Source organism: Adiantum capillus-veneris, chromosome 1, assembly GCF_014529385.1.
Source record: "Adiantum capillus-veneris isolate H3 chromosome 1, ASM1452938v2, whole genome shotgun sequence".
In the NCBI taxonomy this organism is placed as follows: domain Eukaryota; kingdom Viridiplantae; phylum Streptophyta; class Polypodiopsida; order Polypodiales; family Pteridaceae; genus Adiantum; species Adiantum capillus-veneris.
Genome location: NC_140931.1, coordinates 122,377,137 through 122,449,225, shown reverse-complemented (window position 1 = coordinate 122,449,225; position 72,089 = coordinate 122,377,137). Strand labels below are relative to the sequence as shown.

At 40.4% G+C, this 72,089-nt stretch overlaps 1 protein-coding gene and 4 pseudogenes across 1 annotated transcript; 4 read left to right on the top strand and 1 right to left on the bottom strand.

Annotated features, from left to right (window-relative positions):
* The first annotated feature begins 16,277 nt into the window (after nt 1-16,277).
* Nucleotides 16,278-17,504, top strand: LOC147465470 (uncharacterized; annotated as a pseudogene).
* A 7,870-nt stretch (nt 17,505-25,374) lies between these two features.
* Nucleotides 25,375-25,953, top strand: LOC147465469 (uncharacterized; annotated as a pseudogene).
* Nucleotides 25,954-28,772: 2,819 nt separating this feature from the next.
* LOC147465468 (uncharacterized) lies at nt 28,773-29,351 on the top strand (annotated as a pseudogene).
* A 247-nt stretch (nt 29,352-29,598) lies between these two features.
* Nucleotides 29,599-30,170, top strand: LOC147465467 (uncharacterized; annotated as a pseudogene).
* Nucleotides 30,171-31,188: 1,018 nt separating this feature from the next.
* Nucleotides 31,189-40,113, bottom strand: LOC147465466 (alpha-dioxygenase 1-like). Its single transcript, XM_086511702.1, has 10 exons — nt 39,967-40,113; nt 37,741-38,001; nt 37,346-37,528; nt 36,756-36,889; nt 36,417-36,633; nt 35,021-35,166; nt 33,703-33,933; nt 33,355-33,557; nt 32,231-32,474; nt 31,189-31,672 (listed from the first exon to the last, which is right to left on the bottom strand). Exons 1-10 carry the CDS (start codon nt 40,078-40,080, stop codon nt 31,447-31,449), a joined length of 1,959 nt encoding a protein of 652 aa, XP_086367828.1. The 5' UTR covers nt 40,081-40,113; the 3' UTR covers nt 31,189-31,446.
* Between the last annotated feature and the right edge of the window lie 31,976 nt (nt 40,114-72,089).

The window sequence follows — 72,089 nt, the reverse complement described above, 5'->3', positions numbered from 1 at the left end:
AATAGTTTAATCATACTTAATCCAATTCTCTGGTGATTCCAATAGTGAAATCCTAATTATTCTTGATCATGTAACCGAATAATTATCTTAGAGCCGGTTCCCATAGGATTATGTGCCATCCTGAATGATTGCTTTATGGAAGAAATCTAGACACTCATATAGGAGGGATTCACTGATGTCACTAATCTACCCATTGGACTGTTATGATGCTGTGAACCTTAGTTCTTTCCCCAAGCTCATCATTTAAAGTAGTGAGAAATGGCCCCGGTTAAGAGGACGCGCTTCGGTGGTGCCCATGATCGCGAAGCAGGAACGAGCAATGTCAACGGAAAGGGGAAGGCTCCCATGGACGAGCAAATACCGGCCATCTCACGGGCCATCGATGAAGAAGTGGAAGAGGTAGATCATATTTTTATTCAAGTTGTTTAAATTAACATTGCATACGCTAGTTAGGAATGCTCATATCCCCAAACATGTTGGAGGAATCCGACGGAAACCTCGGCATTGAAATCATTATACATTAAGTTCTAAAGTAGGAAGGTAATGTCTGATGGGTATGCTGTTTGCAAGAGGAAAGAATGTTTGCTAGGGAAAATTTAGCTCGACATGTTCATTTTATTTCCAATGTTGAATTAGTCCTGACCCCCTTACTGATCACAGGGGGCAGAGTTCCTCGTTAGGACTCTTGAATCCACGACTTGCTTTCTATGCGGTGGATACCCACGACTTGCTTTCTATGCGGAGGGAACCCACGTCTTGCTTTCTATGCGGTGGGAGTATCCATGACGTGCTTTCTATGCGGTGGACATACCTACTTGTATGGGCAGCTAGGCGACAACGGGAGGAGTGAACTCTCGCTGGAGGGGGGATGTTGTACCTCCAGGACATTGGAATTTTTATGAATAAGTTTGAGTAGAATTTTTACTAGAATTATGTCTTGGTGTTGTTTGCAATACTGGTTGAAGGGCTGTTTTAACGAACCATGTGATTCGGAATTAAACAAGGAATATTTATGTTGAACAACCTTTGTGGTAGTAATTAGGTCACACGATGAAGTGTGAGTGTGGGGGTGGAAAGTGGGGGCTTGGCTCGGGTTGCCAAAGCCTACGAGATGGGTGGTCCCGATTGGTCGGGAACTCTCTGTCCCCGTTGTGCTTACTTCGATATTAGTAATACTCATTGCCCCGAGAGCGGTGAAATCTCGAGAGTACGTGCCTCTGAAACATGGGGAAAAAGGCACTCGAGGTTTCTCTCCTCTTGGAAGGTGGGTCTTAGGATCGCTAGATGGTTAAGTACGCTTCCCCTGCGAGGTGGAGCTAGATCTCGTTGCTAGTAGGCTCGAACTCGACTCACTTTGTGATGAGAGATCGCCCGCTACTTGAACCCTGAACCATTTTGTTTGCTTCCGCTATAGATCTAGTGGCCACCAGGTCTACCATCAGATCCATTGTTTGATACGATGGGGTGGGGACCTCACACCTGGTATCAGAGCCTAGGTTAGGCTGGGAAAATAAAGTCGTATTGTTTGAACATTTAAAAGGAACTGAAAGTATATAGGTAGTTGATCCGAATTCCTTGCATTGGTGTTGCAGGAAGACCCCGTGCTCGAATATCGGAAGTTCCAAGTGTTTGAGCTTATTTATGAGCAAGCTCGAAGATCCCCTGTTTACTAGTTCAGGCGAGATGTCATGGAGATACTGTTGAAGGCTTATACGCCACACTCCACTCGCATTGACAAAGGATGGGAACTTGACTGGACATTTCCAGGAGGGGTTTACTACATCAATGCTCGGAAGCTAGGATGCCTGGCTACCGACTTGAAGAAGATACGTTGGGGAGAAGAGTTGAGAGTGATAGAGATATTCTACTTGGTGCCCACACGATTGGACCAGACTGTTTCGGGCAACTCCAACCAAACCATCAACGACTGGCTCTTGGAGAAGGTCACCAATGTGATTCCAGCAAACCGAGTCAAAACCTTTGGATTACTGAAAGCGGAACTCCGGCCCGATATCTTAGTTTATTATCCCCTCAAGAATGTGTATAAGAACTATTACACGAATGAAGTAGTGCATCATGTCAATACCCTTTCCTAGGCGTATGTTATACGCAATCCATAAAGCCATGTAATAAGCGGTCATCAGTCATTCTAAACCTTGAGGGGTTTCGATTGTAATAAATTTCCCTCAATAAAGTGCTTTTTGTCTCTGAATCTCTGTCTCCTGATAAAGTAGAATCTTGACTTTTATTTAAAGTCTCGTGTCTATCTTGAAATTCAAGTAATGGTATCAAGAATTTCGTATAACCCATGTAGGTACCACCTGTTGCTCTGTACTCGGCAGCGCAAGAGAAGAAGCTCCTCCTTAAGCAAGCCCAACCTCCGATCTTTAAGGGCGAAGGGGAAAATGTGGAGAGAGATGCGGAAGTATGGATGGAAGCCATGGACGATTACTTTGAAGCTACGGGAACCCAACCCGTAAATCAGACCATGCTTGCGATGTTCCGCCTGATTGGCGATGCCAAGATATGGTGGAAGCAACATTGCAGGGACATGGATATTAAGGGATATTCCCAGTCCTGGGAAGACATCAAAGATGCAATAATGGGACATTATTTACCACCTACCTATAAGACCTTGAGAATGAATGAATTTTTTTCACTTCGGCACCTGAATTCAACGGTCGAAGAATACTATGCAAATTTTGTCACTCTTCGGAGATATGCTCCTAAGATGACCTTGGAACAACAGGTGGCAAGGTTCTGTCAAGGACTAATCGATCCCTTGAACACTCGGCTGGAGGCTCTCAGACCGTCAACACTACAGGATGCCTTGTTGAGGGCTAAACCTCTAGCTCTCGAAGTACAAAAGGCTAATCAGAATAGGAGGAATCATTGGGCAAAGAGGGCAAGGGACACTGCTTGGGACAACAGACCAGCCAACCAAACCTATAACCAGCGCCCTATTGTGGCTACCACTACAACCATGGAGTTCCCTGATGTTCGATGCTATGGCTGCGGCGAGCATGGACACTACAGGTCCAATTGCCCCAGGAACATTCATGCAACCAACGCCAATGCCATACCCTTGAATACCCGTGGGCGTGGTCAAGCTAATGGAAGAGGAGGACCCACAAGAATGAACAGAGGGCGAGGGCGTGGAGCTACCGCCAGAGTAAATGCCGCAGTAGTTCAACCAACTGTGGGTGATGAAGCAGTGGAGAGAGCAACCCTACATGTTGCAATTGACAATCCCAATGGTTGCGAGCAATACGCAGTCATTCATACGCCAGGATCTCTCAGAGGTGAACAAGTTAACTTCCTTATAGATTGTGGCAGTACTCTTTCATTTCTTTCACCTAGATGCATGAGAAAGCTTAAGCTAGATAAGTATCCGTCAAGCAAGCTAGTTGTCGAGTTAGCAAACGGTAAGGAGGTAGTATCTCAACACTCTGCAGGCAAAATTGACTTTGATTTAGGGGGACACCCAACTTCTGCCCAATTTCGAACCTTACCCTTAGGATTCTTTGACGGGATACTAGGGATGGACTAGCTAAAGCAAAATAGGGCCCACATACATTGTGCACAAGGGAATTTTTCCTTTACAGATAACTTGGGTAATGAAGCCTTAATCCAAGGGGAAAATGGGAGACCTAAGGCTACTCTAGTTAAGGCCAGCAGACTTTTGAAGGGACTAAGGAAGGGTCAGCAAATATATGCAGTTAACTCAACAAGATGGACCAATCAGATACCTCACTTCGACCAGACTGGCTGAGGGAGTATGATGACGTATTCCCCGAAGACCTTACGAATCTTCCACCACACAGAGAGGTAGATCATGAGATCGAGACTATCCCTGGGTGTGAACCTATCTCAAAAAGACCTTATAAAATGTCACTTCCGGAGGCCATCGAACTCAAAGAACAACTTAGGCAACTCATTGAGCAAGGATTCATTCGACCCAGTACTTCTCCTTGGGGTGCTCTAGTTCTTTTTCAGAAGAAGAAGGATGGGACCTTAAGGCTATGCATAGACTATCGTGGGCTGAACCAGGTAACTGTCAAGAACAAGTATCCAATTCCAAGGATCGACGAACTCTTGGACAGACTCCACGGCGCCAAAATATTTACAAAGATTGATCTAAGGTCAGGATATTACCAAATCAGGATCAAGGAATCAAATATTCCGAAGACAGCTTTCAATACTAGGTATGGGCACTACGAATTCACAGTAATGTCTTTTGGTCTAACAAATGCTCGTGCAAGCTTCAACCGACTTATGCAGGATATTTTCAGACCTTACCTGGATGATTTTGTCTTGGTTTTCTTTGATGACATTCTGATCTATTCCAAAGACGAGGCAGATCACGAAGAACATGTTCGCAAAGTACTTGATCTTCTCCGAAAACACCAACTGTACGCTAAAGAGAGCAAGTGCATTTTTTGCTCACCAAAGGTCAACTATCTTGGATTTGTCATTTCGGCTGAAGGGATTTCAGTGGACCCAGACAAAGTCAAGGACATCGTTGACTGGCCTCAACCATCCACTATCAGCGAAGTAAGGGGATTTCTTGGAATAACGGGATGGTACAGGATTTTTGTCAAGGATTATGCACGTATTGCTGCACCCTTGACGGAACTCCTGAAGAAAGGAATGAGGATCGATTGGAAGACCGAGCACGAGTCTAGTTTTGCTAAGCTAAAAAAATTCTTGGTCTCAGCTCCTATTTTAAAGCTTCCAGACTTCAATAAAGAATTTGAAGTAGCGACAGATGCTAGTAAGTTTGCTATAGGCGGAGTTCTTACTCAAGAAGGAAGACCGGTGGCATATACTTCGCGAAAGCTGAGAGATCATGAGAAGAACTATCCTACTCATGACTTGGATTTTTTAGCAGTTATTCATGCGCTGAAGTTATGGAGACATTATCTTCTTGGGCGCAAGTTTCAGCTGGTTACAGACCACAAGAGCTTAAAATGGATTTTTACTCACCTATCCTCAATATGCGACAACGGCGATGGATAGAACTATTACAGGAATATGATCTTGACATAAAGTATAGACCAGGGAAGGAAAACGCAGTTGCAGATGGTCTTAGCCGAAAATCGTTTCTCGGAGCTATCTCTATTCCAAATAACCCTATCTGGGATAGCATCAAAGAAGCATCCTTCGAAGATCCAGAGTACCAACGTATGGCTTCATTAGTCCAGCAGAATAAGATGCCTAAAGCTAAAGATTACTCTCTTATGGGAGGATGTCTTTACTACAGACATAGACTCTGTGTACCCAAAGACCCAACTTTAAAGAAGGCCATTCTATATGAAGCACACGATAGCCCTACATCCGGACACCCAGGCTATGCTAAAACTCTTCACGCCGTCAGAAGGAGTTATTTCTGGTCTGGAATGAAAGGAGACATACTTCGCTATGTGAGACAATGTCTTTCTTGTCAACGGATAAAGGCCGAAAGGATCAAATTACCAGGGCAACTTCAACCTCTTGACATACCCCAGATGAAGTGGGAATGCATCAGTATGGATTTTGTTATAGGGTTACCTTCTACAGGAGGTTATGATTCTATTTTCGTGGTTGTGGACATGCTCACAAAAGTGGCTCATCTAATACCCGTAAAGACAACCTTTACTGCTTCAGATATTAGTCGGGTATTCATCAAGGAGATTTTCAGGCTCCATGGTCTACCCAAGCGTATTGTCGGTGATAGAGATGCCAAGTTTACATCAAAATTTTGGACTTCTCTTTTCCAATCTATTGGGTCACAATTAGCTTTCAGTACAGCATACCATCCCCAAACAGATGGGCAAACTGAAAGGGTTAATCAAGTCATTGAGGACATTCTCAGAGCCTATTGTTCGCAAGAACCAAAGAAGTGGTTACAATATCTACCTTTGGTAGAATATGCTTATAACTCTTCCGAACACAGAAGCATTGGAATTTCACCTTTCAAAGCTCTTTACGGACAGGACTCTTTAGCACCACTGAACTTTTCAGATCCAACCATCAGAGTAGAAGCCTCTAGAAAGATGTTAGAAGATATGGAAGCACAGACTAGAGCCATTCGCCAAGACATTCAGGCAGCTCAAGATAGGCAGAAGTACTATGCAGATATGAACCGCACAAATAGAACTTTCAAGGAAGGAGATAAGGTTTTTCTCCGAGTCCGACCTAAGAAAAGCAATTTATCGCTAGGCAGATACAAGAAGCTAAGCCCAAGATATTGTGGACCATTTGAGATCGTTAAGGTTATAAGTGACCAGGCCTACAAACTAAGGTTACCTGCAAACTTGAGAGTTAATGATGTATTCCATGTCAGCTTACTCAAACCCTATATTCCCAACCCTGATCAATTTTTGGACTCGGATCAGATAGTCATGCCAACACAAGGAGTTCTCGAGCTCCAACCTGACTATGTACTTGAAACAAGAGAAAGGAAATTACGCAACAGAACTATCACAGAACATCTGGTAAAGTGGAAGGATTACCCTGAAGAAGATGCAACTTGGGAAGACGAGTCGACGCTCTTAAAAGATTACCCAAACTCATTCTTGAGATGAGGACATCTCAAATTTTTCACGTTGGGGAGGTTGTAAGGTCTCTGACCCAATCACAAGAGCACCCTTGTACCACGAAATGAATACAATGGAATAAGTTACTATTTTTAGCAGTTTTCCAGATTCTGTCAGTGCCATGATGTTTAGAATGTTATGAAGCTTCAAAATGTGAATTAAAATAATTTTTGTGAAAAATTTTCAAAAATAGTAAGTTTTTGGTCACCCGAACCGTCCAGTCTCGACCGTCTCGAAAATCTGCACCCGTACCCCGAATTTGAAAAAAATGCATTTTCGGATCCCGAGGGCTGCTAAATATGGCAGGCACTTGGGCCAGTACGCCTTAGTTAGAGCTTCGTATGGCAATTTACGGCATCAAAATCCGATTCGTATGACCCGTTTTAGCCTAGAACCAAATTTCCTAAAAATTGTCCGAGGAGGCACCGGGGGCCCGGGACTGTGTGGGAACAGGTCCCATGCCACTCCAGATCGACTTTAGCAGCTAGGGGGCGCCCTCTTGCTTTGTGGGAGTCTTGGGAAAGCTGCCAAGCCTGCAACTCAGTCTCAGAACCAGTTAACCAAGCCAACCTGACACTTGGTGGGCAGAGAACTGGACTTGCCATGCTTAGCTGGAGAAGCTCCCAGATGCATTTAGCAACCCAAATCGATTTTCAGCCTGTAGGAGCCTATTTAAAGACCTGCATACACACACACACACACACACTTATGATCACACACACACACCCACATACATTGGGGAGGTGCTGCCGAATCACACACCTATTGAAGAAGAAGCTAGGAGGGAGGTGCTGCCGAATTTTCATCTCAAGAGGCTCGATTAGATCAGAAAATCAAGAGGATTACCATCTATTAATCACGGTAACGACAGTTTAATTAATGCCATCTTTGAATCTTTTTCTCTACCATCTAAATCCCTTGTCTATTATGCTTATTCCTAGTCAAAAATCTTTATGACTACTCTCTAAATTCTCCTTATTCGTACTCTATTATGTAATCATCATTCCATAGCTGAATTATCAGCCATTCTTCACTCTCGATTAATGATTAGAGCATAATTATCAGAATCTTCTCTCTCTAGATAGCATAGTAATTAATCGGTAAGCTAGTATTTTTGCAGATTGAAGAGAATCACTATTGTAATTACTCATTAACATTGTAGCTTAATTGAATTCATTCTCTTATGCATTAAGACATAATTAAGGAGAAATTAATCCGTCAATAAGTCTCTAAGAATTGGTTTTTCCTCACACATATGCATAGGGTAAATCTGCATCATCTAATTGCTAGGAAATAGTTTAATCATACTTAATCCAATTCTCTGGTAATTTCAATAGTGAAATCCTAATTATTCTTGATCATGTAACCGAATAATTATCTTAGAGCCGGTTCCCATAGGATTATGTGCCATCCTGAATGATTGCTTTATGGAAGAAATCTAGACACTCATATAGGAGGGATTAATTGATGTCACTAATCTACCCATTGGACTGTTATGATGCTGTGAACCTTAGCTCTTTCCCCAAGCTAATCATTTAAAGTAGTGAGAAATGGCCCCGGTTAAGAGGACGCGCTTCGGTGGTGCCCATGATCGCGAAGCAGGAACGAGCAATGTCAACGGAAAGGGGAAGTCTCCCATGGACGAGCAAATACCGGCCATCTCACGGGCCATCGATGAAGAAGTGGAAGAGGTAGATCATATTTTTATTCAAGTTGTTTAAATTAACATTGCATACGCTAGTTAGGAATGCTCATATCCCCAAACATGTTGGAGGAATCCGACGGAAACCTCGGCATTGAAATCATTATACATTAAGTTCTAAAGTAGGAAGGTAATGTCTGATGGGTATGCTGTTTGCAAGAGGAAAGAATGTTTGCTAGGGAAAATTTAGCTCGACATGTTCATTTTATTTCCAATGTTGAATTAGTCCTGACGCCCTTACTGATCACAGGGGGCAGAGTTCCTCGTTAGGACTCTTGAATCCACGACTTGCTTTCTATGCGGTGGATACCCACGACTTGCTTTCTATGCGGAGGGAACCCACGTCTTGCTTTCTATGCGGTGGGAGTATCCATGACGTGCTTTCTATGCGGTGGACATACCTACTTGTATGGGCAGCTAGGCGACAACGGGAGGAGTGAACTCTCGCTGGAGGGGGGATGTTGTACCTCCAGGACATTGGAATTTTTATGAATAAGTTTGAGTAGAATTTTTACTAGAATTATGTCTTGGTGTTGTTTGCAATACTGGTTGAAGGGCTGTTTTAACGAACCATGTGATTCGGAATTAAACAAGGAATATTTATGTTGAACAACCTTTGTGGTAGTAATTAGGTCACACGATGAAGTGTGAGTGTGGGGGTGGAAAGTGGGGGCTTGGCTCGGGTTGCCAAAGCCTACGAGATGGGTGGTCCCGATTGGTCGGGAACTCTCTGTCCCCGTTGTGCTTACTTCGATATTAGTAATACTCATTGTCCCGAGAGCGGTGAAATCTCGAGAGTACGTGCCTCTGAAACATGGGGAAAAAGGCACTCGAGGTTTCTCTCCTCTTGGAAGGTGGGTCTTAGGATCGCTAGATAGTTAAGTACGCTTCCCCTGCGAGGTGGAGCTAGGTCTCGTTGCTAGTAGGCTCGAACTCGACTCACTTTGTGATGAGAGATCGCCCGCTACTTGACCCTGAACCATTTTGTTTTCTTCCGCTATAGATCTAGTGGCCACCAGGTTTACCATCAGATCCGTTGTTTGATACGACGGGGTGGGGACCTCACAACATTGATCATTTGAGAGCACACCAAAACAGCCTAGCTTTGGATACCATGCACTCTCAAGATCAAGTCACGCGTAGAAAATATTATCTTCCAAGTCCATCATACCCACTTGCAAAACCTAGCGACAAGTCCCCGCGAAGTAGGGCACTTGCCGAGCAGATGAAGGGGGGCTGATTTGTAGCCAAAGTAAGTGTTAGAGCCGAGTCCTCTAGATTGGACCTTAATCCCAGTGGGAAGGATTCCCAAAACCTTCGAGATGATTATATTTATGTAAGCCGGCCCTTTCATCTCCCATATGGTAGTAATCCTCTTTTGTCAGCGTTCTTCTGACCTAGTTTTTCTTCTAGATTCTGTCGAGGGGGGCAAACCGATCCACTTTGTACACCAGCACATTATAGGTACTCCGGGTCTTCGAAAGCAAGAACGCTTTGTCTTTTGGCGCATGCCAGGCTCTCCAATCTATTTTTGATTTGCAAACAAATAAAAATGAGGATGGCAGCACTTCCAAGAGTCTACTAGTTAGAATCCTTTCAAATATCCCCAATTTATGTTGCATCACCATGAGCTCCACATCCTTTTTGGAGGAATCTCTACCTTGAGTAAACATTTTACTTTGTGGGTCAACTTTTTTTCTAAAAAACGAGCATCATCATTTCTTCAATCACACTATGGCCTACATAAGGCTATTGAGAAGAATTTCATAATAATAGGCTTCTTTGTGAGAGAAAAATAAAAAGTGACGGTCATATTTTAAAGCATGTGGTATCAAAATAAAGTATTATGTTTTTCTAGAAAAGGTATGACAATGAACTATTTAAAATACAATATGTTCCAAAAACATAAAAAGTAATGATCGAAAAACATTTGGAAGCATTGTTAGAAACTCGGGAAAAAAAAGTGAAAGAGGATGAGAAAGACTGTGTTTGGTACAATACTCAAGTCCTTTACTAAGGACTACTTATGTAGTCAAAAAATCTCAAAGGTCCAAAAGAAGATTGCATATAGAATGAATTTGGAGTCAAAGATACTTAGTCAAAGAGTACAAAATATATCCATTGTTAGTCCTTTACACATGCTCCCTTGACCCTACCTCTATGGCCCCAAATGGGCGGCAACCAGCTAGGTATTTGCTCAAGTTCACATATTCTTAGGACTCTTCTAGATGTACAACTCCGTTTCAATAGTTATATTCCATTTTAGCTGGAAGATGCAATCGGATGTATGGGGAAGTGAAGTGAAAAGAGAGCATTGACTGTCACATTTTTGGAGGAAACAAAGCACAAAGTTCAACGACAATCAATGGATGGCTTCAAGATGTGGGCACAGGCTTCTCCAGTTATTCAGTCATATGGTTCTTCATTATCTGCATATGGGCTTTTCTTTTATTCTTAGGGGCTCATTTTGACCGGGCCTATAGTCTAATGTTTCTATTCAGTGGTTGTGGCTATTGATAAGAATCTATAGTTTGGGCTTATAACAAATTGAAAGTTGCTATTGTCACCAAGAGCTCTAAGTTATATACATCCTTTTGTTTTCAAAAACAAGATCGTTTGTTATACACATAGTTTCAATATTTCCACTTACGAGTGGAGATTAATACTTATCTAGCAAGATCCTATATAGCGGTCGGGGCTAGCCCAATGCCAAATGAAACATACAGGGTCTGACATTGAGACAAGTGGTTTAAAACACGAGCAGAAGTGACGGATGTAACTAGCGGCAATGCACAAGGCAAAGCATCTTTTATGCCAGACGATTCCACGTCTTTGATAGTCTCCCATACACTTTCCTTAAGTGACTCTAGGTGTTCACGAGTTTTCGGGGTCGTAAAGATAAAGTTTAGTCTTTTTTCTTTTGCTTCCTTAAAAATTGGCTTTAATCTCTCAAATGAAAACCCCCATATCTGGACTTTCAAAGCAAAAGTGGCACTTTTGTGAGATGCTGGACTTTTAGAATCCTCTTATCTTAATGTGGAAGCGGAAAAAAAAAAGGCCAAGAAGATACGACAAAGGCAGGACTCTTATCTAAACACTATTGTTATATGGGTATTTTGTCATTCACATTTCCGTTTAAAGCCAATTTTGAGAGATCCAATAAAGGTCTTAAAGTAAAGGACAAGTCTACAGTGTAATAGTAATGAGATAGATTATGTAAGGCTTTATTACGAAGCGCACTCTGCTCCTTGTGTTTGTTTAACTATGTGCAAAGTAATGAAGGTTTGTTTTTTGGTTCTTGCTCCTTGTGTTTGTTTAACTACGTGCAAAGTAATGAAGGTTTGTTTTTTGGTTCTTTTCTTTGTTCAAGGCCTTTTCTCCTCTAAGTAAAAAAAAAAGGGAATTTCTTGTTGTTCAAAGTATTTTCAGTCAATTAAGTCTATGCTTTTGTTTTCTAGAATATGTAGCAAAACAAAAGGAAAGCTTTTTTTGCCTTCCTCATAAACGAAGCTCATGTAGTGGGGTGTGTGTTAAAAAAGAAATGAACATTGATGCAGCATCGAACTGAAAATGAAGAATCAACCAGCAACTTGCAGGTAACACCAACGAGATCTTTGTTACATCGATCACTCTTTTGGGCATGAAAGCGAGATGGATAAATCTACCCCCCTTTATTCAATTAGCTTAAGTAGTAAGGGCAATTAGCTTGCTAGGTAGGGTGCCTCGTTTACACTGAGATAGTCAGCGGTTCAAGTCCCCTCCTTCCTACGAAAGGGAATGAAGTCAACCTATGGAGATCGAAGCTTCGTTTGGTGGTCGGTGGTCACTTGTTGCAGCATATGGCTCTATGGTCAATTGTTGGCAGGTTTGATGTTCGGCTCGATGGCTGGGTCTGCATGGGTGGCGCGCATGGTGTTGGTAGCATCGTCGACCCTCATATTGAAGGTGTAAGGCTCTTTTAAAAAGCCTGATTCGAAGGTGTTCTTTGTACCTTTTGCAGTTGTGGCTCCGTTCGTGTTGTTGTCTCTTGCATTGGTGATGGATCTCTCATGCTCCCTCCATATGGAGGTATGCTTTACAATCCTACTATTCTCTGTCATAATAGTTTGTTACGGGATTGTGTGGCAGGGTGGCTCCCCACTTAGCCAAAACCTCATAATTTTTCTTGTCCACTGGATTGTCCGCCTGGACTTTTGGATGCCATGGCTCGGGTGAGCATGGCTTACATTGTAATTTTTTTGGTTTTCTATACATTACTAGTAAAACGGTGCCACCTTCGGCGGCAGCATGGCCCCTCTTACCCTCAAGTCCCTTGCTCCTTGAAAATTTCATAAAGCAAATCAAGAAAAATATTCTCTCTCTCTCTCTCTCTCTCTCTCTCTCTCTCTCTCTCTCTCTCTCTCTCTCTCGCTAGGGTGAGTTGGTAGTAGGCAAGACTCTCTCTTTCTCTTTCTCTCCCCTTCTCTCTTTGGGGTGAGTTGCTATGCCCCTCCCTCCCTCGTGGCGACCAAGGGAGTGCCAAGCACAATGTCGCATCTGCTGAAAACAACCTAGAGCTCCTTGGCCATGGCCAAGCTAGGCATATCCTGCAATCAGAGCATTTCAAGAGACGACATCCTGGACAGGAAGCTCCTCAAGCACTTGTGTGCTTTATGAAGTGCACCATATTTGGCATACATGTCGACCAACGACCAAGGCAGTGCCAAGCACGACGGCTTTTTTCAACAACCACTGGCTAACACTATCATCGTGAATTCTTTTGCACATATCAACATCCTGTGTAATGCCACACGCCTTCAAGGTGCAAGTGTATATGAGTGCATTTGGAGAGATGCCCTCTTTGCACCAGCTGAAAATAGCTCTGTCGATATTAAGAACTTCAGCCATGGTGTTCCTGTGTCTCGACACTGTTGTATGCCGAAGATAAAACAGGGTGGGAACTCTTGTCCGGAGAGGTACGTCATGTGGGGACAATGTTGGTGAAATTTGAAAACGAGACTGTTGTTGACGGTTTCGAGGTGCAAGGGAAAGAGGTAGGTGTGGTCTCTCTCTCTCTCTCTCTTCTCTCTCTGTGTTTCAGGCATAAAACTGTCAGGCTGCCAGCTTCGCGTATCTCGTGCGTTCACCGCTCTCTCTCTCCCTCTATCTCTCTCTCTAACTCTGCATCTGCTGAAAACAGCCTAGAGCTTTCTGACCCTAACCCTTGCCTTCAAGATGCAAGCGTATGTGATTGCATCTAGAGAGACATCCTCGCTTCACATCCACCGAAAACAGCCCATTGCGTCTTGGCTCTGCCCAAGTTGGGCATATGACACAAATACTGCATTCCAAGAGACGACATCTCGGACATTAAGTTTCTCAAGCTCTTTTTGTGCTTAATGAAGTGCACCACATCTGGCATACATGTCCAGAAAGGCAATGCCAAGAACCACATTTTCTTTCAACAACCCCTAACTAACCATATCATTGTGATTTCTTTTGCACATATCAGCATCTTGTGTAATGCCACATGCCTTCAAGGTGCAATGATTGCATCTTCAGTGCAAACCCGCAGAAAACAACCCAAGCAAGGTGGTCATATCCTGCAATCAGTGCATTCCAAGAGACGACATACTGGATAGAAAGATCCTCAAGCACGTTTTGTGCTTTATGAAGTGCACCACATTTGGCACACATGTCGACCAAGGTAGTGCCAAGCTTATGTGATCACATCTGGAGAGACAACCTTGCTTCGCACCTGCGAAAAAATATCCTCGAGCTCCTTGGCCCTACCCAATTTGGGCATATCCCACAATCAATGCATTCAAAGAGCCAACATCTCGGACACAAAGCTCCTCGAGTACTTTTTCTCCGTTATGAAGTGCACCACATGTGGCATACATGTCGACCTAGACAGTGCCAAGCACGACGTTTTCTTTCAGCAACCACTGAATAACAATACCATTGTGAATTCTTTTGGCCATATCAGCATCTTGAGAATCACCCACAATCATTGCATTCTAAGAGATGACATCCTAGACACGATTGCAAGAATACATGATTGCATTTGGAGAGATGCCCTCACTCTCCATCTGCTGAAAACAGCCCAGAGCTTCCTCACCCAAGGTGGGCATATCCCGCAATCAGTGCATTCCAAGAGACGTCATACCGGACAGGAAGATCCTCAAGCACTTTTTGTGCTTTATGAAGTGCATCACATTTGGCATACATGTCGACCAAGGCAGTGCCAAGCTTATGCATCTGGAGAGAGAGCCTCACTTCGCACCTGCCAAAAAACAGCCTAGAGCTCCTTCGCCCTACCCAAGCTGCATTCGAAGAGCCGACATCTCGGACACAAAGCTCCTTGAGTACTTTTTCTGCTTTATGAAGTGCACCACATGTGGCATACATGTCGACCTAGACAGTGCCAAGTACGACGTTTTCTTTCAACAACCCTGAATAAAAATATCATCGTGAATTCTTTTGGCCATATCAGCATCTTGAGCACCACCCAAAATCAGTGCATTCCAAGAGATGACATCCTGGACAGGATTGCAAGCGTACGTGATAGCATTTGGAGAGATACCCTCACTCTCCATCTGTTGAAAACAGCCCAGAGCTTCCACACCATGATGCCTTCAAGATGCAAGAATATTTGATTGCATCTGGAGAGACACCCTCGCTTTGCATCCGTCAAAAACAGCCCAGAGCTTCATGGCCATGCCCAAGATGGGCATATCCCGCAATCAATGCATTCACAGAGACGACATCCCGGACAGGAAGCTCCTCAAGCACCTGAAGTGCACTACATCTTGCATACATGTCAAGCGAGGCAGAACCAAGCACAACGTTTTCTTTCAAGAACCACCTCTCTCTCTCTCTCTCTCTCTCTCTCTCTCTCTCTCTCTCTCTCTCTCTCTCTCTCTCTCACACACACACACACACACACACACACACACACACAAAGAGATGACATCTTGGACTGGAAGCTCCTCGAGTACTTTTGTGATTTATGAAGTGCACCACATCTGCCATACATGTCTAGCCAAGCACGACGTTTTCTCTCAAGAACTGCTTCTCTTTTCTTTTACCCGGTAAAAAGAGCCGAGAGCCGAGAGCTTCTTGGTCCTGCCCAAGTTGGGCATATCCCGCAATCAGTGCATTCCAAGAGACGACATCCTAGACAGGAAGCTCTTGAAGCACTTTTTGTGCTTTATGAAGTGCACAACATTGGGCATACATGTCGCTAAGGCAGTGCCAAGTTTATGTGATCGCATCTAGAGAGACATCCTCGCTTCGCACCTGCTAGAAACAACCCTGAGCTTCTTGGCCCTACCCAAGTTGGGCATATTCCGCAATCATTGCATTCAAAGAGACGACATCTTGGACAGGAAGCTCCTCGAGTACTTTTGTGATTTATGAAGTGCACGACATCTAGCATGCATGTCAACCTAGAGGATCCTCAAGCACTTTTTGTGCTTTATGAAGTGCATCACATTTGGGATACATGTCGACCAAGGCAGTGCCAAGCTTATGTGATCACATCTGGAGAGAGCGCCTCACTTTGCACCTACCAAAAACAGCCCAGAGCTCCTTGGCCCTACCCAAGTTGGGCATATCCCACAATCAATGCATTCAAAGAGCCGACATCTCGGACACAAAGCTCCTCGAGTACCTTTTGTGCTTTATGAAGTGCACCACATGTGGCATACATGTCGACCTTGACAATGCCAAGCACGACCTTTTCTTTCAACAACCACTGAATAACAATATCACCGTGAATTCTTTTGGCCATATCAGCATCTTGAGCACCACCCACAATCAGTGCATTCCAAGAGATGACATCCTCGACAGGATTGCAAGCGTACGTGATTGCATTTGGAGAGAGGCCCTCACTCTCCATCAGCTGAAAACAGCCCAGAGCTTCCTCACCATGATGCCTTCAAGATGCAAGAATATGTGATTGCATCTGGAGAGACACCCTCGCTTTGCATCCGTCGAAAACAGGCCAGAGCTTCATGGCCAGGCCCAAGATGGGCATATCCTGCAATCAATGCATTCACAGAGACAACATTCCGGACAGGAATCTCCTCAAGCACCTGAAGTGCACTACATTTGGCATACATGTCAAGCGAGGCAGAGCCAAGCACAACGTTTTCTTTCAAGAACCACCTGTATTTTCTATTCCCAGGAACGTCTCTCTCTCCCTCTCTCTCTCTCTCTCTCTCTCTCTCTCTCTCTCTCTCTCTCACACACACACACACACACACACACACACACACGTGCCCAAGATGCTGATATGGCCAAAAGAATCCACGATGGCATTGTTAGTCTGTGGTTGTTGAAAGAAATATGTCATGCTTGGCACACTCTAGGTTGACATGTATGCCAGATGTCGTGCACTTCATAAATCACAAAAGTACTCGAGGAGCTTCCTGTCCAAGATGTCGTCTCTTTGACCTACAGTCAGTTCATTCCAAGAGACGACATCCAAGACACGATTGCAAGCATACGTGATTGCATATGGAGAGTTGCCCTCACTCTCTATCTGTGCTGAAAACAGCCCACAGCTTCCTCACCCTGATGCCTTCAAGATGCAAGCATATGTAATTGCATCTGGAGAGACACCCTTGCTTTGCATCCGTCGAAAACAGCCCAGGGCTTCATGGCCATGCCCAAGATCAGCATATCTCGCAAGCAATACATTCACAGAGACGACGTCCCGATCAGGAAGCTTCTCAAGCACTTTTTGTGCTTAATGAAGTGCACCACATCTGGCATACATGTCCAGCCAAGCACGACGTTTTCTTTCAAGAACCGCTTCTCTTTTCTTTTACCCGGCAAAAAGAGCCGAGAGCCGAGAGATTCTTAGTCCTGCCCAAGTTGGGCGTATCCCGCAATCAGTGCATTCCGAGAGATGACATCCTGAACAGGAAGCTCTTGAAGCACTTTTTGTGCTTTATGAAGTGCACAACATTTGGCATATATGTCGCTAAGGCAGTGCCAAGCTTATGTGATCGCATCTGAAAAGACATCCTCGCTTCCCACCTGCTAGAAACAACCCTGAGCTTCTTGGCCCTACCCAAGTTGGGCATAATCCGCTATCATTACATTCAAAGAGACGATATCTTGGACAGGAAGCTCCTCGAGTACCTTGGTGATTTATGAAGTGCACGACATCTGGCATACATGTCAACCTAAAGGGTGCCAAGCACGACATATTTCTTTCAACAACCACTAACTAACAATGCCATCGTGAATTCTTTTGGCCATATCAGCATCTTGGGCACCACCCACAGTCAGTTCATTCCAAGAGATGACATCCCAGACACAATTGCAAGCATGAGTGAATGCATATGGAGAGATGCCCTCACTCTCTATCTGTGTTGAAAACAGCCCAGAGCTTCCTCACCCTGATGCCTTCAAGATGCAAGTTTTTGCATATGGAGAGACACCCTTGCTCTGCGTTGCATTTATACGCCTGTATAACAAAAATTATACGTATAAAACGTCAATATATGTTGTATCTCCAAATAATTACTGAATAGCCGTATAAAACATTTTTCGATCGATATATTTTTTGATCGAAAAGTATTTCAATCGAAAAATATATCGATTGAAAAAAAGTATATATATACAATCGTCGCCGTATTCAATCGAAAAGCGTTGTGGAATTTCTTGGAGTTTGGAGTGCTTGGAGCTTCTGAGAGTTTGCCAGATAGAGACAGCGTCTTCAATTTACAACGGTTTTCAGGTATATTTTTTAAATTTTCAATAAATATTAACTTTTTTTTTGTGTTGTGCCAGACTTGTGTGGTGCAGTAGTTTCGGCTCTCACCACAAAGTTGGCTTGCAGGTCGTAGGCCACTTCGTGGTGTGTAGCCATATGGCTCACTCCAGAGGTGTATAGAATATAGTTTCCTTTCCCGTGGTGTGTAGTTATATAACTCACTCCAGGGAAGGCTTAGGGTAAATTTAGATTCTCACTCGTATGGTGTAGTAGTATATCTCTCACCATAGAGATGAGTTAGGATTAGAGGTCGACTCGTGGAGTGTAATAGGCATGATGCTACACCTCTCACTTCAGAGTGGCCTATAAAATTTACAATCTTAAAGTAGATCATTATTGATTATTCTACATAGAAGCACAAAAATTAACGTTCGTCATTTTAAGAGTGTAGAGATGCATCCTTTATGCCCTCTTCATCTTAATAGGACTTTCGTTATTTTTGTGCTTCTATTTCTGTAGTAACATCATTGTTCATCAGCAGATGACTTGGTGTTACTTTGAACGTAGATATATACAACAATTGATTTACATTTGAGATTGTTGAGCTGTTTGCTAATGGTTGTGTTGTGAGTGCCACACACTCCATTAGAAATAGCTTATAAAATTTACAATTTTAGATTAAGTTTTTCTGTCATATGTGTTACATAGAAACACAAGCATTACCACTCGTTATATTAAGAATGAAGAGATGCATATTTTCATGCCCTCTTCATCATAATGTGACATACTGGTTACTCGTGTGTTTCATATTCCAAAAGAACATCATTTTTCATCATTAAATGACTTGGTGTTGTTTTGGACGTAAACACATACGATAGGTAACTTACATCTGCAATTGTTAATTTATCCGCTGATAGTTGTGTTGTGAGTTCCACACACTTTATCAGGGATTAGATTGATAAAAACTATCAATCTATTTTACAACAGCATCCAGGACTTGTGCTGAGAATATCTCACACTAGTTGAGCTGTTCACATATACGATTTTCCAACCCTTTAGATGTAATTCCTTTCATCATCTCACACTTCTGCACATAGCAGGGTGCAGTTCTTGTACTGAGAGCATCTCACACTCCTGGCATGTTTCTCTCTCTCTCTCTCTCTCTCTCTCTCTCTCTCTCTCTCTCTCTCTCTCTCTCTCTCTCTCTCTCTCTCTCTCTCTAAATTAATTTCCATGGTCGATTCGCACAATGTGGTTTGTAATCATAAGATTTTCTCTTTAATTTGCAATAATTTAGTATTGTTTAATAAATTTGAATCATCATTTAATATATATATATATAGGGTTAACACTCATTATATAATAACTATGTTACTATGGTGTACAATCATTTCGTAAGATTCTTAATTTATAATTTTGTCATACAGATATGGCAGACACGAAGCTAGCGAAACATCAACGAAATTTCGTCTCCGAAGTGATTGTGAAACACTTCCATTACTCGTCAGAGGCAAAGATTAGGCGTTGTTTAAACCCTGTCGCTCCGGAGCATTTTTATCAGCTTACAGAGACTCTAACCAAGTCTGTGTTTGAGCAGCTCCAGGCAGAGTTTGCACCTGCTATTTTTGACATAGCCCTCCTGACATCAGGTGCTTTAGTAAACATGGTCAAACAAACCATTGGACAGATCATGAAAACCTTTCAAGAACTGAAAAATCCTGCAATTACTTCCTTGCCAAACATAGCTGAGCGCATACATCTTGTGCAACAGCTTTACATGGAGTTCAAGAGCAAGGAAAAGTTAGAAAGAGCAACAAAGCGTGCAAGAGTGGTAGCCAGCTCTTCTGAAGCTGCTGTTGAACCAGAAATCATTCTTAGAACAGAGCCTGCAACATCATCCATTGCTACATTAGACCTCTCTCAACTACCACCTATTTTACACCTTTTACCCGACACAGCCGTCTTCAATATCCAAGCTCCATAGCTAGGAGAGGGAAGATGGGCACATGTGAAGCGTGTGGGTGTCACACATCCCGCTTTCAAAGATCAAGTGTATGCTGCAAAAGTGTTCAAAGTACACTTACATGGGCCCACCATGGAGCAACAGGTCAAAGACGAAGCAACAATTTTGGATATTTCACATCGAGGTATTATCTACCCTCTTGCCATGGTGCGCCACGTGGAGTGACCAATGCTCATTTCAGGATGTTGGAATGGCAGCCATGTGGAGCAATGGATCAAAGAATGCACTGCAGATGGCAGCCAACCTGTCATCCGCGATTATGTACTCACTGCAGGAACACTAGAGCTATTCCAGGAGAATATTTTTCAGATCATCAATGCTCTCCTCCAAACTCTAAAGTATATACATTCGCATAACGACCTCCACAATGATCTACACTCTCGGAATATGATGCTGCATTTTGGCAAAAAAGGTGTTTATGCCGGCATTGTGGATTGGGGTTCATGCACCAAAACAAATACCACAGCCGGTTTTCCTCCTCTACGTGATATGCAGATAGAAACTAGAAAACAATATGAGCGAGATTATCCATGGGCAGCCCCCGAATGTATATCTAGTAATCCTCCCTCTTAGACCAAAGCTATGGATATTTATTCCATGTGTCATACATGTAAACACATTTTGAAGTGCTTACCAGAGCCCCAAGAACAAAGCAAGAGACATTTTTTGAGTAATGTACTTGCTCATCTTGAAACCGGCAAGCACCTAAACCCCAAAACCTGGCCTAATGCTTTTGACCTCTCCTTATGTTTAAATGGTGCCCATAGAGTGGGTTACAACATTGAAATGACATCTGGCTTACGACCAGCTGATGATTAATGAAAACACAAGTCTCATGATTTCATCATTGTTTTACTTTTGGTGTCAGATTTAATTGTATGTTTAATTGAACAAAATATCTATGTTTGTCATTTGATATACTGTCCAATGTCAAATTAATTGAATGGGTATTTAAAAGTAATTACATGTTCACCTAATATGCAGATATGGAAGAAGAACTCAACCACACTGAAGCTCAGGCAATTTTTAAAGAAGAACAAGTTAGATGTGGACAAGCAGATCTTTCTACTATTGCGAACATTGAAGAAGATGAATCTGAGCTGCAGGGTGAACCACTAACCCTTAAAGAGTGAAAAAAGCTTTGCCCTAATCACTTTGTACGCCATCAACTATTTCAAATAAGTGGCAATGCAAAAGATACAGCTCCATTAAAGCTCTCTGATTTGCAACATAAAGGATTGACACGTTTATTGCTGCAAAGGTTTATACGACAAGAGAGATGACTACCAAACAACAACCAAGTAGCAATTTACTTTATCCAACAATGCTATGTTCGATATGTTTTGCTAAAGAGAGTGGATTGGTCATATCGTCCAGGCACCGCTGGCGTTGGACGTGGACGCATTGTAGAAAAGGTGGCAGCACGCAATGCAAATAATCCAATGCCTCCTCGCAAGCGTCCTATTGTTTTACTTCCTCAAGAGTCAGAAACACTGACTGAATTAGCCAGCCAAGGACAAGACCTTGCCAGCCAAGGAGAAACACCGACATGCTTCGTGGCCGTATTCTTGAGCTTGAAATAGAGTTAAGTGATGCACAAGAAAAGCTTCAACGATATGAATCATTGTATGGACCTTTGCCAGATGATACTACCACTTCACATAAAGATGGTGCTCAACCATCCCCTGAGCTAGGAATTACAGATTTTACCATAGACCAGCTTATAGCAAATCTATCAAACTGATAAGTCACTCACAAGCTTTTTGTAATCTCAAAATTATATCAAACTCTTTTCGATTGAGTAATTTCCCAAAACCTTGTTGTAATTTCAAGCCTACATCGACTTTATGTAATTGTTATTCGGCAAGATATTATCGGCAATTTATATTTGTGTGTGAGTAAATATGTGCGTATGAGAGAGAGAAAGAGAGGTTTTGATGTGAACGACAACGAGATACCACTTTCTTTCATCATATGCAAAAACTTGTTAAGTATTACAATGGTAATCTTACAAATCATCTCCATCTTCAAAAACTGCAACCATATCATCTACTTCGTCCATATCTGAGCATTCTAAAACTATCTCCCATTCCATATCATCTTCATCATCAACTTCTACAGAAATAGCTTCATGCGTTTGGAAGACTCCATATTGCTTTTGAGCGGCTCTAGTTGCAATGTTTTGAGGCTTATAAATAAGTCTCATATTGAAAAAAACATACACCAAATTAGCAGCCCGTTTAGTAGGAATTCTGTTTCGCTTTTTAGTGTGCACAAAGTCGAATGCTGACCAGTTTCGCTCACAACTTCCACTTGATGCAGCTACTGATAAAACTCTAACTGCAATGTGTTGCAACTCCACTTTCTCTCCACCATACTCCTTCCACCATAAAGGTGCACTTGTTTTGCCAATGGCATCTATATGCCACGGGTCCTGAAACATACCAGTTCTGTTGGCATAATCTACTCGCTGATGAAAAGTTGTTTTTCCATCTTCGTGCCCTAAGAGTTGGGAGCACACTGTTTTGAAGTCGGACATAACTTCTTTGTTGGCAGATTGCTGATGCATTTGAAACTTAGGATCCAATACAAAAGCCACACCATGCAATGGCGTATGCAACTGCACCCAACACTTGTTAACAATTGTAATCATGGTAGCTTTATCCTTTGCACCAAAACTGACATTTTCTCTTAGCTTGCGTATAGCCTCTGACATATACCAGTAGACCCGACCAAAAACAAAATAATCTGTGTCAACTGCTCTCAAAAGATATACAAATGGCTTTGACACAGTTACTATTCTTTCTACATTACGCCAAAAGACTGGCAAGTTTACTATTTGCGCACATCGACCAGCTGCTTCCTGATAACTTGGATACTTGCTGAGCCATCCATCCCATCTTCTGTCTGCTAAGGTTTCCATCAATGCAGGCTTCAACTCTTGAAAAGCAGCAAGAACATAGTATGCCATAGCAAACTTTGTTGCGCAAAATATTTGCAGATCTTTATTTGGTGACTTGGTTCGAAAAAGAGCATATGAAAATTGATGCTCTCTAATGAATTTCACCACATGATTTGCATCCAATAAAGTTTGCTTCACACATTCCATTTTACCAATATCTTTTAAAAGCAAATTTAAAGTGTGAGTTGCACATGGTACTCAGGAAATCTCCGGATACTTGACTTGAATAGCTCTTCCTACTCTTTTGTAGTTGGCTGCATTATCTGTGACAATAGCAGTCACATTCTTTGGTCCACCTGCCTTTGCAATTGCACGCTCATACACCCTTGCTAGGTAGGTGATAGTCTTCTCTTTCAATGAGCCCCTCTAGGGTTAATAAGCATTACATTGATTAAAGGTTTTTTTTGACAGTTAGTCCATCCATCCAATGCTATGGTGCATCCATATGCTGGAACAAACTCTAGGACTGTGCGTTTGAGAATGGCTTCAGTACTGTCTTTGACTTTATCAAGATATTCAGTTTGCATCTTGTTATAGTGAGGAAGCACAAATCCTTTTTTGGCTGTACTCATCAAAGCATCTTGAAATATTGGATTGCGCATAACATTGAACGATATGCCACACACAACAAATGCTTGTGTCCATTTTAAATGAAACTCAAGCAACCATTGTTTACCTAATGCTTCAGGCATTGTCTGTCCATTGGATGACGCTCTGCCGGATTTGCTTGTAAAAGGAACTCCTCCTGATGTAGAAGCATGTCCATGAAGAGGGTTCAATTGAGAACTTTGATCATCTACTTGAGTGGTACACACCTCTTCTGTTGCCTCATTTCATACAGATGGTTCAATATTCGTATGAATATTTTTAGAAACATCACCTTTATGTTTAGCTGCAAGAATCAACTTTACTTTGCGAGAATACATGGCAAATTTTTCATGAATATCTTTTGGTGGTGCCCCGCACTTTTCAACATTGCCAGGGACTTTAAACAAATGCTCTTTAATTCTGGTTGCATTACCACTGAACTCGTGGCCACAAGATTTACATTTAAGTCGAGATGTATTTCTCCCAGCTTTCAACTCATGCACATAACTCCACTCTTGTCCTTTCACCATGATGCACAAAAATAGTTTGCTAGTAAAAACAAAGTCAATGATCATTTTCATAATCAAAATCAATTAAAATATTAAATTAATTTAACTAACAATGATTGAACGAAATTAAAATAATTAAAAACAATGATTGAACAAAAATACAATAATAAAAAACAATACCATTGGATTACATATAAATTGCATCGATTTATCTAAAGTGCAAGCTTGTATCTTTAACACATTATGATAATCAATAATTACAATTAAATCAAGTATTAAAATGATTATCATTATAAATTACTATACATACAAGAGCTATAAGTGACATTTTTAAATGTCAAAACGATAATCACTTACAATACTTGATAATTATAGTATCTATGTAAAGTGCGAACAAAAAGTTCTTACACTTTACCATAGATTTTTAAGCGATTATCTATCTACAATGCGAGCATATGTATGCTCTCACACAGTACGTTAGATTTTGTAGTCCAAATAAAGATAAGAGAATATCAATATTTTTGGACATGTTTTTTTTTACTCTAGTGAGAGCATAGCAGTGTGAATAGCTCTACACAAAACGTAAAAATATAATTTTGTTTCATTATATTCATTTTGAAGTGAGAGAAAATCTCTACACATCAGAATCGAACTTTAAATTACATAAAATTAATTTTTATGTAATTATATTTTTAAACTAATTATCTCATGTGAGAGTACACTCTACACACAACGATAATATCTTACTTTTTTTTATTAGTCACTTTCAAGTGTCAATTAATTGAACACATTGACAAGTGATTCTTATAATTACAGTTTGTATCAGGTGAGAGATTAAACTCTTCACAAAATACAAACTTTCAACTATTTACTAAGTTTTTCAAAACAAATTCATATATTTGAATCACAAAACTTAAAATTCTATTGAATTTTAAATTTTATTGCATTCAAATTGTTTTATTTTTTTACAAATTACATTTTTTGATCGTTTGGTGAGAGTACTCACATGGAAAACACTGACTTTGAAAGCTAGTATGAGGCCTTTCGCGTGTTGCTATATATACTAACATATTCAATCGTTATAATTTTTGATCGAAAATACTTTCGTTCGAAAATAATTTCGATCGAAAAATCAAGAAGTTATACGATTGGCCATTTATGCTGATGTGGAACCGTATAATACGGCCGTATAATTTAGAAAAATGAATAATACGCCCATTATTCGCGTATTATACGTCTCCCGAATAACGAATAATGCAACTTAGCCCTTGCTTTGCATCCGTCGAAAACAGCCCAGAGCTTCATGGCCATGCCCAAGATGGGCATATCTCGCAAGCAATACATTCACAGAGACGACATCCCGGTCAAGAAGCTCCTGAAGCACTTTTTATGCTTGATGAAGTGCACCACATCTGGCATACATGTCCAACCAAGCACGATGTTTTCTTTCAAGAACCACTTCTCTTTTCTTTTACCCGGCAAAAAGAGCCGAGAGCCGACAGCTTCTTGGTCCTGCCCAAGTTGGGCATATCCTGCAATCAGTGCATTCCAAGAGACGACATCCTGGACAGGAAGCTCTTGAAGCACTTTTTGTGCTTTATGAAGTGCGCAACATTTGGCATACATGTCGCTAAGGCAGTGCCAAGCTTATGTGATTGCATCTAGAGAGACATCCTCGCTTCGCCCTGCTAGAAACAACCCTGAGCTTCTTGGCCCTACCCAAGTTGGGCATATTAAGAAATCATTGCATTCAAAGAGACGACATCTTGGACAGGAAGCTCCTCGAGTACTTTTATGATTTATGAAGTGCACGACATCTGGCATACATGTCAACCTAGAGGGTGCCAAACATGACATATTTCTTTCAACAACCACTAACTAACAATGACATCGTGAATTCTCTTGGCCATATCAGCATCTTGAGCGCCACCCACAGTCAGTTCACTCCAAGAGACGACATCCCAGACACGATTGCAAGCATACATGATTGCATATGGAGAAATGCCCTCACTCTCTATTTGTGCTGAAAACAGCCCAGAGCTTCCTCACCCTGATGCCTTTAAGATGCAAGCATATGTAATTGGATCTGGAGAGACACCCTTGCTTTGCATCCGTTGAAAACATCCCAGAGCTTCATGGCCATACCCAAGATGGGCATATCTCGCAAGCAATACATTCACAGAGACGACATCCCGGTCAGGAAGCTCCTCAAGCACTTTTTGTGCTTAATGAATTGCACCACATCTGCAGGCATACATGTCCAGCCAAGCACGACGTTTTCTTCAGCCAATATCGATATTGAGTCTCGACACTGTTGTGTGCCGAGGATAAAACAGGCACAAAACACTTCCAAGCTGCCAGCTTCGCATATCTCTTGTGCTTGCTGCTCTCTCTCTCTCTCTCTCTCTCTCTCTCTCTCTCTCTCTCTCTCTCTCTCTCTCTCTCTCTCTTAGAATCTCTCTCTCCCCCTCGATATCTCAGTTTTTTTTTGCGCAGGGAACACCTTGCTAAAGCTTGCTGGAGAAAGGAACTGCCCTGACCTTTCTCTCTCTTCGCGTGTCTTTTCCTTCTCTCGCTGAGCACAGGCCGCGTGCTGCCTCTCTTTCTCTCTTTTCGCGTAGGCTTCCGCCGTTTCTTTCTCTCGTTGAGCGCCGGGTTTGCAGGCCCCACTTGCGTGAGCAAGAAAATTGCTCCATGTGGCAGGGGGGAGCCGGAATTCCCTCCCCAAGTGCACTTCATCTGGCATACATGTCAAGCGAGGCAGAGCCAAGCACAACGTTTTCTTTCAAGAACCATCTCTCTTTCCTATTCCCCGGAACGTCTCTCTCTCTCTCTCTCTCTCTCTCTCTCTCTCTCTCTCTCTCTCTCTCTCTCACACACACACACACACACACACAAAGAGACGACATCTTCGACAGGAAGCTCCTCCAGTACTTTTGTGATTTATGAAGAGCACAACATCTGACATACATGTCAACCTAGAGGGTGCCAAGCACGACATATTTCTTTCAACAACCACTAACTAACAATGCCATCGTGGATTCTTTTGGCCATATCAGCATCTTGGGCACCACCCATAGTCAGTTCATTCCAAGAGACGACATCCTAGACACGATTGCAAGCATACGTGATTGCATATGGAGAGATGCCCTCACTCTCTATCTGTGCTGAAAACAGCCCAGAGCTTGCTCACCCTGATGCCTTCAAGATGCAAGCATATGTAATTGCATCTGGAGAGACACCCTTTTTTTTCCGAGAAAAAGATCCTTCTATTAGTTAATGAAAACTATCGATAGGGCTACATCCACCTCTGCAAGAGAGGGCTACAACAAGCATGATGGGGAGACTCTGCCAATGAAAAAGCAGCATATATACAATGAGGCTAAATCAAGAGATGGGAGGAGGGAAGAGCCCCACAGGTGGACAGTAGTGCCATCTGAGCACCCCTTGGACTATGGTGTAGAAAGGCCCAGGGCGCCAGAGTCGAAGGAAAGCCTCGCGGCGCTCCCGCATGCGGTCGGAGCTGCCGTGTAGTCCCTCAAGCTGTCCTTTGAGAGTATGGATCAGCTCTAGCCAAAAGTCACGAACAGTCTCTGTTGGTGGCACAGGGCGAGCCTCCAAGATGCGGAAACAGTGGGCCCGCCAGATGAACCAGAGAGCTAGGCCACTGATGAGCTCCCAACACTCCTCTCTCTCACTGCACCACTCCTGTGGAGTAAGCTCTGTAGCAGGCTGGAGTGTAGGTTGCCCCCCCTGCATCACTATCATCCTGCTGGTGGAAGATAGCTCAAACTGAAGTGCCGGGCCCGTGAGGGTGGACCAAGCCGCTGCCCCCAAGTGTACTGTCGAGCCGTGGAGAGGGCAGGCATCAGCCGAAGAACTCATAGCCACACCTGCTGGGCTGAGGGACAGTCCCAAAGACAGTGACGCTGACTCTCCACCAACTGGTCACAGGCTGCACATGCGGCCGAGAGACCACTATGCACAAGCCAGCTCCCTACTGCTGTGGCTCTGTGTGCAACCAGCCAGAACAAAGTGACGTGCCTCGGCTGTCTGGAGTCGCACACCCTCTGCCAAAAGGCTACCAATAATTTGACTGTGAGGCCCTCCTCCTGCCAATGACGTGCTACAGCAGGGCGGGCCTCTCTTTGTGCTACAAGTATATGACATCCAAGCCGAACAGTGTACTGAAAGAAGGGGACTCCTGGGCGGTCTGCAGAAGAGAAGGGGTCCCTCCATAGCCACTCACTAGGATCCCACTGTACTCATGCTAGTGGACAACACTCCCAAGCCCATAGCCTGTAGTGTCCAGTCTCAAGAGCTGCTGGGTCAGGGTCTATGACGCAAGTCCTCCCACAGATGCCCACAACTCGGATCCTCTGGAAATAGCACTCTGCTACCTGCAGGGCCTCTACTGCAACTCGCTGTAATCGTCCCCCACCTTGAAGCTCGAAGAATAGGGCTGAACAGTCTCTGAGGAGGCCCTAACTGAAATGAGAACCTCCATTCGTGTGAAGACTCCCATCCACCGGGGTGCTACTGGCTCGAGAGGCGTGAGCCACTCAGCTGGAACTGACTCTGAGATGGCCTGACACATGCTCTTCACCCCTCGATTGCCCTGTAGCTGGACACCTTGCACCTCCTCTCACAAACTGGAGAGACACCCTTGCTTTGCATCCGTCCAAAACAGCCCAGGGCTTCATGGCCATGCCCAAGATGGGCATATCTTGCAGCAATACATTCACAGAGACGACATCCCGATCAGGAAGCTCCTCAAGCACTTTTTGTGCTTAATGAAGTGCACCACATCTGGCATACATGTCCAGCCAAGCACGACGTTTTCTTTCAAGAACCGCTTCTCTTTTCTTTTACCCGGCAAAAAGAGCCGAGAGCCGAGAGCTTCTTGGTCCTGCCCAAGTTGGGCATATCCCGCAATCAGTGCATTCCGAGAGATGACATCCTGAACAGGAAGCTCTTGAAGCACTTTTTGTCCTTTATGAAGTGCACAACATTTGGCATACATGTCGCTAAGGTAGTGCCAAGCTTATGTGATCGCATCTAGAAAGACATCCTCACTTCGCACCTGCTAGAAACAACCCTAAGCTTCTTGGCCCTACCCAAGTTGGGCATATTCCGCAATCATTACATTCAAAGAGACGATATCTTGGACAGGAAGCTCCTCGAGTACTTTTGTGATTTATGAAGTGCACGACATCTAGCATACATGTCAACCTAAAGGGTGCCAAGCACGACATATTTCTTTCAACAACCACTAACTAACAATGCCATCGTGAATTCTTTTGGCCATATCAGCATCTTGGGCACCACCCACAGTCAGTTCATTCCAAGAGACGACATCCCAGACACGATTGCAAGCATGAGTGGTTGCATATGGAGAGATGCCCTCACTCTCTATTTGTGCTGAAAACAGCCCAGAGCTTCCTCACCCTGATGCCTTCAAGATGCAAGTTTTTGCATATGGAGAGACACCCTTGCTTTACATCCATCGAAAACAGCCCAAAGCTTCATGGCCATGCCCAAGATGGGCATATCTCGCAAGGAATACATTCACAGAGACGACATCCCGGTCAAGAAGCTCCTCAAGCACTTTTTGTGCTTGATGAAGTGCACCACATCTGGCATACATGTCCAGCCAAGCACGATGTTTTCTTTCAAGAACCGCTTCTCTTTTCTTTTACCCGGCAAAAAGAGTCGAGAGCTTCTTGGTCCTGCCCAAGTTGGGCATATCCTGCAATCAGTGCATTCCAAGAGACGACATCCTAGACAGGAAGCTCTTGAAGCACTTTTTGTGCTTTATGAAGTGCGCAACATTTGGCATACATGTCGCTAAGGCAGTGCCAAGCTTATGTGATTGCATCTAGAGAGACATCCTCGCTTCACCCTGCTAGAAACAACCCTGAGCTTCTTGGCCCTACCCAAGTTGGGCATATTAAGAAATCATTGCATTCAAAGAGACGACATCTTGGACAGGAAGCTCCTCGAGTACTTTTGTGATTTATGAAGTGCACGACATCTGGCATACATGTCAACCTAGAGGGTGCCAAACATGACATATTTCTTTCAACAACCACTAACTAACAATGACATCGTGAATTCTCTTGGCCATATCAGCATCTTGAGCGCCACCCACAGTCAGTTCATTCCAAGAGACGACATCCCAGACACGATTGCAAGCATACATGATTGCATATGGAGAAATGCCCTCACTCTCTATTTGTGCTGAAAACAGCCCAGAGCTTCCTCACCCTGATGCCTTTAAGATGCAAGCATATGTAATTGGATCTGGAGAGACACCCTTGCTTTGCATCCGTTGAAAACATCCCAGAGCTTCATGGCCATACCCAAGATGGGCATATCTCGCAAGCAATACATTCACAGAGACGACATCTCGGTCAGGAAGCTCCTCAAGCACTTTTTGTGCTTAATAAAGTGCACCACATCTGGCATACATGTCCAGCCAAGCACGACGTTTTCTTCAGCCAATATCGATATTGAGTCTCGACACTGTTGTATGCCGAAGATAAAACAGGCACAAAACACTTCCAAGCTGCCAGCTTCGCATATCTCTTGCGCTTGCTGCTCTCTCTCTCTCTCTCTCTCTCTCTCTCTCTCTCTCTCTCTCTCTCTCTCTCTCTCTCTCTCTCTCTCAGAGTCTCTCTCCCCCCCTCGATATCTGTCTGTTTTTGCGTAGGGAACACCTTGCTAAAGCTTGCCGGAGAAAGGAACTGCCCCGACCTTTCTCTCTCTTTGCATGTCTTTTCCTTCTCTCGCTGAGCACAGGGCGCGTGCTGCCTCTCTTTCTCTCTTTTTGCGTAGGCTGCCGCTGTTTCTTTCTCTCGCTGAGCGCCGGGTTTGCAGGCCCCACTTGCCTGAGCAAGCAAATTGCGCCATGTGGCAGGGGGGAGCTGAAATTCCCTCCCCCATTATTGTAGTATAGATTCACTCACAGTATGTGAGTCTTGCCAAAAAAAAAAATAAAAAAATACCAATCTTGTCATCAACAATGACATGACAGTTGCCATCACAATATGCCACATCCGAATTAATGTTAGAAAGATTTACCAATGAACCTTCATAGTCTCCATTGTTTCAAACAGATCGTAACATCCTTTAGCCCAAAACATCAAACAAAGTGACTTGCTTACAAAATGATACTAGACCTCAAACAAAGTAACTTGCTTACAAAATGATACTAGACCTGTCAAGTCATTCTTTATTGACACGCTAGGAAATATGAAGTAGATATAATATATTTATAGATTCTAGAAATGATAGAGGGATATCCAAATGGCTTGTCATACTGATGGTAATTATAGATTGGAAAACGCCTTAAGAAGGAAAGATCATGTTGCTTTTATGGGATACGGAACAATATTGGTATAAGGTTTTTACCAGGTGCATCTGCACTCCAAACAGAGAATGCACTTATGTCTGGATTAATCCATCGATCAATGGTGTGCTTATAGTGACGAGCAAGCACATCCTTTAAGCTCTCAGTGTTGTTCACCCAATCTAGGCCTTCCTTTGTGTACACCTCATCGTTGAACTCCGATGTGAAAAAACGATCTGCTTCTAATCTCCTAAAGAGTTATCATCACAAAAAATTCTTCAGGAAAAGTACAATAAGTTCTTCTTCCACTGAGACTTGTGTTGTCTGTACCTTCAAAGCACAAACATGCTTATGAATGTAACATGCATACATACATGTGTGTGTGTGTGTGTGTGTGTGTGTGTACCAAGCATGCTTATATATAAATATGTTTATGTATGTATAGGTATAACACACACACACACAAGCATGCATATATATATATATATATATATATATATATATATATATATGTTTATGTATGTATAGGTATAACACACACACACACACACACACACACAAGCATGCATATATATAACACATATATAATTATGTTTATGTATGTATAGGTATAACACATACACAGAAACACATAGTCCTTGCGGGGGGACACCCTAGCATATATAAGACTTTATAGTTAGTGTCTCGTTGAAAAGGAAACATTATTAGCTTTCTTTTTTAAAAATTTAAAGCAAGAATATTAACGATCTTCACAAGTGATTTATCTTATACAAATTATTCTTCAAAATCTACGAGACATAGTTTTTACCTTGATGCCATGAGCAAAAATATATGGAAGGCAGTCTCACTAATTGCATAGCCCTTTATTTTTTTCTCCGCCATAAGTCCCACAAGAAGGTCCATTAGTTCAACATTGTTTCCATAAACCTCATGGAGTGTGGCAATTGTATCCTCATCATCTGTAAGATCCTTCCAGCTTTTTATCGGCACCATGAGAAGCTTGCGTCTGAACTCATTGTACCGAGGAACATGTCGCTCTCTATCACGATAGACTGCATGTAAAAGTTGATGATTAAATTCTAAACAAAAATCCATTGTTTTCTTCCTTTCTAATAACCACCATGAAGCAAGTTTTTGACTTGATTTCACCATCTTACAGAGAAATCAATAAGTGAAAAATGTTCTCAAATAACAAAAGATCTGTTATAATGAAATTGAAACAAAAGCTATGTCTATGGAGGCCTATGCAATGACTAAAATAAATAAATCAAATTATGCCAATGCTATTTAGAAACTTAAATATGTGTTGGGTACAAGCACATAGACTGCTTGCTTCTTAAAGCATCTTCGTGTATCACGAACTAGGCACAAATTACAAAAGTGCACATCACTATAAAACATTCTAGTGTTGCACAAATCTCTCTCTCTCTCTCTCTCTCTCTCTCTCCCCCCATGAGAGAGAGAGAGGAGGAGAAAATCAAGGCAGCCAGTGTGAAAAATCAAAGCAACCCGTTGAAGGGAGAGAGAGACGAGGAGAAAATCCCCTTGAAAAATTTAAGAAAATACAATTAAATTGCAAAAAAAACGGTTATTTTAAAAAAAATTCTCTTTGAATCTGCCTGAAGAGAATTTTGTATGTTTGCAAAATTAATTTTCTCTCTCTCTCTCTCTCTCTCTCTCTCTCTCTCTCACCCAAAAAACAAAGACACACACACACACACACACACACACACACACACACACACACGTGCATTCATGACCTAGAAGCGGAACTATGCATTAGTATTTGAGCATGCATGAAGTTTTGCATTTTGGGTTTGTTGTGAGTGAATTTTAGAAATAAAAACTTAATTTATGGTTTTATGCTTTCGGCAGACTACACTACATTAAATTTGCATCACTTTTATTGTATATGGATTTCATACTACTCACTTTCCAATGATGGCAGGTCCACAAGGTTCTCTCTATCTTTTGTATCAACATCTTGGGGTATCAACTCTCTCATCCAGGTAGGATAATTCCAAAGTGTAAGAGCTCCAGAAGATTGATGTCCCATGGAGACAAGCAACGTATCAAATCCCACTTCTTCCAAAAGTTTCTCACCGTCAACGTGTATAAGGTTAGCAATTGGAATCCTGCATGCATAAGTTTGGAACTTCTATATAGTCCTCTTATACCATGTGGTTTATTATGTACATGATAAATTTTTAAAATTTCATTGATTATTGTATCTCCTTATTAAATGTAACTTGTGTGGTCTTTAAGGAAAGAATCTCATACTCGCTTTCAATTTCAGGAACTTTGGTTGCTTTGCTTGTTGTATCGTTGATGTTCCTCAAAGTAATAGAGTCAGGCAAAAGAGAATGCATGCGATAGACACCAACAAAGTCTTCTGTAAGAGAATAGGGTACTCCATGGTTGTCAGGTTTTCGCATGCCGATATATCCACTAAGCAATTGTGAGCCTGTATGACCAAAAGCATCTTTGAACTTCTTTCCAAGAAGTCCATACCTAGAAAATGGATGTTTATTAATCAGTATTCTATATCAATCTTACAGACATGTACATTTAAATGAGCGCCAAATAATACAATTCACTCTAATTTATATACACAATGCTCACAATACGACAACTTTATGTCTTGTTAACGATATATGCAAATGTCTAGACTCATTACAATGATCTATGATACTATATTTCAAAGTCTTTTTTATGCATGATTTATGAAAAGCTTGTAATTTAAAATGATATTTTGAGTTCCACTCCAGCAAAAAATTGTTTCCATGATGAGTCAAACGTCTTTTATTGGAATTCCATTTCTTAAGGTTTTCCATGCCGAGGCTCAGTGTGCCAAGTTTTTGGTTGCTCTAAGCTAAACAAGACCAGGTATAGGCCTTGATGGTGGGGAACATGATTGGAAAGTGAGGCTCTCCTCTCAAGGGGGGCAGTGGAAAATGGATATGGAATCGAATTGACAAAAAATCAAGAGTGTCCTCATCTCCCTTGCTTATTGAAAGGAGATTATCCTTGAAGAATACTGAACATAAGGTTCTTAAACATTTAATTCCTATTTTGGATTGCGAGTTCGGAAAACATCTTATTGGGATTGAACTTTTTTGTAGCATTGGTAAAAATTATGAAATACAAAAGCAATTTACTTTCTCAACTAAAGAAAAATGATGTGTGTGCGCGCGCGCACACGAGCATGAGAGAGAGAGAGAGAGAGAGAGAGAGAGAGAGAGAGAGAGAGAGAGAGAGTTTTGATATTGTAGAAGATGGAGGAAGAGAGGCTACTTATAAGAGGACTTCATAGAGACATTAAAGAGATTTTACAATAAAAGATGGAGGAAGAGAGGTGAATAGAAACATGGGAAAGATGTAATAACCCATCAGAGACCTCTTTTCAAAGCATAGGATGCCCTTCCCTTTCTTTCATCTCTATATATATAATACATTTAAACCTTTGTATATGTGTGCATATATGCGTTCATATGTGTGTGTGTGTGTGTCTATTTGTTTATTCTTTTCTTTCATTCTTTCTTTATATGTTCATATATATATATAGAGAGAGAGGGAGAGTTTTTATCAAAGGACTTACCAATTTGCTCGCAATCCTACATAAAGAGTGTCCATCTTTAGTAGCTCAATAGTCCAATCGATTGTATGGACTTTTGCTATCACAGCTGCTACCACTAAACGAGCATATCGATATAGTTGCTCATCAGAGTAATGCGGATGCCTTGACTGAAATGTTATCACACATAAGTAAAATTTCCACGAGACCTCTATATATTAATTTAGTTCTCTGAAGTAATGCTGTCATTATGTTAAGGGCATAATTTCTTTTTATGAAATCACTATAGTTTGAGCCTAATTAACTATTACACCAACATACCTTATATTGCTCCTTTTACTAACATATATGCATCACAGTCCTAAAATAGGACATGCATTCTTTTGATATATTTTTTCGAGCCTATTTAACTATTTCACAACATACCCCATATTCTTCTGTTTACCAACATATATGGATCCCAACCCTAAAATAAGGCATGCATTCTTTTAATATGTTTTTTGAAGGTCCTCATTAGTTTCCTTACTTAAGATGTCATTCAGTTAAAGTTACTAGCTAGAGATATTGATCCATAGAGATGCATGCAATGCAGTTCAGCAAGGGAGAACCTCCCCCACCTTTTCAAGGACTACTCGGGGATCTATGGCTTAGCAGGAAAGGTATGCAAGTGGGTACAAAAGACATGGAAGATTGGGCTCTACAAGAACGAGTACCTCTTCTTGGGTGGGAAGGTGATCATGAGCCAACCACTTTCAAATCAGCACACAAATTCTCAAGTATTGTTACTAAAAACACATATGAAAGACTAGGAACAATCAACTATTCAAGAGCATCATTCAGACAGCCAAGTTCATAGAGATCATCAAGAAAGCAAGGAAGTGATTATTTCCATTGGAAAACGGAGGAACTCTGAAGAGTGAAATAAGGTTATGACTGCATCAATATCGAAAGTGTATCGGTAAGTGTCTTATCTTTAGCCAGCCTAGTGTTCTACCTATGTCGTGGGGTAGCACCCCTATTAGTTGATGTATTGATGGTTGTTGGAAGATGTTACGGCTTGACACTAGTAATTGTAAGTTGTTGGGTTCTTAATATAATCCATTCATGATTGTGAGTTTTGAAAAAAAAATCATTCAGTTATTTATTGTGGTGATTTGAGAAACGATAATTCCTAACAATGCTCTTCAGTATGTCATGACATTATCTCCTTGTCTGTACCTCAAACTATTCATGGAAATTATTGGCATCAGCTAAAAGCAAAATTCTCTCTTGCAGTTTTGGATGACACTAAAGACTCAATGATGAATATGTCAATGAGAGGAAATAGAAAATTTTTATATTCTTATTCTTTTTCTATACATTGAGAGATATTATAAGAGAGAGAATTATTTAGAAGACTTCTAGAAGTTACAGCACATACCTTGATCTTATCACAAATAGCATTGTGCTCTTTGATAAACAATATTTGTAACAGGGAGACACCAACCCAACTATTACGAATGTCACCAGCGATGGGTAATCCATCTTCAAGGCTAATCTCCAATAGTCCATTATCTCCTAATTTCAATTTTCCATCTTTGAAAGTACGAACCTTCGCCAATGTTTTGGAATTGTTTCCATAAATGACACTTCCATCCCTATATGCCATTGAGAAATCAGAAAGATAACGATGTCATGTCCCACATGTATTTGAAGATCACAAAATTTGATTCAAGTGAAAAAAGCACAACGTACTTCGTCAATAAAAAAGAAATCTTACCACCAAGGAGTTCTTATATTTTTGTGTCCAATTTGTACCTCATAGTTATCGACAGAGTATTGTTTAGTAGGATGAAACTTGTAAGATTTCAATGGGCATTCGGAACTTACAGAAGAGGGAGCCACTAATTCAACCTATTTAAAATTAAAGAAGAATTAGTTAGCCAGCTATAAATGCATATATTGATCATAATGATAACTAAATTGAAGATATATAAGTAGTAAGAAGACTATCATGTAAACATATAGATTTTTAGAAACATAAGGTACTTCAAACAATGTACTCCCCTTCTTATAATCATCAAAATTGAGCAATATCTACTTCACATAGAAAAAGAGATGCAAACAGTAAATTACTTAATTAGTAAATTTCCTCAATATTTATGTAGTGGGTTATGTAATTTCTGGGAATCATTTTAGATTTCAATAGTAAACTATTAAGAAGGTATACCTCACTCTATAGCTAGGTAAAGAAGTTGCCCTTAGGATTTGTGTAGCTAGTCTTAACATACATGAAGTCAAGTGGATAACAAAGATAGGCTTTTGATAAATTTAAAATCCACGAGCCTTTAAACTTGAAATATGTATTACCTGTGGTGAATCCATATCCTCTTCATGGTCGACCCAATCATGGATCATAAATTGAATCCATGCTCCAGCAAGCATATTGAATTGTGTGCCATTATCCACAAGCTTCTTCCTTGCTAAGAGCTTTGTTGCCACCAGGGTTGGATGAGGATCGTTTAGATTTGGATTCGACTTTGATTTCTTATTCTACCAAAAAAGGACCTCACCAATAAGCCTACCAAAAGCTCCTATTCTAACCATTTAAATTCTTATTAATATTTTTTCTTTAAATCTAGAATTATAGAGTGAAAGAAACATAGTAAGTATCCATTTTTCTAGCAACTACGACACTTTGGATTGAGGTGTGTCCCTAGAGAAAAACGTTCCATTTCCAAAACTTGAGCACGGTAGAAACTTACGTCATAGTTGGGGGAAGGTGCAAGGTTGCGACCAAAATATGATCCTTGTTCACCCGCATCTGAATTGAAGGGGTCGTTGAGCTCACCATTGGTAGTGCGATAAGGGATCTCCGATGGATTGAAACGGATATTGATAGATGCTTGGCCCACATTGATCAAACTGTAACGCTGATGGAGACCTCGCCTAACCTCCAAATATACAAGTCCCAAAAATACTGGTAGTCGATGCCAAGGATAATGCTGATCTACCGTGTGGATCACCTTGCCACAAAAAGATTATAATAAAGGGTATGCACAAGCAAGTACACATTTGGGGTCTACTTACGAAAACTATCTTGAAAGACAAGCAACAATGACATGCACACGACCTTCATAAAACCATTCCTTGAAGGGGAATATCTAGCATGTCTCTCATTTTATACAGCTAGAGACTGTTATACACTTGACCTTGATGCTTTATTGGAAACAAGGATAATGATATGGGTGGAAATTAGGCATATAGAGATAGTACTGTCTAGCATGGACACGTAACATGGAGTCTACTTACCATGTGTAGGATTTTTAATTACCTAGGTCATAAACCATGTTGCTTGCATACCTATTTGCTCAATAGGCTTTATGATTCCGAGGAGAAATAGCATATATCTAAATTAAAAGAAAAGTTTTTTCAATTGTATTTTAGAAACAAATCAAACAGGGTGAAAGTTCACTATGGCCTACACAAGGCTATGAGAAGAATTTACTAATAAAAGATATTTTTTTAAGAGAAAAAAAGAAAGAGTTATATTTTTTGAAAAAATTGTTATCATAATAAAATATTATTATTTTTTAAAATGTGTAATGAATTTTTTAGATTGCAATATATTTCGAAAACATAAAAATAATGTTTGAAAACCCACTTGGATGTATTGTAACAAATTGAGAAAAAAAATGAAGCTAGACGAGAAAGATTGTAATGTGTGACCCAATATTTAAAGAGAGAAATACACACATATCAACACCTCTCACAAAGATCCAAAAGAAATATTTTAAAAAAAAGTTTGCTGCCATATGGCACTAATCCGCAAGCTTTATCAAATGGTCCACAATTGCACCAAAAATCCAACCCGCTATTAAGAACCAAGGCAATAGGCACGTTAAAAGAGAGATTTATGAATTACACATTGAATGTATATTGTGTAGAAGGTTTCTCGGAAGTGTGCTCTTCTAATTGGTAATGGAGTCAAAGTGTGCATTTTCTTACAAATACATTACTTCACAAATTGCGAAAGGGAAACAAACTATTTGTCCAGTCCCCTAGCTCAATCCCATTGAAGCCAAAATGCCTTTAAAAAGAGGTATTTCATGTACATGCAGTGAAATTTCGAGTGGTTGTGCTTGCACAATCCTATATCGAAATGCCCTTGATTTAAAGAATCTCCAATTTTTAAGAGCATCTCCTACACAAGAAGATTTAGACATGAGATTCTCTCATGTAGGAAAACCGAGTTCTTTTCGAGCTTCCGCTCAGGAGGCATCACGTACCTAGCTAGGTAAGATTGGGAACAAGGAACTGCGGGCCTAGTGGGTAAGATTGGGGACAGGAACCGCCGGTCCCCCCCCCCCTTTTCGATGGTCCCCTGCCGCCAATCGTACCTAGCTAGATATGTGGTGCCTCCTTCAAAGAAGCTCATGATGTTGAGATAAGTCACAATGTGGGAATTATTGTGAGAATTTGTCTAAAACTTCTTGTGTATATATAGCTAGTGCCCCGTTATCACTAGCGGCTCAAAAATTAGCAGAGTCCCTTTCAAGAAGCTCCTTATACAAATTTCTTTTAGCAGCTATAGCTTCACCTCAATCCTTACGCCACCTTATAATAATGCATAGTAAGACATAGTTAATAGAGATACTTAAACTTGTTTAATAGCTAATCATCGGCCACCTCAATGGATCAAAAGAAAAACTAGAATCCATAAAAAAAACAAGCGATTTTAAGTAGCTGCCGGTGACCTTGTGTAGTGCATGTTATGGTTTTATAAGAGCTAGTGTATATCTGAGAAATCTTTAACGTGACGTAGGAACCTTCCCACGCGTCTTGAACGTACTGAGAGAGAGAGAGAGGGAGAGAGAAGCTGTCAAGGATCCATCTCTGACGAGTTTTGAACGCAAAACATGAATGTGTGTGGGTGGGTGAGTGGAAGAGAGAGAGAGAGAGAGAGAGAGAGAGAGAGAGAGTATTTTTACGAGAAAGAGAAACTTGTCGATAAGCGTCATTTTTGAGAAGAGAGGTGGAAGCTCCGGCTTCAGCCACTCCATGAAGGCCGTGTTAAAGCCCAGCAAAGTATCCAGTAGCCCCATTTCTGATCTGCTTTCCTGAAAGAAAGAAAGAGAGACAGGAAGGGAGATGTTATTTGCAGCGATACTGCCCAGGTTACAATATATACCGTCCCAGAGAGAGAGAGAGAGAGACCCAGCCCTAGACCTAGCTGCCCTAGGTCCTGTCCGGACATGCTACGTCTCTGTCGAGAAGGAAGAGAGAGAGCGCTGCGCAACCACTGTTCCCATTCATGGCGCACAAATGGGGGAAAGAGCCACGAGAAGAAGGTGACAATTTGACAAAATAATGACGTGAAACCCTGCAAAGGTGTACCATATACCATTGCTTGGCTTATGGCAAACGATACACGTTGCAAAGCTGTACCGTATACATAACTTGACTTAGTCGGAGAGGAGTAATAGTACTCCATAAATGTATGCTTTTATGTGTATCCTATACTATGGCTTAGTCGAGATGATGATTAATAGACCTCATAAATGTATGCTTTTATGTATACATATAAAAAAATTAATGGTTTTTGATAACATAAAGAGTGTTTAGTAAAGCGTTGATTTTTGGTGCAATTGTGGACCATTACATAAAGCTTGTAAATTAGTGTCACATAACAAAAAAAAATTAAAAATATTTCTTTTGGCTCTTTGTGCGTGGTGTTGACATTGGTGGACCCATCTTTTTAAAGAGCCATTGAATATTGGTTTAGTCATCATTTCTTACACTCTCGAAATATATTGTAATCTAAAATCGTTGTTACGCTTGTTTTCGAAAAGTGTAATACTTTATTGCGAGACAAAAAAATTTAAATGTTAGTGTCACTTTCTCTTTCTCCTCTCACAAAGAACCAAGAGCTTTCACCTTGTTTAAATACATACACTATGTATATTGAAATATTAGTACTTTACAAATAAGCTCTTGATGAGAGACTACTCTTGGCATTTCTTTAAGTTGAAAACCCAATAGCTTGAGTACATTCCTAGATTCCCCCTTTTTTTTTTTGAGTTGTCCCTTCCAAACCTACGCAACGTTTTTTTAGGTTGAAAACCCAACTGCTGAGAACATTCAAGAAGGTAGGAGTATCGTCACTCTATTTGTGTGTAGAAGTTCTACTTGAATCTTTCACTCAAGATACATGTAGTAGTGTTTGAGGAAAATTGTATTCTTTTCGAGTTAATATAATTTCTCTAAGCTCACACTTGTGAGTATGATCCAAAAAGATTGACAATATAAAAGAACAAGAGATATTCAATCCTAAGAAAAGAACAAGGTGCAAGTTCTTTTATTGTTGTTAGGGCCGGACTCAATCATTTCGTTGACTTCTTTGAGCTCTTCCTCGAGTTTAGCTCTTGCATTTTGCAGTTTCTCACTATTTGCTTGTGATGTACCTTTTTCATCATCCTTAGAGTCGGGCCCCTTGAGTATGCTTGCAAACAAAATGCCAGGACTGCGAGCTGTTGATACACTTGTCGCCTTACTTCCGTTTGTACAGATGGAGCCCTGAGGAACCCCGGCTTTGAGGGTTTTTACTTCGAATTTACATCCTTGATTTGATCCCATTTTTTCTCTTGTTTCTTCAAAGAATACTTTTTCAGTCGAAACAGTTATGTCATTTTCCGTAGTTGGAGCTCTTGACGAATTGGGACGCGACATTTCGGCATCATGACACGGTCTCAAGACCAAGCCATCACCTACAATTGTGAGTTTTGCCAAAAAAAAAAAAAAAAAGGTGAAAAGCTGATATCGGCATGCTTAAACCATAAAATGAAAAATCGTGTGAAGCTTGAAACAAAGTGAGGAACAGTGTTCGAGAAAAGTGCGCCTCAAGCTTAGCCTTGAGCTGGTTGCAAAATCAAAGTAGTTGGTTGAGGGGAGGGCAAGAAGGAGAAAATTCCGCTCAAAATACATGGAAAATAGTGTAATAATCGTACATATATTGATTAGTATTGTAAAATTTTCAGTTCAGATTTGTCTTGGAGGGATTTTTGTATATTTGTGAAAATGATTTTTTTCCGAACACTGGCGAGGAAGAAGGTGAAGGCAAAAGAAGATTCTAATGTTTCACACGAAAAGGTTGGTCTAAATCAATGTGGAAAATGATAAATTTTAGATATTCGCCTCTCTCTCTCTTCTTCGAGAAGACTTATTTTTATAAAGCAAGTAAACATGTTGCACCTTTGCACAATTCAAAAGTCACTTTCTATCAGATGGAACTTGTAAAAATATATAGATATCCTAGCGAGTCTACCATTCTTGTTTTAGGTTTTAATTATTTTTTGCTAAGCTTATAGCACATTTTCTGCAAAACATCAGATTCATTGTGTAGAATTGTGAGAGAATCCTTAATAGATTCCTTTATTTATTCTAAAGTATAAAGAGACTTTTAGGTTTTAATCAATTGTGAAGGAGGTGCATACCAATGTTAGAGAAAAACCGGGGTCTAGTGTATTTTAACCGGTTGAAATTGTAAAATCTTGGATAGATGTTAAGCTTGCCTTTAAGAAAACCAGCAAATTTAGACATGTTTTAGTGTAATTATCGACAAAAGCTTCAAATTTTGACCTAAAAATCGGGAGAAATTCAAGTTTCCCATGATTTTGACCGGTGTGGGAAAATGTATTTGTCTAGCCCTGGTGCATACATTCAACACATAACTTTCATGCACTTGAGCGTACTAGAAATAAAAAATTTAAATGCTAAGTGTAGAAGAAGAGAGCTAGGCAAGTACTTAGATTTTTTTCATTTTTCATAGTGATTTGGGCCCGTCTTTTCACGTGAAACATTGGGAATCTTATTTTGTCTTCACTTGGTTTCTTTTCAAGCCTTGCTTGATTTATTTTCCATTTTATGGTTTAAGCATGCCAATGTGAGTCTTCACCTTGTTTTTTTTTTGGCGTCGGTAAAGACTTGTCACTTCTTATAATGTTACCCTTCACTTTTGCAATTTTAATCTTGCCCTTTCCTGTTGCATTTTTCGAGCATATGTTTTGTAAAGCTTTCTTTCAAGTGAACCACTGAGTGACACGGGGATAGCCTCTCTTTCCTTGAAAATTTTAAACTGCATTATATATAGTATGTTTTGTAAGGCTTTCTTTCAAGTGAACCATTGAGTGACATAAAGATAACCTCTTTTTCCCTGAAAAATTTAAATTATATATAGTATAGATAGATGGATGCAGGTCCTTCAATTCTAATTGTGAGACATGTGTCTCTCAAGGGAGCTTCAAAGTATTGAAGAAAAAGAAACATTGTCCCTTTCAAATGGTATTTCCAAAGCGGCATTCATTTTTAAATGCTATTTCTCAAAGCAAAGCTGTATTCATGTTTTCTTTCTTTATATGGAGAAAAGCTTTATAGAACAAAAGATCCAAGAGTGCATTCATAGGAGTTTGATCCTTGATGTGAAGTATTGATTCATTGGAACTTTTCACATGTGAAGCATATCTCTAACATGCAGGGATTGCAAAATGACGTGTTCACACTATAATTTCAGGTTAATAACAATAGAAATGCAAAATAACAAATATTTTGTTAATTGACATTCATCTTTTTTGACCTCCAGGGAGACCTGCAGACCGGCTTGTAGCCCGCCGGGCTAACTAGTTGGTCCGCCGGGCTAGTGAATTTTCCCGGCGGTGACGTCGGGTAAAGCTATTTGCCCGCCGAGCCCGCCGTGGCTATATAAAGGTGACACCAGTGCTTGTCTTTTCACAAAAGAGGTACATTGAAAAGTTTTCACCAAACTTTCTGGCAGTTTTCCACATTCTCAAAGCAGTGAAGCAGTAATTTTTTAAACCCTTTCTTATTTTATTGATGTTTTTTTGAGTTTTTTCCGTTAAAACTTAAAGGTTTAAAATTTCTTTTATCAAATCATCGCACGTGGATGCCTTGGCACATGGTTGCAATTGTGGCTAGGTGTGTCATTGCAAAAGCGTACGATGATTATGCTTTATATTGCTCCCAGTCATTCATGCTTCGGCACATGGTTGCAATTGCGACTAGGTGTGTTGCTGCTAGAATGACAGGAGCATTTGTTTGAAAGAAGTAACCGTGCGTGAATGCACTGGCACATGGTTGCAATTGCGGCTAGGTGTATCATTGCAAAAGCGTAGGGTGATTATGTTTCATGTTGCTCCCAGTCATTCATGCTTCGGCACATGGTTGCAATTGCGACTAGGTGTGTTGCTGCTAGAATGACAGGAGCATCTGTTTGAAAGAATTCACCGTGCGTGGATGCACTGGCACATGGTTGTAATTGCGGCTAGGTGTGTCATTGCAAAAACACAAGATGACTATGTTTTATGTTGCTTCCTGTCATTCATGCTTCGGCACATGGTTGCAATTGGGACTAGGTGTGTTACTGCTAGATTGACGGTAGCATCTAATGCATGAATGTGTGCTCAAATATTTCATAATGCTTCATATGCTTGAATCTTGAAAGAAGACATCATGCGTGGATGCACTGGCACATGGTTGCAATTGCGACTAGGTGTGTCATTGCAAAAGCGTAGGATGACTATGTTTTATGTTGCTCCCAGTCATTCATGCTTCCGCACATGGTTGCAATTGCGACTAGGTGTATTGCTGCTAGAATGACAGGAGCATCTGTTTGAAAGAAGTCACCGTGCGTGGATGCACTGGCATATGGTTGCAATTGCAGCTAGGTGTGTCATTGCAAAAGCGTAGGATGACTATGTTTTATGTTTCTCCCAGTCATTCATGCTTCGGCACATGGTTGTAATTGCGACTAGGTGTGTTGCTACTAGAATGACAGGAGCATCTGTTTGAAAGAAGTCACCGTGCGTGGATGCACTGGCACATGGTTGCAATTGCGGCTAGGTGTGTCATTGCAAAAGCGTAGGGTGACTATGTTTTATGTTGCTCCGAATCATTCATGCTTCGGCACATGGTTGCAATTGCGACTAGGTGTGTTGCTGCTAGAATGACAGGAGCATCTGTTTGTAAGTTGTCGTACCGTGAGGCATTGACACATGGTTGCAATTGCGATTAGGTGTGTCACTGCAAAAGCGTACGAGATCTATGGTCTATATTGCACTTTTTCTTTCACGTAGAAAAGATCCAAATGCAGTGGCACATAGTTATATTTCATAATGTGTTGTTTGTAATAATACCATTGCAGGAAAAATGGATCCTTCTACTACTTCAATGATAGAGTTCAAAAAGAAAATTAGACAATTGTTGATTACGACCGTTAGTGCACTAGATCGCGACGATATAGCGCAGATTGTTGCAGATGAGTCTAGATTGCAATCATTATATAGTGAGATTGCCTGCAAAATGTTGTTGTTATATCCAGATAAAACAACCGAATCCATAAAATCATTACTGAGCAGTTGGGTGGGAAATTTTCCCAAGGTGGCCTCTAATTTGAAAGAGGAATGCCCTCAAGAAGTAGACAAGGGTAAGCTAGAGCATTGGAACACTAGATGGAGAGCTGAAAAGGAGAGGTCAAGGCGAGCATCCCACATAGAAACACAGTTTGGCCTAAGAAAGAAAATGCGAATGGCTGTCACCAGAGTTGTGGGGAGCAACCAAGTTGGAGAACCGTTTATTGAGGAGGCTGCCATTCAGGGAACATCGGGCTCTACTGCTTCTGCCAGTCACCTGGAGAGCAATATATACAATTCTAAATGTAGTATAACTCTCAGCATTCCAAATAAGTCCATTAAGAAGATCAAGAAACTTGGGTCAGGGGCTTATGGCACAGGGTGGCAAGTTCAAATCAAAGGGATCAGTTTCCTTCTTGCAACGAATACTTATTGTGCCAAGGAGTTCAAAAGATAGGCCAAGCATCAGTGGAAAAGCTTTGCATCAGAAAGTGGGGTAGATCTCAACCATAGAGGGATTGTGAGGAGTATTTCCCACTCTGTAACGTTGCCATGGTTTCTGATATTCCCCTACTTCAATGGGGGAAGTTTAGGTGATCTTATGGAGATAGTGTCCCATCCACATGGCTCTTTCACGACGCTTGTAGCGCATCAAGAGGGGAAAGGAAAGATCCCTGCAGACTTTAAATGGGAGCAGCCCTCTGAAGACCAGAAAACACGTATCAAGAGCCTGTGAAATCATGCTCCCTCGTTGATCCATGCCTTGGTGAAGGCATTGCGATTTGCACATGACGAGGGAGTGATCCACAATGATCTCCATCCATGGAACATCATGTTGGATTTTACCAAGGATCTCACTCCCCGTATTGGAATAATTGATTGGGGATTGGCTCTACGTGTTGGCTTAGAGACACAAAAGACTAACAATACCAATGTAAAAACTGGCAAAAGCTTCATCCTTGGCGAGCTCCTGAGTTACTAGATGGTAGTCACCCGTGCCCATGGACCAAGGCCACAGATGTGTACGCCATAGGATGGGTGATATGGTAATTTTGTAAGTTTTGTGGAGAGTTCTCTGACTACTACAACACAGATTGGTTCAAACATAATGTTTCAGTGGAGGTACAAGCCATATCTAGGATTGTTGTGGAAGGTTAGGTGAGGAAGAAATCCACAGAGAGAAAGACCTTGGCACTTTTGGACGAAGAATTAGAAAGATTTGAAGCCCAACCAGAACGATGCTTACGCCCTCCCTCTGAAATGAGTGTAGCCTTTTTTTTATGGATATATGATGTACTTTATGAAGCAGGGTTTTCTGAGACTTTTGACTTATAAAAGCACTTTTAAAATTTGGGTTTTATGCGCCATGGATGATGTATGAGTAATAAAAACACTTTGTTATATCTCAATAGACAATAAATTTTCTATGAGTTTTGTTTTTTCTCTTAAGTTTCAAGCAATAAGCCATGTGGAATCACTAATTGTCATTCATTGATTTTAAAAATGGTGGTTACTCTAATATCAATTGATTGTCGTAAGATGGTGGTTATTCTTATATCAATTGATTGTCGTAAAATGGTGGTTACTCTTATATCAATTGATTGTCATAAAATGGTGGTTACTCTTATAGCAATTGATTATCATTAAGTTTGTATGCCGTAACTGAAGTATAGTGTTTAATCAAGATATGGATAATGATAATCAAAGGGCTAAGCGCGCTTTTGAGCGTCTCAGATGCATGTGTCAAGGTGGTGGAGTGAATGAAACTGCTCCCAGTGGGCCAACCCAGTGGGTACACAATGGAAAGAGGTGAACTCTAGGATTGACCGAGAAATGGTCAAATCCATATGGCCAGGCGTTGCAGATGACAACATCAAGAAAGTGCGACTCAAGCTATCACAATGCATTAATGCAGACATACGAGACAATGGAGAGAACATATATCTCGATGTTATGGGTCATCCTATGCATCATATGGATTGTCCATTGTGGTTTTCCAAGATGTTATACATGCATTATGTCTTGGGTGAAGCAGTGGACTTCAGCTCAAGGACACCTCATATGACGATTGAGGACATTCGCAACAGTACAATCACCGTCACACGGCAAGAGATGTCATTGGCACTAGAAGGTGCATCAATGGAAGTGCACCAAGTTAAGGAGGAGCTTCAAACTCAACTCAGGCAAGCATCACAAGCTACACAAGGCTCTCATGCAGAAGCAACCATAAATAGAGACTTGCAAAGGGAGGTGAAGGTGTTATCTCACCACGTAAAAGAGTTAGAGGCGACTATAAAAAAACAAAATTTTGCCACATTGATTGAGCACCCAACATCTATTGAGGCCCCTCTAGCTTCTGGTGAGCACGGTGGTCCTTGCCCCATATGTAGATCATTCTTTCATGAGTGTGTGGTCACTTCAGCTTGCCATGCGGACATATGTACCATATATCATGCTTGATGCAAAGCATGATGAATAGCTTTCATTGTGCTATATGTGAGTATGAGATATCCAAAAATCTATATGCAATGTTCAAAATGTCTGAAGACTATAATAACACGGATTTAATATTTAAGTGATCACTCAAAAATTTTACGTGATCACAAAACGTTAATTAATATTAACAATCATATAAAGTGGCTTTTTTCAAAATTGATTTTGTCCCTCTTCATCCTATAGTTTAAATGCATGACTTTGTCAACGTTAACAAAATATTCACCTTGACAACTTGATGTTCGCTCTAATGTCATTTTGAGTGATTACATGAATTTGAAATCCTTGCTATAATAAGCTTAAAGGTCAGCGTGAACAGGAGATTGAAGATATTCTCACAAATATTTCACTATCACTTGGATAGTTTTTGTAACATTTGAAAACATTTACTCGTTGTCTTGTGAGAATTTATTAGTGAATTGTGAATTGTCTTCACTTCAGCTTCAATTATGATATGTGATAATGCAAAGATTTGTTAGGGCTTTGTATATTATGAAGCTTTAATAGTGATTTATGGCCTTGTAAAGGTTTTTAAGCGCTTCGTTTATTATTAAGCAAATGTCTAAACCTTAAACTAAATATAAAAAAAAGCTTATAAGATAAACAGTTTCTAAACTTAAACAAAAGTCACTCAATGGATTCGATAATCTATTAATTAAACCACCGTCGCTTGTTGCGACGGGTGAAAGTTGGTTCAATTTCCAAATTCTCTTCAATCTCTTCTCAAGTACATGTAGTTTCTACTTCATGAGGTTCCCCTGGCAGCTCAGTGTCTTCGTTCACCTCATCATTGGTTACATCATAAGTCCAGCGCGGCATCTCCTCTTTGTAGTTCTCAGCTTGCACTCTTGCCAATAGCCGATGGTTGCAGTACATATACACCAATTTTTCAGGTCTTGAATTTAGAAGGCGGTTTTTGATGGTGGAATGTACATATTTATATGTACTCCAGTTTCTCTCAGAACTTGAATTGGATGCACATTGGGCTAGGATTCTAACAGCTAGGCGTTTAAGGGTAGGTACACTACCACCATTTATCATCCACCACTTCCACGCTGGTTGCTCCGTCTCAAGTTTCTGCACAAATTCTGTACCAAACTTACCCTCTTTGAGTTTAAACTTTGTAAGATCAGTAGCAGCTGTCTCATGCTCATCAGGATCAGCATAAAACCTGCCTATCACATCATAAAAGTCTTCCAACACCTCCTCATCAAGTTTGTCTATTTCCATTGCCCAATACTCTGGATCCAATAAGAAAGCTACGCTGTGTAGTGGACTATGTGCTCCAACCCATCGACCATGCACATACTTTCTCAGAATTTCTCTCCTCTTTTGAGTGAATGGTGTCTTCCAAGGCTTCACAATTGGCTCCTGGGGCTCCGCTGGATTTGCAAGGCTTTCTTGAACACTCCACCAAGCCATCCACAGCTTACCTATGTTAGGCAAGGTAGACTCTCCAGTTGGCGTAATGCAAGCATAATTGGCATCATGACATTGTGCACATCCACCACATCATCCCAGAAGTGGCGATCAGCTAGTAGATCTCTGATCACCCCTATTTTGCTTTTTATCTTTTCCCTTTGACTGGCCTCATTCTAAAAAAGTGGCACAAGCAAATGTCTCCATCACAGCATTCTTATGTTTTATTAGTGATTCTATCGTATAGTAGACATCCTTACGGTACATGTCAAGAACCCTCTGACGCTTCAAAACAAACTTGACTATTAAGCGAGCATTGTCTACTATCCATTCGAACCACTCTGTGTCATTACTCTTGTACCAATCTTGCAATACCAAGTTCAAGCTGTGTGTACTGCAACCAGCACTATATAGGTGAGAGAAGCGACTTTCAAGTATCCTACCTACAGCCCTGCAATTTTTGGCATTGTCCATGATTACTTGGACAACATTTTCTTTTCCAAGTTCCTCAACTGCGTCGCCAATGATGTCAACTATAAAGCTGCCAGACTTTATTTGACCAGAGCTATCCACAGTTTTGATAAAACATTCACCACGAGGACATACAAGCATGATGTTGATCAATGGCCTCCTTTGAACGTTGGACCAACCATCACTAACTATGGTGTATCCAGATTGTTCTGTTGCATTTAATATTACCCTTTGAATATCCTGTTGTGTGCTTGTGTAACATTTATCCAACAATTGGTTTCTCATATGGTGATATGTTGGAGGGGTAAATCCAGCACCATACTCCCCAATGTGTTTCCAAGCTGACTTCCATGCATCACGGGTGACAATGGCCAATGATCCCCAAGTGAAATAGATGGCTTTAGCTAGTGCAAGTTGTGCTTCTTCTAAGGCAAGCGTTTTGAAGCTCGTCTGTAAGCTACCCTGTCTACTTTTTGATGATCCTACCTGAAAGTCAGGAGATCCATGGTTTGGAGGTGTAGTTCCATCGATATGAGAAGTTGGTTCCCTGCTTTGAGTGCTTCCATTGGTGGGCATTACACCCAATGATCCCTTGTCCTGGTTTGATCTTATCGATACCGGGGTGTGATGGTCAAAAGTAGAGAGTTTTGATCTTTTTCTCGTGGAAATTAGCTTACCAATTAAAGCTTTTAAGCGCATAGCTGCTTCTTCTCCACCTAAGCCCTTGCACTTTCGTCCTTGGATTCTGGTATTTCCACCTAGCAAATGATCCCTTATTCTTGGTGCTTCTCCAGATTTCTCTTAGCCACAAAAGTTACATTTCTAATCTTGATACTTATTTAAATTTGTGGCAAAATTCCACTCAGGTCCTGGACTTTTTCCACCTGCCTTTCGCTTGCCTTTCAAAGCAGGACCTGGCATCGAGGTAGGAGGTCTCCTCAAGGAATCCAAGCTTGAGAAACCAACATCACCGCTTACATTCCCGGTGGAAGACATACTTATTGGATGCCTAAAATACCAATAAACATAGCTCAGTATGCTATCTCTTCTTTCAAGTATTATTCAAACCAAACATTAGTGTTATAATCAATATCACACACAACCGTAGTAGTGAATCCTGAAGGGAATAAACCTCAATCTACTCAAACATGAGCAAGCAAATACAACGGTGAATTAAATATGTGATCAGTCCATCCCAAAAGTAGAGATATTGACCCAAAGATTCACCTTCCTACCTCCTTTCATGAATCAGTCCAGTCCAAAAAAGAACTAATGACCCATGATTGGAGCTCTAATCGAAATAGCAAGCAAATACAGCGGTCGATCAAACATGTGATCAGTCCATCCCAAAAGTAGAGATATCGACCCAAAGATTCACCTTCCTCCCTCCTTTCATGAATCAATCCGGTCCAAAAAAGAACTAATGACCCATGATTGGAGCTCTAATCGTAATAGCAAGAAAATACAGTGGTGAATCAAACATGTGATCAGTCCATCCCAAAAGTAGAGATATTGACCCAAAGTTTCACCTTTCTACCTCCTTTCATGAATCAGTCCAGTCCAAAAAAGAACTAATGACCCATGATTGGAGCTCTAATCGAAATAGCAAGCAAATACAGCGGTGAATCAAACATGTGATCAATCCATCCCAAAAGTAGAGATATCGACCCAAAGATTCACCTTCCTACCTCCTTTCATGAATCAGTCCAGTCCAAAAAAGAACTAATGACCCATGATTGGAGCTCTAATCGGAATAGCAAGAAAATACAGCGGTGAATCAAACATGTGATGAGTCCATCCCAAAAGTAGAGATATCGACCCAAAGATTCACCTTTCTACCTCCTTTCATGAATCGGTCCAGTCCAAAAAAGAACTAATGACCCATGATTGAAGCTCTAATCGGAATAGCAAGAAAATACAGCGGTGAATCAAACATGTGATCAGTCTATCCCAAAAGTAGAGATATCGACCCAAAGATTCACCTTTCTATCTCTTTTCATGAATCAGTTCAGTCCAAAAAAGAACTAATGACCCATGATATAAGTTCTAATCAATATAGCAATCAATTTAGCAAATATAACGGTGAACCAAACATGAGATCAGTCCATCCCAAATGTAGAGATACCGATCCAAAGATTCACCTTTCTACCTCCTTTCAAGAATCAGTTCATTCCAAAAAATAACTAATGATCCATGATCAGAGTTACATTAAGTTTTAATTTTTTTTAAGACTATTCATTTTTTTACCTTTAGTTTTTCTTCTAAATTTTAAAGGATGACCAAATTTAGAGGAAGAGGTGATGTGATGTGATGTCTATAAAAGGGTTATATAGAGCCGCCAAATATGGAGGGGGTACACGACGGGCCTGGCGGGATTCTTGCTTGTCGCGGCGGGCCCGCCGGGTTTCATATTAAACCCGCCGGGCCTGTCGGAATTGTTGGTTGTCCCACCGGTTCTACGTTTTCTACCGGTTTTTGTAAGTCATGACATTAGATATGCTATTAACATGAAAAAAATAGTGATAATAATAACAATAATTAACATTTAACAAAATGTGTCATCGCGTAATTAAAATCCCTGCTAACATGGAGCTTTGTACAACTGATTTCTTCTATTTATGAGCTACCACTAGCAAGTTTCCACAACCTTGTTTCTGTCCATAGATTCACACTTTTTTGAAAGAGCATCTCATTTTTAGATTGCCAGACTGCTCTGAATACTGTTTCTCTTACTATACAAGTGCAGGTAGTGAGGAGATCCTCATTTTCAATGTGTCTAGATCCCATGGCAAGGTTACATTGTCATGATGTGGCACGTGCATAATATGAAACTAAACATATCTACCTCACTCTTAATGTTTTTGATATATGGGACCAAGTGTTAAAATGTACATAGTGTCATATATGAAACAAGGTGAGGACTCACGATGGCCTTTTGAAGGTAAGGGGAGAGGAAATATTTATCGAAAGTAGGTCTTAATCATTGTTGCAGTTGTATTGTTTTAATATAAAATTGTATTGTCCATATATACACACAATTACAAACTACTGTTTTCAGAACGGCTTACTGGTTGATTTGACCCTCACCATTGTCTTCAACGATGGATTATGCTATAAAAACTCTACCTAATGTCTTGTTATTTAAGGACTTATTTTTTAATGTCTTCATAAAAAAAGGTAGGTTTAATAAACATAAGTACATAAATATGTGTGCGTGTGTGTATTTATGTATGTATGTATAGAATTTACTAGAATTATGTAAGGTGAAGCTTCACTTTAGCATTCTAAAAGAATAGAATCTAAGAGAAGTCAAGCCATGTGAGAATTAGAAAATTTAAATAACAGTTAAGGTAAGTCTCAATCAAGCCATTTTTTTTATTTTCTTCTAGTTGGTAACCGCTACTCGCAAATGGCTTATATTTTATGAAGGGGCGCCCCCAATAATAAGGTTAATGGTGCACATTGCACATCAGTATTTTGAAACAAAATAAAACAAAAAGGAAGTAAAATAAAAAGACACATTAAAAATCAAAACAAAAGAATATTTTAATGCTTTCAAAAAAGCATAGAAAATAATTAAAACATTCAGTGAAGTGATTTTTTTTGAAATTGTCAAATGAGAGAATCATTTATCAATAACTCAGTGTTTGAGAAAGGTGTGTCTGAGCTTAGGCTGAAGCCGATTGAAAATCGAGATAAGCCGATTGCAAAGGACGATAAAGGGAGGAAAACCCGATAACATATACTAGAAAATAGTTCGAATATTTTGCGAATGAAAATTTCTACTAGTATTTCGAGTTTGTTTTTGTATAAGGAGGAAACTTGCCGCTTAGACAAAAAGACTTTTTCGAAGACTGCATCATAAGATTAAACTCCTATGAATATTTTGTTTGATGTTTTGATTTCTAAAGTCATTTTCAAGCATGCAAACAAAGTAAATGCTGTCTTGGAGAATAACTTTCTATTCCAAAGTTTTAGCTTTCTATTCAAAGACCCTTAGAGACACTTGTCTCTCAAAGAAGGTGTAAGGAAACAATTGAAGGGACAACAAAGTTATTTTACAAAGACCCTTGCCATGTGGTGCTCATCCAACCAAAGAATCCAATGGCCTCGGTGTTGCAACAAGCTTGCACAATGAACCCTATGGCCTTCCACAGGCCAAAAACGGATGCCACGATAGCAGTCCTGTACATATCTTGTCGGCTAGGCGAGGCCCTTGATGTGACAATGATGCACGTTTTATCACATTATTACATACCTAACTTTATTTAGAAATGTACAAATGTCAAGTGTTTTGAAGTGGCAAACTCATTTTGCCTAGAAAGTTCAATGCGGGCGATCTCCGCCAAAAATAACATGTTTCATACACGGGATTTACAGATGCGTCCAGAGTGCTTGCCAAGTGAAAAAATGAGGTTGAACATGTAGTTTGCGCCAAATGGATTTCTACACAATTTCAAGGATTTTTTTCAACTTGTTTGGGTTTTCCACAAGTAAAAAATAGCATCTTTGGGCAAAAAATGACAAAAAATAAAGATAAAATTGTGAAAATTATCCAAAAATGATAAAAGATGGTTCAAAATGCCACATCACTCACAATGCCATGAATGTGAGGAGTTGAGGAATATTTTAGAAGTCCAATATCATCACTTTGAGCTTCTTTGTGAAAGAATACATAGGCTTCTTCCATGGTATGCTAGTGTAGTCCCGTGCTATTCCAACCCTGTATTCGAGGTTGTTAGGACCCCTATGCAACGTGCGTACGTTAGTAGCAAGGAATCCCATTAGTAAGAATTTATTGCTCCACTTGGATTTTGCTTACCATAAGTTGAAGCATGTTTGTGACTAGGTTTAGTCTCTTCATGCATAATTCAGGTTCTTAATCTTGCATACTAGTTATGGTGGGGTTTTTTACTAATGAAAATTGAGAACAGTTCAAGGACTTATATTTTGCAGATAAGTTACGTCTGCCAGATACTTTCATGGAAAGTGAAAAGAGGTACACTTTTGGGTACATATTTGTTGTGATAATTTGTTTGGCATGCTCATGTGCGTTCTAAATGGAGTCTACACACTATGATTGGATTGGAACTGATAACACAAGATGGTTCCAAATGGGCAACAATGTGTAAAATCAAGATATTATTCTTGATTTCATTGTACCTCCTACTAAACCTTGTTTCGGTAAAAAAAAAAGCTAGATCCATGAGGGATACCACTGTGGAAAACATTAGTGTTCTTATGAAGATTCTACCACTTTTGTTTTTGCGAACAAAAATGCTTCTCCAAGGGGGGAGTAATGTCTTGGCAAGGGTAGGACTATAGGAGGGAACGATCGCCCTGGCCACGGGCCGACGAATACACATGCAGTACAGAGGCTATATATAGCTAAGATCCAGAGGGCCTATATATGGTAGGTTGGGTGGTTATGAGCATGTCTATCTTCCCTTGGTATCACATTTCAAGGACTATCTATAAACAATCGAGGAGAAACAATTGAATATCAATCCTCCAAATATGGATAGGCAGCCTACAAGTATGAATCCAATGCTAAAGGATATGCTAAGAGCATACATTAGCAAGAAGCAATCCAGCTATACAAATTACTTCTCTAGTTTGGAGTTTACTTAGCATGACAAAAAGCATGATGTGACTAAGTTTAGTACCTTCATGTTTATGTTAGGTTTTCAACCTTGATCACCAATTTTGGTGGTATTTTTTATCGATGAAGAGTGACAGCAAGTCAAGAACATAATTTATGTTGATGAGATATGTAAGCATGTCACTTTCATGGAAAGCTGAGAAGATGTATTTTTACATGTTCCAAGACATTCAAAAAGTCTAGAAATTGCTCATTCATTGAGTCACCTCTTAGTTGTGATAACTCATTGAAAATACTGAAGTGAGTTATAAATAGAGTTTACATACTATTTTTAAATATTATTTGGTGACATAAATGGTTGCAAAGGGACAACAATATATGTGGAATTCAAGATGTTTTTCCTGGTTTCATTGAACCTTCTACTGAACTATGTATTGGTCAAATGAACACCTAGACTCGTGAGGGGTACCACTTTGGAACACATTAGTGTTCTTACAAAGATATCACCACTTTTCTTCAAGGACAATAAAATCTCTCCAAGCGGGGAGACATGGCTAGTTGTACTCAAATCTCACAACTCCAATTTTTTACTTCAGTGCCCTCAAAATCATCACCATTTGAACATTCTCAAATGGTTCAAGTAATAAAAATCAACCTCTTCTTCATGGTGAGAGAGAGAGAGAGAGAGAGAGAGAGAGTTAAAAATTCCTTTTATTGCCCAAATGTAGTAGAATGGGGATCTAGATTTCCTATTAATGAAAATGTCCAAAGTCCAAGATTTTTTGGAGGTATTTGTCTTCTTCTTCTTCTCTCTTTCTCCATCTATCTTGCTTTCTATGTGTGCATGTAGCCAACGAACTCTTTCACCACAAGAAAATCATCTCATCATCTTTTACCAAGAAACTAAGGATACTTTGACCTCGATGAAAGCTTTTAAGGCCTCTAAAGCCTCCTCCTCTTCTGTTCTCCAATTTGCAAACTCCTCACGCCATTCGTCCATGTTGTAGATTGCACATCTTCATTGCTTGTGGACTGAAGGTCTGTGTAGCCCTCCTCCGTGGGGGCACCAAAATGATAGCGGGAAAAAGAGCAGTGCAATCGGGTGGCCTCTGTACTCGTGCACACTCCCCAAACCACGCCTCATGCAAACAAGCAAAGAACAAAACAAAGGGGGCACCACCCTAAATTAAGAGGTTTAGGGACCTCACACATAGTGCACATAGGCAAGTGAGACTTCTGGCATTATGATGGCATCAAAACATATGGCAAAACACATAGAAACGAAGCTTAGGGATCTTATGTAGCATATATATATACAAGACATCAGCTTAACAATACAACGGCATCTGATCATACATAACAAGGATATAGAGAAGCAAGCCAAGGATGGCATAATCCCTTGTCAAAAACAATCAACCCAGCAAGTAGGTATGATCCTACTAGCAGCACATCAATACCTTAGAGAATGATGGCGAGGATGGTGGCCATGGAGCATGAGAGAAGACTCCTTATTTAGGTTTTAGGGCTAGTAATGTAGCATACTAGAGGGAGAGAGAGAGAGGGAGAGAGAGTAGAGCTCCATCCATAGCTCCTCGTTGTGAGCTATGTCGTCATAGCTTCATTGCTTGGTGAAGTGGGTGAAGTGTTGGTTTTGAGTGAGGGAAGGCCTCCTTATATAGGTTTCTGAGAGGGTTTAGGATTAGGGATAAACATGCTTAAATCCGCTGATTGGGGTTACTTTTTGCTTAGGGTGGTCAACAGATTGAGGTCACCTGATATGTCACCATCAAGATATTCTCTAGAGTGATGTGAGAGGGGAGGGTAAATGCTGATTTTTCTGATTGTGACACATGGGGATAAGGCCTTGACCAGCATTTAAGAGCAGGTAAGGTGGCTGTTGAAACTGGAGGTTCTGCACATGTCACGGGGGGACCTGCGGGGGGGAGGTGGCAGCTGGGTCCTCCTGAATATCAAATTCTCAAAAAATCCTCAACCATGGCTTCTTTTGACATGTGTTCTTTGAAAAAATCAGCATGTCTCTTTTCAACTCAAAAGTCTTTATCCATGTTGACTCACCTTTACCATAAGATTTTCCCCTTTTCTCCTCCTGTAACTGCATTGTTGATGCCCAATCACTGCTTCTAGTAACAGTGAACTGTTACCTACCAAATACTTATGGTGCATTAAAAAATATTTACCATGGGTAAAAAAAAAGTTACTGTAGGTAAAAAGTGATTTGTATTTACCATGTAGGTGAAAAATATTTACTATAGGTAAAAAATATTTAATGTGGTAAAAAATATTTACTGCCGGTAAAAAAGTGAAAACGGAGTATGCTGTGCTGTGAGTCCACACGAACATCCTCGTGTAAATTTCACTAGAAATTCACACCTAGAATTGGCTATTCTGTAAGATATAGGTTGTAGGCATGCATAAGAGCTCGTTCCCACGTATCTTCTGTCCATGACACTTTTTACTCTTTGGTGCTTGTGAAGTAGATTTGTCTTCTCTTTCGAGATCCCTTGGACTAGAGTACCCTCATCTCCCCAACAACTGACTGTGCCTTTATTGCATCTTCAGAAGGGGTCCTAAAAATCATGCATCAATGCTATCTTAAGAAGCATAAAGACACTTGTCAAGATCCTCCCCATTTGGCCCTCATGATATTGGATAGGCTTTAAAGGGGTCCAATGAGAATTTAGATGCATAAAAATAAATAATTAAGTTCTTTCTCTCAAAGAGAGAAAAGAGGACACGTGTCCAAATGATATAACTAAATAATAAGAGAGAGAGAGAGAGAGAGAGAGAAGTCAACAAAGGAGATACAAAGGTCATCCAGAGATTTGGATTCTTAAGTCTTCCAATGCTCCTAGTCAAAAGCCAGATGTCGATAGCTAATAGAGGCCTACAACAACATCAAAGAATCCTATCAAGAGGCCTAATTGGAGAATCAAACAAATAATGGATTCTTCACAGTCAAAGAAGGATAACCCAACCAACGCAAATGCAGATTCAAAGATGATAAAATAGGTATGGCAAAAGAAACCTTCAATGCCAACTTGGTCCTTCACTAATCCTCTTTTTAAGGATTCAAGCTTACTTTTACCTGAAGAAATGTTTGTAGTAAGCACAAGAATGTAAAAGGTCAAGTCATCGGGGTGCAAAAAACACTCTTTGGCATAGTGAGAGTAGGGTTGCTGAGCCATAAAATGAGAAAAGCATTAATCCCAAAGCTTCAAGTCATATTAAACTAGGTGCTAAGAGTCGTAGTTATTAGGCTTATGCTCAAGATGGAAGAGTTGAACATATCTAAAGTCATGTCGCTCAGGCTAAATGAGATGAGCATAAGAGTCGAAGTCTATTAACTTAGAGTTACTGTCGTGTCGTAGAGTCCAACACTCATGCACAGTGCACGGTAAGATGAGAGCACATATCCTCGTCAATGAAAACCATTCTTAAAGGGGTGCCAGCTTGCAAATCCATGTCATATGCTTTTATAGCTACACCATCTTTCTGAAGAACCCTTCAAAATATTTTCTACATAGCATATTGTTTCCCATGCATTTTTGTGTATGCATAAATAGGATGTCCAACCATTGGACATATGCATTAGACACTCTTTTTTGCTTCCACCTATGCACCTTGAGTGGACTACAACAGGAAAACCAATATTCCATCATGCTACCCTCTCACATTTGTTGCCTTTTTAATTCCATATCTATCAGCAAATAATCACTTCAGTACTTTATTAATATTTCCATGCTAATAAGTACTCCAATAATGCATGTATTCCAAAGGCACTTTTATTCCACTGGGTTTTTTTCCTTTGTTCATCCAGGTATTAGACACTAATTTAGATCCTCGCCATTTCATTTCTCTTGTACATACTTTTCATAAATAAACAACAACCTCACCATTATGATATTACAATGGACAAATGCGACATCATCACTCACAACCAACATATTTTGACTAATGAATATGCTGTAGCAAATGAACCTCATCAACAAATTCAATGACAAATGAAGACCATCAGCCCATCAACAACCAATCAAAACCTTCCACAGCCTTCACGGACACTTTTCAATAGTGCCCGAGGACGGGTACCAAAATCGAAAGGGGGGAAGGTTAACTGAGTCAACGTCTATTAACAGAAGCTGTTAAAGATCGAAGACCGAAGACGTACAAATGCACATTGAGGATGAATACAAAGAAGTAGTGAAGATTGGAGTTACACACTTTTCACATTTTTCCAAAATGACCATGTATTGTAATTTTCCGATTTATTTAGCCATTATGATAATTGTAACATGTTACAGGCTCAATAAGAGTTCCAAGATGTAGAGCATAGGTCACTTAGTGTACCTGGTTTGCAGATACAATAAGTGTGGAGCCTCAAAGGTCTTGGGTACCGGACATTACACATTTTAGACCTTGGCTAAGGTATAAAATCCAACTTTGTAAAGATTTTATTAAGTTTTTGGATAAGAAATACACATCATGAGCTAACGATGCTCACTCCTCTCCTTCTCATGCTTTCTACTCCCTCCCCGGTTGTCACATTGCAACCGCAGGTAAGAGCTCTAAGCATTGACATAAACACATCACAGTATTTCGTAGCTTTTGGCGTCACGGATCCGCGGCCTAATTTTATCATAACTAGGAGTTTACAATTTCAAATCATAAACTAAGACATATCTAGGAATTCTGGGAAAAATGCACAGTTTCAGGACAAATCTTTGCTAACCAATCTCTTGAGCGTTGGTCACAATGTACTAGGTTGCAATGTTATCAACCATTGGTGTCAAGCTATAAAGTTTAGTTTACATTGTTTTCAAAAATTGGTGTCAAGTTCTAGAGTTCAATTTGCATTGTGTTGGGTTGCATTGTTGTCAAACATTCGTGTCAAAATCTAGAGCAAAATGTTGCATTGTTGTCAATGATTGGGTGTTAAGTTCTACTAAGACTCATACATATTACATTTTGATGGGATAGTTTGAAGAGTGTATGGAGGACTTGTGAAAACATTGATCTTTAAATTGGGATCAAAAGTATACAAAGAACTTGGGAAACCTTGATGTCAAAATTGTAAAGTGAACATAGCTTTGCCTTGCTCTAGAAGTAGAAGTAGAGCTTGAAGAAACTTTGAGAGCCTTGGATGGTTACTTGTGAGAGCTACCATGTTAAATGCCACTCCTTTGGAAGCTTGGATTAGTTGTCCTACGAAACTAAATTTTGAAATGTGCTAGTTTGTGATAGAGAAAGCATTGCTATTTTATTTTTCACAATGATGAAAGAATAGAGGATTTATTTTTTAAGGTCCCAAGGAATAATTTTTCTACAAGCACAAATACCAAAACTTGATTTTACTCAAGAGAAAATGTTGAAATGTGTGTCAGCTAGAATACTCACTACGACAACAAACAACCCAAAGGCCAAAAGCAAGTTGAGCATCCAAAATGAGAAGAAGTTTCCGACACTTGTATGTAGGAAGAGGGTTCTTTCTCTCACCCTTTTCCATATAGTGCTCAAGATCCTGAGATTGTTGGGAGAGGCCATATATTGGCCATTGGACCCCCTTAAGTTCCAATGTTACTCACCCCAATATCATTTAGCATCCCCTCAATATGAAAATCTCTTTAGTGAGGGCTTGTGAAAAGTCTCTTTTTTTTTTTCTTATTTGTTATGGCAGTGTTTCTTAACACTATAATCCTTGATGATGCTTTCAACTCTAGTAGTATTTTTAAAAATGCCTCAAATTTAAAGGCATTATATTTTTTTAATTAGCACAATTTTTGATGGAAGAGCTATTCATAAAGAAGTAACTCTTTCATATTAACAATGTTAAGCAGTGCTTCCGAAATTGTCATTGTATATACAGAAACACAACAATATAGCTATGTGTTGAGCCTATGTCTAGGTGTTAAGGCTAGGTTTATGATATTAGTCTCATAAGTACTTTCATGTGAGTGGCAAGTTTGATCCTCCCATCCATGTGACATTGTCTAATTTCTATATGGTAGGAAATATGACTTGGATCTCCAATGTGCATTTGGTAATAAATATGAAATTCATACTTATTTCATGAGAGGCACATGAGACATCCTAAGAAGAACCACCAACAAGTGAGGAAAAAACTTAAATTTGAGACTCACATGTAGGTGTTAGTGGCTCATTTTCAAAGGGCACTAATAAAAACTAGTATGTGTGCCTTAAACTAAGTTTGAGTTGCATACCCACTTGCTATTAGGTGAGTCACTTAAGATCAACCTCATCTTAGTATCCTACATAGTAACAACAAGTTGATCTTTAACTTACATTTGAGCCCCATATTCCATGTACTAGTGCCTTGAACTAAGTTTGAGCATGTCCACTTGCTAGTTTAAGTGAGTCATGTGAAAATTTTAGTCCTCTTCTTAGTATCCCACACAACAAAAAAAGAGAGGCTCAAACTTACTTTTGAGCCTTCTATTCATGGAATAGTGTCTCATTTCTATATTGCATAAAGGGTCTCCCCAAAAATCATAAGGTCAAACTTAAGAAAAATACTCTAATTTAAAGTATCATCTAAAAAACGGGACTTGAATAATTTCCAAAATTTATAAATATGACTTAACTAAGCATAGGCGGGGTATTGGGGCATCATTGCTAAACATTTAAATGCATTCTGGGTCGAAAACGACTAGGTCAAAAATCCACTATTGTTAATAATCGCGATTTTGGAACTTGACATAAAGTGGGGTTTGAAACCATAAGCATGTGTGCTTAGGTTTTATAAGCTTGTCCTAGAAGTTTCGTTACGTTTGGATGTCATTTGATGATGTAACGGATGTGAAGTGTTTGCCGATGAGCGATTAGCTTTTGATGATTTCAGTCACTTGAGTGTAGCTTGAGTTAGATGTGAGTTGTTAGTTGTTTTCTAGGATATTGAAAACCTCTTGTAGCCTCTATGCACTAGTCAAGTCAGCTTCGTCCCATGGATTGACAATGTAATCGTGGTTCTCGCTAATACTGCAATAAGATAGGATGGTGAGGTTAGACATGCATCCCACAAAGAGAGAGAGAGAGAGAGAGAGAGAGAGAGAGAGAGAGAGAGAGTTGATAGGTTAAGGTGGGTACATTAGTGTGTCATTCATGCTAATGGCATGCTTAGAGAAGTTAGTGTAGAGCTTGAGAGAGACACTATTGCACAATACAATAGAGTATAATTGCAAATGATACACTTACTTTTATTCAGAAGAATGTGTCTCTCTATAGGTATATACAAAGCGACAACCTTTTGACACATGACCATAAGATGTGGATGCCTATGCACAAACACAAGTAGCTAGTCTTTACACATGGGTTGCAGGAGGTTCTTCACATGGTTTATTGACACATGATTTTTCTAGGTGGAATCTTCACACAAGAGATGCAGCAAAATCCCACATCCCAACAGTCCTCCCCTATGTGGGTTTTGGTTGCATATCACTCACACAAGATTGTCCTGCCCTCAAAACACACTAGACACACAAAACACAAGACTTCCCTTGAACACAAATATGTCTCCCCTGGACACAAATGGTATAGGCACACAAAATATTAGGGTGTAGACTTACATAAAAGCCTCTCCTGGCACACAAAGAGGGTAAGGTAAACAAGAGATAATTCTCACAATATATCATCATATACCAAGACAGCATTGGTGCATTCTCGTCCTCAGAATCTTTAGTGGTTGCAAGGTTGATTTTTTTCTTTTTCTTTATGCTCTTTGTGATTGGTAACCTGTGATGATTTATCTTTAACTCTCGAGTATTTTGTAGCATAGTTATTCTTGCCTCAAATGCGGCAAGGGTTGACTTCATACCAATCCTTTGAAAGATGGTTTGTTCTACCACAATGTATGCACTTTAGGTTCTTTTTGTGATGCCGGTTGTAGCGGTTGGATGAGACTACAAAAGAGCCATTTGTATGTTGTGGAATCAAAGGCTATCCACTGGCATTTCTACAATATGGCCAAAATATGCATCTGATATAACTTTGAGAAGCATAGCAATTTGGTCTTCATTTTCTATTGTACATTTTATAATGTCAATTGTGTGTAGATACTTTTGAGCCTATTGAGGACAGAGGAGATATCTTCTCTAGGCACCATACATTAGGGCCAATTCGGATGAAAAAAGGGTTGTGTAAGGATTTAAAAAGGGACAACCTAAAAAATACCATGAAGACCTTACCAAAACTATTTAACATGGGTACTCATTGGATAGAGTTCATCGAGTACATGCCACCCATGGATCATTTGAGCACAATATTTGGAGTTCATATGCAAAAGTTATGGCTGAAATAGTGTAAAATATTGCAAAGCAAGTGATGGAGATCTTGACATGTGTACAAAAGTGCCATACTTTTGGAAAGCTGGCTCCTCCTTGACCCTTAGATCAAGAATAGATAAACGCTAAATAGCCCTTATTTCATCCAAATTGGCCCTAATGAAGCAATCCGTAAAGTTGCATTTACAATGCAATTTTAGAATGCTTGGCAATAGCACCAAAATGTGTAGTGGCACTTGAATAGTACATATCCCATCATTAATTGACTCAAAAGGAGGAATATTTGGGAGATGATTAGAGCCAAGGTTTGTATGCAATGCATGGGAAATTTAGTTAGCAATTGCAATAGCTAAGAGGGAGAGGGCCAATGCAATCTAGCATAGAGAAGACCTAATTAGATTAGGAAAATGCTAATATACCCCATGCTCTGATACCACTTGATAGGTTAAGGTGGGTAGATTAGTGTGACATTTATGCTAGTGGCATACTTGGAGAGGTTAGTGTAGATTTTGAGAAAGAGAGAGAGAGACTATTGAACAATAAAATAGAGTATAATTGAAAATGATAGACTTACTTTTATTCAGTAGAATGTGCTTCTATATAGACATATACAAAGGGACAATATTTTTTACACAAGCATAAGATGTGACTGCCTATGCACAAACACAAGAGGACATGGGTTGTAGGAGGTACTTTGCATGGATTTTTGACACATGATTTTTCTAGGTGGAAGAGATTGTTCACACAAGAGATGCAACAAAAGCCCGCATCCCAACAATAGTTGGAAAAGGGAGGAGGTTCATGGCTAGTATATGTCCAAATCTCACAAGAGCACATTCACTTGTGTGAATCACCTCTTGGGATTGTGGATAGCCTATTGCCAATGCACGTTTGTAGGCTTGTTTGTTAGTGTGTGTGTGTGTGTGTGTGTGTGTGTGTGTGTGTGAGAGAGAGAGAGAGAGAGGGATCAGAGAGGCACTAATCAGAAAGAAGAAAGAAGTAGAGAGGTTGTGTATGTGTATAAGAAAGGGAGGGAGAGAGAGAGACAGAGATTAGGCGGAGGTTGATTTTTGTCAAGTGCTCACTCCTTTTGTGCTATTTCTAGCCATAGACCTGAAACTCTGCAACTTCACATAAACAACTCACAGATGATTCATTTGGAGTGAGCAATGTTCTAAAATCCACCTCGGATCCTACTTACTCTACTCCTAGATTCTCATGCAATGGAGTTGTGGAAAGTGTCCACAAACACTAATTTTATTCTTTTTATGGTTTCTTGAGCATTGATCTTAATACTTGTCTCGCCTTTCAATCGTTCTCCAAATCCTAATCTAAATCTACAATCCTACAATCCTAAAGGCACTCAGCAAACACGATTACTTCCAAGCTACCTCTACACAGCAAAAGACGACAATCTTAAGCTATGCGGTTTCTAAAAAAAACGTTTTACTCTAGACGAACCTAGAGGAAGTTAATGGACAACTACACAAGACACTCTGTTTTCCCTAGTTTAGGTCTATTTGTCCCCAACAACGGCGCCAAATGTGGAACGCATGTCTAGCCTCACCATCCTATTTTATTGCACTATTAGCGACAACCACGATTAAATTGTCAATCGATGGGACGAAGATGACTAAACTAGTGCATAGAGGCTACAAGAGGTTGTCAATCTCTTGGAAAAAAACTAACAACTCACATCTAACTCAAGCTACACTCAAGTGGCTGAAATCACCAAAAGCCAGTCCCTCATCGGAAAACACTTCACATCCGTTACAACGTCATCCAAACGTAATGAAACTTCTAGGACAAGTTTATAAGACCTAAGCACACATGCTTATGGTCTCAAACCCCACTTTAGGTGAAGTTCCAAAATCGCGATTATTAACAGCAGTGGATTTTTGACCTAGTCGTTTTGGATCCAGAATGCATCTAAATGCTTAGCAATGATGCCCCAATACCCCGCCTATGCTTACTTTTTTATCTGAAAGTGTAAACTCCTAGTTATGATAAAATTAGGCCGCGGGTCGAAAATGCCAAAAGCTACGAAATACTGTGATGTGTTTACGTCAATGCGTAGATCTCTTGCCTGCGGTTGCAATGCAGCAAACACAATTGCAATGTGACAATCGGGGAGGGAGTAGAAAGCACGAGAAGGAGAGGAGTGAACGTCATTAGCTCATGCTGTGTATTTCTTATCTAGAAACCTAATGGAATCTTTACAAAGTTGGCTTTTATACCTTAGCCAAGGTCTAAAATGTGTAATGTCCGGTGCCCATGACCTTTGAGGCTCCACACTTATTGTATCTGCAACCCAGGTACACTAAGTGACCTATGCTCTACATCTTGGAACTCTTATTGAGCCCGTAACATGTTACAATTATCATAATTGCTAAATAAATCAGGAAATTACAATACATGGCCATTTTGGAAAAATGTGAAAAGTGTGTAACTCCAATCTTCACTGCTTCTTTGTATTCATCCTCGATGTGAATTTGTACGTCTTCGATCTTCGGTCTTTAGCAGCTTCAGTTAACTGACGTTGACTCAATTAACTCTCTCTCTCTCTCTCTCTCTCTCTCTCTCTCTCACACACACACACACACACACACACACACACACACACACACACACACACACACACACACACACACACACACACACAAACTTGAGCATACAAAGAGCAGTGGATATGTATGTTTTATGTGATTTTCAAGGCCAAAATTCTCAACTATGGTGCTCGTTAGATGTGCATGGTTGAAGGGTGCAAAATTAAAAATGGGAGTGCCAAAGGTGGCCCTCATTATGGTCTACATGCTAGTTTATATGGTTTGGAAAATAGAGCTACGACATCCAAGATCTAATCACTTAAAGTTTTGTCACTAGGGGCCCATTATGTGCCGGTTTGACTGCCTCCATAGGTGTGCCATCTGGGTTTTTTGTTAATCTTTCCATGGGTTGTATGAGAGCTATTTCTCCCAAGAAAGAAATATTTTTTTTCTTCTTTACATGCGTTGTGGAGTGCAAACGGAAATGAAAATGAATGCCCCTATAGCCTTGCACCGATCACACCGTCGGAAAGAACAACACCTACACCGTCGAATTCACCTGTGTTAAACACCTCTAAAGCTTCGAGAAGAATAGCTCTAGCGGAAACCACACTTGAAATTATAATAATAAGAGAACATGAGTGTGTAGATTGGCTTGCATAGATGTCTATAGATCATCCATATGCTTGATTCCGATAAGGAATGAGCAAATTACAAGCATTTGAAGTTCGGGGGTTTTCAAAAAGCTCCAAAAAAGAGGTCTCTGGAAAGTGTCTGCATGTGTGCAGAGAAAATGCTGCTATTAAGGGGGATTTTTTGGCTCTTATTCCAAGGGACTTTCTCTCCCCTCTTAGACGACTTCATTTCCCCCTTTAGGCACCTTTTTATTGGTCCATTTTGAGCCTTTTTTGGGTAAAAAAAGGGTTGTCGACCACTTTTTGACCAAGGCAAGTGGGGGGGGACAGTGTCTGGGGACCAAAAAATGGGCCAGGTGCCTGTCTAGGCAGTGTGAACACAGATTGGGCGCCCCCTCCTCTCCCCAAAGTCCACGAGCCCTCTCAAGCAAGGCCAAGAAGCTCCATTAACTCCTTTGATACACTCATAGAGGGTACCCACTCCCCCCCTTATACCCTCCATTTATCATTTTCTCCCACCCATGTGGGGTTATTCCATTGCCACTTGGCACCATCCTCCCACCTTCCCCAACTTCCCCATGTCCAAACCTGAAATTTATGTTTTGCCCCCAACCTGACCCATTTTCTCGGAGGTGTAGCGGGTGACTCCGACCACCAAATGTAGCGCCGTAAAGCATGGCTTGAAGCTTATTACCCCGGCTAACTCCAAAAATTTCTAAACATACCATTGATAAGAAAATCCCATCAAGTCATCCCACTTGCCGTCTTCCCATGTGTATCTGCCGCCACTTTTGAAGTGAAAAACTATCCACTTCGAGTGCGTGCAACTCATGATGTCGGAGTCCGATTTACAAGCTATCAAGCACGGCTAGGAATACTCATTAAAAACTATTTTTTGAAAGCTAGAACAACCCAAGACTCAACCAATAGCTTGACCAAAACCAAGCCTTTGTACATAAATTTTACAAGAGCACTCCAAAAAACTCAAAGCATTATGTACATCTATGTACGCGGGGCTAGTGAGCAAGCTTTTTAGCATGGATTAGCAACTTCATTTCCACCCAAAAAATGCTTGACATAGCCTGCCAACCCCCCCTTGCTTGCTGAGTCATTCATGAGAAGCAGAGGTCCCTAGGGTGAATAACTGCTGCATTTCATCCTCAGAAACCTCGTCCACATTTTCAGATGTTTCCGCATTGTCTTCTTCTATTGATAGCATTTCATCGGTCACAATTGTCATCAAACGTGCCAGATACTTCTTCAATCTGTAACCATTAACACGGTATTTATGCTCTACACCATTTAAGTTTGCCAATTGATATGTGCCATTTTCAAATTTATTTACAACAATAAAAGGACCTTCCCACTTAATCTGAAACTTTTTCTGGAAAGTATTGTCCAGTTTACTATTGTACCGCAACACAAAATCACCCTTTTCATTCCTTTATCCTTAACGCATTCATTGGCCTTCATTTGAGCCTTCTTTGACACTTCTTCATTATGACTCAAGGCCAAAATTCTGTCTAACTGCAAGCATTGTAAATCCAAAAACCTTTTCTGCCAAGCATCTTGCTGCTCTTCACCTTCCAATGACAACCTTTTAAGTGAGGGGATTTCCACTTCAATGGGCAATAAAGCTTCCTTGCCATAAATCAAGTGATAAGGAGAAAACCCTATGCTTGTTTTGATATCGGTTCTATAAGCCCATAGTGCACAAGGCAACTCTGAATCCCAAGTCTTCCCATGTGTCGGAGTCATTTTTGTCAAGATATTCACTAAGTGTCCATTGAATCTCTCATTAAGACCATTGCATTGTGGATAATAAGAAGAACTATACCTATGTTGTATATTAAGATTTCCACAAAGGAAATCAAACAACTCTCCTCTAAATCCTAGTCCCCGATCAGAAAGTAGTTCCAAAGGCACACCAAACTTGTAGCATATATCTTCGTACACAAACTTCCCCATTTCTTTACTGGTAATCTGTTTGATAGCCTTAGCTTCTTCCCAACGTGACAAATAATCCATTGTTGTCAGAATGTAAACATTTCTTTTACCAGTCATGGGTAAGGGTCCAATGGCATCAAGACCCCATTTTTCAAATACATCAAAAGATAAAATCATCTTTCGCAATTCAGGATTCAAAATTCTCTTTCCCATCTTCTGGCAAGACAAACAAGACTTGCACCAATGGTTCACATCCAGTTGGACACTCGGCCACACATAGCCTTCTTGTAAAATCTTATGTAGCATAATTTTCATGGCAAAATGTCCTCCACAGGATCCTTCATGGTTCTATTCCAAAATCTTATAGACTTCTTATTTCAAGGGCACACATCGCAATATCAAATCACTTCCTTTCGTATAAAGCACATCATCAAGCATTTTGTACTTTTTGGCTCTTCTCATAAAATCATACTTTTTGGATGATGAAAAATCTTCAGGTAAAAGACCTGTAAGCAGAAAATCCGCTTCCTTTGATAGCACTTCTCTTCCATGATATAGACGGACATCAGCCTTCAACAAAAACACACAAGTGATCATTTCTTGGGCAGCATCATGAGCTTCTTCATTCTGAGACCTCTCAATATGCTGTAAACTCCATGCCTCAAACTTCTTAAGCAAAGATTTCACTTTGAAACACAAATTTTTCAACTTAGGGTTCTTATTCTTCCACACTCCCAATACCTGCTTCACCACCAACAAGGCATCTCCTTTGACTTGCAAGCGTTTAATTCCCAACTATAAGAAAATGTGCAGACCGCCCTCAAGGGCCATGTACTCTACTTCATTATTACTTTTCGCATCAAGATTTAACCCTTGTTTCCTCACAAGATTTACTTGTGCATCATAGACAACAATCCCTCAAGAAGCAGCTTCATGACTTCTTCGATAAGAGCCATCAAAATATAACAGTGAAGCATTGGACATAGCAGGAGTTTCGACCTTCTTCCTTTGCACCACCTCTTCCTTAACCAAAATAGGAGTCTCTTTGTAAGTGAGTAAATTTGTCAGGGTAGCCCAAGTACTCTCTTATACCCAAAAAGTGAATTGAAATTCGTGCAGTTCTATAACCCATTTCATCACTGCCTTTGATATATTTGAGTTATTAAACAACTGAGGCAGCAATGAATAGCTGGTGAGAAAAGTGAATGACTTTTGCAATAGGTAATGCCTGAATTGTCTGCAAGCATAGACCATACTGATCATCACCAACTCAATCTCTGAGTACTCTCTTTCATGAGGGGTTTTAACTCGGCTAGCATAATAAACAGGCTTCATATACTTGTACTCTTTCCCTCTTTGCATCATATCCCCAATGGCATCATCTCCAACTGACGGGTTAACATAAAATTCTTTCTCCCAATCAGGATCTTGCATAATAGGCAGTGTGCTCAAAACTTCTTTGACCTTATCGAAAACTTCTTCACAGTCTTGTGTCCACTCCAATGGATCATTTTTAACCACTTGCTACAGTGGGTACAGTAACTGTGATGCCAAAGGTATGAATCGAGACAAATATTTAACCTTCTGAATGAAAGTAGCCAATTGTCTTGTATCCTTTGGGGATGACAGCAATAATAAGGCTTCCACTTTCTCTGGATCTGCCTCAATCCCATTTCTGAAATCACATGTCCAAGAATCTTCACCCTTGGCTGTGCCAAATGACATTTTTTGGGGTTTAACTGACCCTCGCATTCATCATACCTTGCAAACGTCATTTCAAGCTTCTGAACATGCTCTTTCCTTGAACTGTATACACAAAAATAATCTATGAACCCTTTGACAAACTTCCCAAGAAATGGAGCTAGGAACCAGTCTACTTTCCTTTCAAAGGCTCCTGGCCCATTTGTCAACCCAAAAGGAAGGCAACAAAAGCAGAAACAACCCCATGGAATGATAAATGTAGTATTTTCCTATCTTCAGGAGCAAGGATAAGCTGAAAGTATCCTGAATACCCATCACAAACACTGTATCTCTCAAAACCAGCCACTGCATCTATCAATTGATCAATAAAAGGCAAAGGGTAAGGGTCTTTCTTGGTCACCGCATTTAGTGGCTTTTAATCAACACATACTCTCCAACGCCCATCTTTCTTTGGGGTGACTACGACAGGGCTCACCCATTCAGCATTATCCACTGGCACTATGAATCCTGCATCCAAAAGCTTATCCACTTCTTCCTTTAAGGCATTCATCTGCTCCTTGCCCATCCTCCTTAACTTCTACCTGATTGGTTTTGCCCCTTCAAGGAGCTCAATCTTCACAGGATCCCCAACAAAACCTCTTATTTCCCGCTATGAGGTAATGAAAAGATTTGGAAACATATCCAACATTGCTAAGTACTCCCTTCTTTCTCCTTGTGTCAGACCGTACTCAGCATATTTTGAATCAACTCTTTCTTCACTAGCAGTTCCTGTTTAGGTTGCATCAACTCTTCAAGTTGCTCTAAACAGCTTGAAGCATTTATATTCCCTGATAATTGTAGCACTTCACTAACTTCTCTCTGTTCCTTGTCTAACAACAAGAATGACACTTCACCCTCATCACTAGAACTTGAAGTAGTGCTACTTTCTGAGTCTTCAGAACTATCATCACTGGTGGTTTCGGACTCATCATTCTCACTCACATTTTCAAGTTCCATAGGTTTTTTGGTAGTCATATCAAACACCCTCTTTTCACCCTTCTTGCCATGCACACCGATTGTGCCCTTGCCCCAATCTTGCACGGTACCAACAGCTCTCAACCAAGGTCGTCCCAAAATGAGAGGAAAGGTTCCTAGACCAGCTGGCATAACATGAAAGTTCACCATAACTTTCACGTTAAAGACTTCAACTTCCAAATTCTTGATCATCCCCAAACATCTCACCTTGGCATGGTTTGCTAGTCGAATCCGAAACCCAGAGCTTCCACATGTAATGAGACCTAGTCTCTCGACGCATGACTGTGTGATCACACAAACTTGAGCACCTCCATCAATGTAGGCTTCTCCCATGGGCCACACCTTTGTGCCAAGCATTCACCACAGGATAGATGTCGGGTAACTCTCCCACGGACAACACTCTAACTTGTCCATGCTTTGGCTCTTTTTCTGGATTCACTAATGACTTCCACTGTCTTTTGAGTTTGGGCACCATATTCATCAACTTTCCAAAAGTACAATCTACTTTCCTCCCAATCAGGTCTTCCTTTAAACTGTAAGTTGTTTGGCC

Bases quoted from the DNA above. Each gene is read 5' to 3' on its own strand.
- LOC147465466 (XM_086511702.1), bottom strand. From the start codon at position 40,080: ATGGGGCTACTGGATACTTTGCTGGGCTTTAACACGGCCTTCATGGAG. The intron at 36,890-37,345 runs GTAATACATATT...AATTTTAAATAG, and splicing joins AGGATATGGATTCACCACAG to GTTGAATTAGTGGCTCCCTC. The intron at 36,634-36,755 runs GTAAGATTTCTT...AATGGCATATAG, and splicing joins AATATAAGAACTCCTTGGTG to GGATGGAAGTGTCATTTATG.